We start from the raw sequence: 72,089 nt of genomic DNA, 5'->3' as shown, positions 1-72,089 counted from the left end.
ATTTCAAACATACTTAAAACAATAGACAAATAATGGATCTTAACAAAGAGTATAACATGAGTAGCAAACAAACTATATACCTAAACATACACAACTTGTAATGACAAACTGTACACCACTGTCTGTACCACACCGAAACACACACATAATCATGTAACAAAACTATACACCACAGTCTCTACCACACCGAAACACACACATAATCATGTAACAAAACAATACACCACTGTCTGTACCACACCTAAACACAAACAACATGTAATGATAAACTGTACACCACTGTCTGTACCAAACCTAAACACACACAACTTGTAATGACAAACTGTACACCACTGTCTGTACCACACCGAAACACACACATAATCTGGTAACAAAACAATACACCACTGTCTGTACCACACCGAAACACACACATAATCATGTAACAAAACTATACACCACAGTCTCTACCACACCGAAACACACACATAATCATGTAACAAAACAATACACCACTGTCTGTACCACACCTAAACACACACAACATGTAATGATAAACTGTACACCACTGCCTGTACCAAACCTAAACACACACAACTTGTAATGACAAACTGTACACCACTGTCTGTACCACACCGAAACACACACAACTTGTAATGACAAACTGTACACCACTGTCTGTACCACACCGAAACACACACATAATCTGGTAACAAAACAATACACCACTGTCTGTACCACACCGAAACACACACATAATCATGTAACAAAACTATACACCACAGTCTCTACCACACCGAAACACACACATAATCATGTAACAAAACAATACACCACTGTCTGTACCACACCTAAACACACACAACATGTAATGATAAACTGTACACCACTGTCTGTACCAAACCTAAACACACACAACTTGTAATGACAAACTGTACACCACTGTCTGTACCACACCGAAACACACACAACTTGTAATGACAAACTGTACACCACTGTCTGTACCACACCGAAACACACACATAATCTGGTAACAAAACAATACACCACTGTCTGTACCACACCGAAACACACACAACCTGTAATGACAAACTGTACACCACTGTCTGTACCACACCGAAACACACATAATCTGGTAACAAAACAATACACCACTGTCTGTACCACACCGAAACACACACATAATCTGGTAACAAAACAATACACCACTGTCTGTACCACACCGAAACACACAACATGTAACGATAAACTATACACCACTGTCTGTACCACAGCTAAACACACACAACATGTAACGATAAACTATACACCAGATAAACACACAAAACCTGTAATGACAAACTATACACCACTGTCTGTACCACAGCTAAACACGCACAACATGTAACGATAAACTATACACCAGTGTCTGTACCACAGCTAAACACACAAAACCTGTAATGACAAACTATACACCAGTGTCTGTACCACAGCTAAACACACACAACATGTAACGATAAACTATACACCACTGTCTGTACCACAGCTAAACGATCACAACATGTAACGATAAACTATACACCACTGTCTGTACCACAGATAAACACACAAAACCTGTAATGACAAACTATACACCACTGACTGTATCACAGCTAAACACACAACATGTAACGATAAACTATACACCACTGTCTGTACCACAGCTAAACACGCACAACATGTAACGATAAACTATACACCAGTGTCTGTACCACAGCTAAACACACACAACATGTAATGACAAACTATACATCACTGTCTGTACCACAGCTAAACACACACAACATGTAACGATAAACTATACACCACTGTCTGTACCACAGCTAAACACACACAACATGTAACGATAAACTATACACCACTGTCTGTACCACAGATAAACACAAAAACCTGTAATGACAAACTATACACCACTGTCTGTACCACAGCTAAACACACAACATGTAACGATAAACTATACACCACTGTCTGTACCACAGCTAAACACGCACAACATGTAACGATAAACTATACACCAGTGTCTGTACCACAGCTAAACACACAAAACCTGTAATGACAAACTATACACCAGTGTCTGTACCACAGCTAAACACACACAACATGTAATGACAAACTATACACCACTGTCTGTACCACAACTAAACACACAAAACCTGTAACGATAAACTATAAACCACTGTCTGTACCACAGCTAAACACACAACATGTAATGATAAACTATACACCACTGTCTGTACCACAGCTAAACACACAACATGTAATGATAAACTATACACCACTGTCTGTACCACAGCTAAACACACAAAACCTGTAATGATAAATGAATTTATCAGTTAACAACTACAGAACAGATCCATCTTGAGACATTAGATCTAGTCTAGTATTGATATGAACTTATCAGTTAACAACTACAGAACAGATCCATCTTGAGATATTAGATCTAGTCTAGTATTGATATGAATTTATCAGTTAACAACTACAGAACAAATCCATCTTGAGACATTAGATCTAGTCTAGTATTGATATGAATTTATCAGTTAACAACTACAGAACAGATCCATCTTTAGACATTAGCTCTAGTTTAGTATTGATATGAATTTATCAGTTAACAACTACAGAACAGATCCATCTTGAGACAGTAGATCTAGTCTAGTATTGATATGAGCTTATCAGTTAACAACTACAGAACAGATCCATCTTGAGACATTAGATCTAGTCTAGTATTGATATGAATTTATCAGTTAACAACTACAGAACAGATCCATCTTGAGACAGTAGATCTAGTCTAGTACTGATATGAATTTGTCAGTTAACAACTACAGAACAGATCCATCTTGAGACATTAGATCTAGTCTAGTACTGATATGAATTTATCAGTTAACAACTACAGAACAGATCCATCTTGAGACAGTAGATCTAGTCTAGTATTGATATGAATTTATCAGTTAACAACTACAGAACAGATCCATCTTGAGACAGTAGATCTAGTCTAGTATTGATATGAATTTATCAGTTAACAACTACAGAACAGATCCATCTTGAGACAGTAGATCTAGTCTAGTATTGATATGAATTTATCAGTTAACAACTACAGAACAGATCCATCTTGAGACAGTAGATCTAGTCTAGTATTGATATGAATTTATCAGTTAACAACTACAGAACAGATCCATCTTGGAGACAGTAGATCTAGTCTAGTATTGATATGAATTTATCAGTTAACAACTACAGAACAGATCCATCTTGAGACAGTAGATCTAGTCTAGTATTGATATGAATTTATCAGTTAACAACTGGCAGAACAGATCCATCTTGGAGACAGTAGATCTAGTCTAGTACTGATATGAATTTGTCAGTTAACAACTACAGAACAGATCCATCTTGAGACATTAGATCTAGTCTAGTACTGATATGAGTTTATCAGTTAACAACTACAGAACAGATCCATCTTGAAACATTAGATCTAGTCTAGTACTGACATGAATTTATCAGTTAACAACTACAGAACAGATCCATCTTGAAACATTAGATCTAGTCTAGTACTGATATGAATTTATCAGTTAACAACTACAGAACAGATCCAACTTGAGACAGTAGATCTAGTCTAGTATTGATATGAATTTATCAGTTAACAACTACAGAACAGATCCATCTTGAGACAGTAGATCTAGTCTAGTACTGATATGAGTTTATCAGTTAACAACTACAGAACAGATACATCTTGAGACATTAGATCTAGTCTAGTATTGATATGAATTTATCAGTTAACAACTACAGAACAGATCCATCTTGAGACAGTAGATCTAGTCTAGTACTGATATGAGTTTATCAGTTAACAACTACAGAACAGATACATCTTGAGACATTAGATCTAGTTTAGTATTGATATGAATTTATCAGTTAACAACTACAGAACAGATCCATCTTGAGACATTAGATCTAGTCTAGTATTGATATGAATTTATCAGTTAACAACTACAGAACAGATCCATCTTGAGACAGTAGATCTAGTCTAGTATTGATATGAGTTTATCAGTTAACAACTACAGAACAGATCCATCTTGAGACAGTAGATCTAGTCTAGTACTGATATGAGTTTATCAGTTAACAACTACAGAACAGATCCATCTTGAGACATTAGATCTAGTCTAGTATTGATATGAATTTATCAGTTAACAACTACAGAACAGATCCATCTTGAAACAGTAGATCTAGTCTAGTACTGATATGAATTTATCAGTTAACAACTACAGAACAGATCCATCTTGAGACATTAGATCTAGTCTAGTATTGATATGAATTTATCAGTTAACAACTACAGAACAGATCCATCTTGAAACAGTAGATCTAGTCTAGTACTGATATGAATTTATCAGTTAACAACTACAGAACAGATCCATCTTGAGACAGTAGATCTAGTATAGTACTGATATGAGTTTATCAGTTAACAACTACAGAACAGATCCAACTTGAGACAGTAGATCTAGTCTAGTACTGATATGAATTTGTCAGTTAACAACTACAGAACAGATCCATCTTGAGACAGTAGATCTAGTCTATTACTGATATGAGTTTATCAGTTAACAACTACAGATCAGATCCAACTTGAGACAGTAGATCTAGTCTAGTATTGATATGAGTTTATCAGTTAACAACTACAGAACAGATCCATCTTGAGACAGTAGATCTAGTCTAGTACTGATATGAATTTGTCAGTTAACAACTACAGATCAGATCCAACTTGAGACAGTAGATCTAGTCTAGTATTGATATGAGTTTATCAGTTAACAACTACAGAACAGATCCATCTTGAGATAGTAGATCTAGTCTAGTACTGATATGAATTTGTCAGTTAACAACTACAGATTAGATCCATCTTGAGACAGTAGATCTAGTCTAGTACTGATATGAGTTTATCAGTTAACAACTACAGAACAGATCCATCTTGAGACATTAGATCTAGTCTAGTATTGATATGAATTTATCAGTTAACAACTACAGAACAGATCCATCTTGAGACAGTAGATCTAGTCTAGTATTGATATGAATTTGTCAGTTAACAACTACAGAACAGATCCATCTTGAGACAGTAGATCTAGTCTAGTACTGATATGAGTTTATCAGTTAACAACTACAGAACAGATCCATCTTGAGACAGTAGATCTAGTCTAGTACTGATATGAGTTTATCAGTTAACAACTACAGAACAGATCCATCTTGAGACAGTAGATCTAGTCTAGTATTGATATGAATTTGTCAGTTAACAACTACAGATCAGATCCATCTTGAGACAGTAGATCTAGTCTAGTACTGATATGAGTTTATCAGTTAACAACTTCAGAACAGATCCATCTTGAGACAGTAGATCTAGTCTAGTACTGATATGAATTTATCAGTTAACAACTACAGAAGAGATCCATCTTGAGACAGTAGATCTAGTCTAGTATTGATATGAATTTATCAGTTAACAACTACAGAACAGATCCATCTTGAGACAGTAGATCTAGTCTAGTATTGATATGAATTTATCAGTTAACAACTACAGAACAGATCCATCTTGAGACAGTAGATCTAGTCTAGTACTGATATGAGTTTATCAGTTAACAACTACAGAAGAGATCCATCTTGAGACAGTAGATTTAGTCTAGTATTGATATGAATTTATCAGTTAACAACTACAAAACAGATCCATCTTGAGACAGTAGATCTAGTCTAGTACTGATATGAGTTTATCAGTTAACAACTACAGAACAGATCCATCTTGAGACAGTAGATCTAGTCTAGTATTGATATGAGTTTATCAGTTAACAACTACAGAACAGATCCATCTTGAGACATTAGATCTAGTCTAGTATTGATATGAGTTTATCAGTTAACAACTACAGAACAGATCCATCTTGAGACAGTAGATCTAGTCTAGTACTGATATGAGTTTATCAGTTTACAACTACAGAACAGATCCATCTTGAGACATTAGATCTAGTCTAGTATTGATATGAATTTATCAGTTAACAACTACAGAACAGATCCATCTTGAGACAGTAGATCTAGTCTAGTATTGATATGAGTTTATCAGTTAACAACTACAGAACAGATCCATCTTGAGACAGTAGATCTAGTCTAGTACTGATATGAATTTATCAGTTAACAACTACAGAACAGATCCATCTTGAGACAGTAGATCTAGTCTAGTATTGATATGAGTTTATCAGTTAACAACTACAGAACAGATCCATCTTGAGACATTAGATCTAGTCTAGTACTGATATGAGTTTATCAGATAACAACTACAGAACAGATCCATCTTGAGACAGTAGATCTAGTCTAGTACTGATATGAATTTGTCAGTTAACAACTACAGAACAGATCCATCTTGAGACATTAGATCTAGTTTAGTATTGATATGAATTTATCAGATAACAACTACAGAACAGATCCATCTTGAGACAGTAGATCTAGTCTAGTACTGATATGAATTTGTCAGTTAACAACTACAGAACAGATCCATCTTGAGACATTAGATCTAGTTTAGTATTGATATGAATTTATCAGTTAACAACTACAGAACAGATCCATCTTGAGACATTAGATCTAGTTTAGTATTGATATGAATTTATCAGATAACAACTACAGAACAGATCCATCTTGAGACAGTAGATCTAGTTTAGTATTGATATGAATTTATCAGTTAACAACTACAGAACAGATCCATCTTGAGACATTAGATCTAGTTTAGTATTGATATGAATTTATCAGATAACAACTACAGAACAGATCCATCTTGAGACATTAGATCTAGTCTAGTACTGATATGAATTTGTCAGTTAACAACTACAGAACAGATCCATCTTGAGACATTAGATCTAGTTTAGTATTGATATGAATTTATCAGTTAACAACTACAGAACAGATCCATCTTGAGACATTAGATCTAGTCTAGTATTGATATGAATTTATCAGTTAACAACGACAGAACAGATCCATCTTGAGACATTAGATCTAGTCTAGTACTGATATGAGTTTATCAGATAACAACTACAGAACAGATCCATCTTGAGACAGTAGATCTAGTCTAGTACTGATATGAATTTATCAGTTAACAACTACAGAACAGATCCATCTTGAGACAGTAGATCTAGTCTAGTACTGATATGAATTTGTCAGTTAACAACTACAGAACAGATCCATCTTGAGACATTAGATCTAGTTTAGTATTGATATGAATTTATCAGTTAACAACTACAGAACAGATCCATCTTGAGACATTAGATCTAGTCTAGTATTGATATGAATTTATCAGTTAACAACTACAGAACAGATCCATCTTGAGACAGTAGATCTAGTCTAGTACTGATATGAATTTATCAGTTAACAACTACAGAACAGATCCATCTTGAGACATTAGATCTAGTCTAGTATTGATATGAATTTATCAGTTAACAACGACAGAACAGATCCATCTTGAGACAGTAGATCTAGTCTAGTACTGATATGAGTTTATCAGTTAACAACTACAGAACAGTTCCATCTTGAGACATTAGATCTAGTCTAGTACTGATATGAATTTATCAGTTAACAACTACAGAACAGATCCATTTTGAGACAGTAGATCTAGTCTAGTACTGATATGAATTTGTCAGTTAACAACTACAGAACAGATCCATCTTGAGACAGTAGATCTAGTCTAGTACTGATAAGAGTTTATCAGTTAACAACTACAGAACAGATCCATCTTGAGACAGTAGATCTAGTCATGTACTGATATGAGTTTATCAGTTAACAACTACAGAACAGATCCATCTTGAGACATTAGATCTAGTCTAGTATTGATATGAATTTATCAGTTAACAACTACAGAACAGATCCATCTTGAGACAGTAGATCTAGTCTAGTATTGATATGAATTTATCAGTTAACAACTACAGAACAGATCCATCTTGAGACATTAGATCTAGTCTAGTACTGATATGAATTTATCAGTTAACAACTACAGAACAGATCCAACTTGAGACAGTAGATCTAGTCTAGTATTTATATGAATTTATCAGTTAACAACTACAGAACAGATCCATCTTGAGACATTAGATCTAGTCTAGTACTGATATTAATTTATCAGTTAACAACTACAGAACAGATCCATCTTGAGACAGTAGATCTAGTCTAATACTGATATGAATTTATCAGTTAACAACTACAGAACAGATCCATCTTGAGACAGTAGATCTAGTCTAGTATTGATATGAATTTATCAGTTAACAACTACAGAACAGATCCATCTTGAGACAGTAGATCTAGTCTAGTACTGATATGAATTTGTCAGTTAACAACTACAGAACAGATCCAACTTGAGACAGTAGATCTAGTCTAGTATTGATATGAATTTATCAGTTAACAACTAAAGATCCAACTTGAGACAGTAACTCCAAAGTTGGATTATTCAAACTTATGGTGATCCAGATTTTCAAACATTAATAAAACATTCACTAAGCTGATTTTAAGGGAGCAGCGAAAAAAAATTATTATGCAACCTAAATGTCGTTTGAACCGTCATTATTTTGAAGATATAAATATTACTATAAACGTACTCTTTGTCATAAAGCAGAGAAAGTAATAGACTTGTGAACTAACATAATAACACCAGTTTATCACAGTTCCACAGTTCGAGTTTTATTTGTTAATTTTACTTCAAAACATACGAACACGTAGACAAAAGTCAGAAGATTTTAAAGGCATTTCAATTCCCGTTACTCATGATTGCAATATTTGTCCGCGAAAATCTCTCTTTTCTCGAAGTCCCCAATTTTTGCACTTGTTACGGTCGTAGTTATGAGTTATTTAACCACTTCTATAACCGATCTAAAAGCAGAGGTGTTATGGTACTATTACTGAAAAGCTGTTACATAAATACACGGTGTCTCTCCTCTCTCGCACGCGCTTGAGGCTGGAACGACTTGTATGAAAGGACTTGCGAAATGTCTTCTTCCTATGATACAACCTGTGAATTATACAAATAATATCTATTTCTGTTTGGGATTTGAACCAACATTTGAAAATAAAAGCATGTTAGAAAAAGGAGCCAACATTTCATAACCCGACACGAAATTCTCAGTTATACAAAATAATGAACAAAGATATGCTATTACATAATGTTTTATTGTAGTTACTTGTAATATTTATCATTATAAAGTTTGGCTATTCTTATGTAAATATTTACAGTGTTGTCCTAGTTTTGTAACACTAATTATTGAGCTAATATCTTCTTGCGCTAATATTTACCCTTTTAGTTTTACTTCATTCTTATATCACCATTTTCGTAGGTTCTCATTTCAAGGTTACAGTTTTCATTCTATGTTTAAAGTATCTCTTTGTGACGTTTACAGTTTCTCGATGTAAACATTTAGACGTTTGTTTCTCATGTTTACATGTAACGTTTATTGCTTGTAGATCATGTGTGGGTTAACCAAACCTGGTGGATGTTTATACTCTAATGTTCGCTTCACAGCAGTGTTAGACGTAGTGTCTCGGTAGTTTCATTTCAGGCTACCTCAGTGGTTGAAATGTACCCATAACACACTTGGGTTATATAATGTTCCCTGCATAGCAGTATTGTAGTTGATACAAAGTGGTCTACAGAACAGTTATTAGGGAATGTATAGGAGACGTCACTACAATAATATTGAACAATTTCAAAGTAACTTCACTTCAGTCATACGGGGCTTCACTACAATAATATTGCACAATTTAAAAGTAACTTCATTTAAGTACAGTTACCTGATATACGTGACTTCACTGAAATACATTTACATTTCAAAGTAAACCAATGTGCCCGATTTTTAAGATCAGAATATATTGGAATTGTACAGCAGCCATTTCTTCTTATCGATTCATCCATCGAATTTATAAATATAAATATTTAGTTAAACATACCTAACGTAATTTAGGTATAACTAACTAGTACCACCAGCTTCAAGTAACCTAGAAACTTAATTAACCACTACCACCAGCTTCTAGTAACTATAAACTTGATTAACCACTACCACCAGCTTCTTGTAACCTAGAAACGTGATTAACCACTACCACTAGCTTCAAGTAACTATAAACTTGATTAACCACTACCACCAGCTTCTAGTAACCTAAAAACTTTATTAACCACTACTACCAGCTTCTAGTAACTTAGAAACGTGATTAATCACTACCACCAGCTTCTAGTAACCTAGAAACTTGATTAACCACTACCACCAGCTTCTAGTAACCTAGAAACTTGATTAACCACTACCACCAGCTTCTAGTAACCTAGAAACTTGATTAACCACTACTACCAGCTTCTAGTAACCTAGAAACTTGATTAACCACTACCACCAGCTTCTAGTAACTATAAACTTGATTAACCACTACCACCAGCTTCTAGTAACCTAAAAACTTTATTAACCACTACCACCAGCTTCTAGTAACTTAGAAACGTGATTAATCACTACCACCAGCTTCTAGTAACCTAGAAACTTGATTAACCACTACCACCAGCTTCTAGTAACCTAGAAACTTGATTAACCACTACTACCAGCTTCTAGTAACCTAGAAACTTGATTAACCACTACCACCAGCTTCTAGTAACTATAAACTTGATTAACCACTACCACCAGCTTCTAGTAACCTAAAAACTTTATTAACAACTACCACCAGCTTCTAGTAACCTAGAAACGTGATTAACCACTACCACCAGCTTCAACTAACTATAAACTTGATTAACCACTACCACCAGCTTCTAGTAACTATAAACTTGATTAACCACTACCACCAGCTTCTAGTAACCTAAAAACTGTATTAACCACTACCACCAGCTTTTAGTAACCTAGAAACGTGATTAATCACTACCACCAGCTTCTAGTAACCTATAAACTTGATTAACCACTACCACCAGCTTCTAGTAACTATAAACTTGATTAACTACTACCACCAGCTTCTAGTAATCTAGAGACGTGATTAATCACTACCACCAGCTTCTAGTGACCTAGAAACGTGATTAACCACTACCACCAGCTTCTAGTAACTATAAACTTGATTAACTACTACCACCAGCTTCTAGTAACCTAGAAACGTGATTAACCAGTACTACCAGCTTCTAGTAACTTAGAAACGTGATTAATCACTACCACCAGCTTCTAGTAACATAGAAAATTGATTAACCAGTACCACCAGCTTCTAGTCACCTAGAAACTTGATTAACCACTACCACCAGCTTCTACTAACCTAGAAACGTGATTAATCACTACCACCAGCTTCTAGTAATTTAAAAACTTGATTAACCACTACCACCAGCTTTTAGTAATCTCGAAACTTGATTAACCACTACCACCAGCTACTAGTAACCTAGAAAATTGATTAACCATTACCACCAGCTTCTAGTAACCTAGAAGCTTAGTTAACCACTACCACCAGGTTCTAGTAACCTAGAAACTTGATTAACCACTACCACCAGCTACTAGTAACCTAGAAACGTGATTAACCAGTACTACCAGCTTCTATTAACTATTAACTTGATTATCCACTACCACCAGCTTTTAGTAACTAGAAACTTGATTGACCACTACCACCAGCTTTTAGTAACCTCGAAACGTGATTAACCAGTACTACCAGCTTCTATTAATTATTAACTTGATTAACCACTACCACCAGCTTCTAGTAACTAGAAACTTGATTAACCACTAGCACCAGCTTCTAGTAACCAAGGGTTTGAATTTACCATTAACAGTTGGTTCTCTATCAGTAGATCGACCCTGGATTTTGTTGTGTGATATCTTCTTCAACATGAGAGTATCTAATTGATCGATATTGATGACGAACGTTCCCCACATGTTTACTGGTTTTTGAACTCACGATTCAGTAGTGCACGTGATATTATCACTTAGCTGACACTCCAAAGCATGATTGTAACACGAAGCTCTGTGCTTCATGGTGTTCACCAGATGAGGGCGTCCAAGTTTTATGACCCTACAAATCTAGTTTATCACTTGTACCTCACATTCAGCGTTTAAATCCTTATTCACGTGATGAAATCTAATAGTTGTGGAGTATACGTTTGCATGAGGTATTCTGCTCTCTGTTGTGTTTTATGGCATCAAAAATGATCAACTGGAAAATGTTACGTCATTGACACCTTGTTTCGACGTATTTTAACACGTTGTTGTTGGTTAGACGTAGACGTCTCTAGAATATAGAGAGAATGTAACGTTACTGGTGACAGAATTTTAATAAAACAACAAAACAAACTGAACTGTGCGTGTTCTCGAATTAAAGAGGTTTTCACAGAATGAAATTGGTGGTTCAAATATTCAGTTATTTCCTTGTGGAAGAGAGAACTTGTTAGTACCTTGTATACAAGTATCTTATGACTAGGTTTGCTGTTTCACTTTTCATTGGACCCGGCATGACCAGATAGGTTAAAGCGTTCGACTCATAATCTGAGGGTCGCTGGTTCGAATCCCCGTCACACCAAACATGCTCGCCCGTTCAGCCGAGGGGGCGTTATAATGTTACGGTCAATCTCCCTATTCTTTGGTAAAAAAGTGGCCCAAGAATTGGCGATGGGTGGTGATGACTGGCTGCCTTCGCTCTAGTCTTACACTGTTAAATTAGGGACGGCTATGCAGATAGCTCTCGTGCAGCTTTGCGCGAAATTAAAAAAAAAACAGAAACAAAACTCCACTTTAGGTTTTGGTTTCATTTTTCGTGTTTTTCTTCCTCCTCTCTTTGAGGATAAAGAAGTTAATTCGTCGTGGTCCCTGTGGGCTGACCCCAGAAAAACCCGCAAGCGGTAGTTGGTTGCCGTTAGTGAGGGACGAGCCTGCAAGTAGTCCGGCGATATTTCACCCCGCCCTAAACCCCTCCCCCTCTGAGAATGTCTGTTCCGAACAAAATTAAATTCTTACTCTAAGAGGCAATTTTTATATTTCGTGGAACACGGCAAGTGCATATAATGGTTTTATAAATCACTAATAACGTATTTTCCGCTACGATTTCAAGCGTGTGTATTATAGATTTGCAAGACGCCACCTGTGTTCTCAGTTATAAGAAGAGACAGTGGAGAAACACAACAATAAACCAAAATATGTACATTTTATATCACACATTTGGAAGAATTATCTTAAACATTAAATAACATTTTGTGGATTTACTAAAATATTTCTGGGTATTTAATTTTTTAAATAATCTTAAACAAATTTTGAAATCAGTTACTAAATAATGTGAAGGTACATTCATGTGACACAACTTTATACAGACCTACAAGTATCAAGGTACATTAATGTGACACAACTTTATACAGACCTACAAGTATCAAGGTATGTTAATGCGACACAACTTTATACAGACCTACAAGTATCAAGGTATGTTAATGCGACACAACTTTATACAGACCTACAAGTATCAAGGTATGTTAATGTGACACAACTTTATACAGACCTACAAGTATCAAGGTATGTTAATGTGACACAACTTTATACAGACCTACAAGTATCAAGGTATGTTAATGTGACACAACTTTATACAGACCTACAAGTGTCAAGGTATGTTAATGTGACACAACTTTATACAGACCTACAAGTATCAAGGTATGTTAATGTGACACAACTTTATACAGACCTACAAGTATCAAGGTATGTTAATGTGACACAACTTTATACACACCTACAAGTATCATGGTATGTTAATGTGACACAACTTTATACAGACCTACAAGTATCAAGGTATGTTAATGTGACACAACTTTATACAGACCTACAAGTATCAAGGTATGTTAATGTGACAACTTTATACAGACCTACAAGTATCAAGGTATGTTAATGTGACACAACTTTATACAGACCTACAAGTATCAAGGTACATTGGTTCTCCATTACGGAACCAGTAACTTTCTTACGCCAACGGATAATATGCGGAGAAGAAACAGAGTTCGCTAAGTCATAGCTCTAATTTAATAGAGTTTACGTATCTAAATAATTATCAATTTCACCGATTTGATTTCAGTATTAAGATGTCAGAGGTTTAGGGTAAGGGACGTTCTTTCTGTTCTTTTGTCTGAATAAAAGTTGTACCTCACGTGTACAGTTTACTGTATTTTTCAGAACTGTATTTAAAACACGTGATCAAACTTACTATGGTAAAGACTTTTTCTTTAAAATAAAAATATTAAATCCATCATCAAATATTATCTTTTGAATTGAAACAAGTTATTTAAAATGTATATTAGAGAAATTATTTGGTCTAAATGAAACAACTAAAGGTGGTCTAATAAGATACAGACAGTTAGATATATTGTACATATAAAAGTAAGATAGAATCAGCTAGAGGTATTGTACATATAAAAGTAAGATAGAGTCAGCTATTTATATTGTACATTTACAAAAGTAAGATAGAGTCAGCTAGATGTATTGTACATTTACAAAAGTAAGATAGAGTCAGCTAGATGTATTGTACATTTATAAAAGTAAGATAGAGTCAGCTAAATATATTGTACATTTATAAAAGTAAGATAGAGTCAGCTAGAGGTATTGTACATTTATAAAAGTAAGATAGAGTCAGCTAGAGGTATTGTACATTTATAAAAGTAAGATAGAGTCAGCTAAATATATTGTACATTTATAAAAGTAAGATAGAGTCAGCTAGAGGTATTGTACATTTATAAAAGTAAGATAGAGTCAGCTAGAGGTATTGTACATTTATAAAAGTAAGATAGAGTCAGCTAAATATATTGTACATTTATAAAAGTAAGATAGAGTCAGCTAGAGGTATTGTACATTTATAAAAGTAAGATAGAGTCAGCTAGAGGTATTGTACATATAAAAGTAAGATAGAGTCAGCTATTTATATTGTACATTTACAAAAGTAAGATAGAGTCAGCTAGATGTATTGTACATTTACAAAAGTAAGATAGAGTCAGCTAGATGTATTGTACATTTATAAAAGTAAGATAGAGTCAGTTATTTATATTGTACATTTACAAAAGTAAGATAGAGTCAGCTAGATGTATTGTACATTTACAAAAGTAAGATAGAGTCAGCTAGAGGTATTGTGCATTTACAAAAGTAAGACAGAGTCAGGTAGATGTATTGTACATATAAAAGTAAGATAGAGTCAGCTATTTATATTGTACATTTATAAAAGTAAGATAGAGTCAGCTATTTATATTGTACATTTACAAAAGTAAGATAGAGTCAGCTAGAGGTATTGTACATTTATAAAAGTAAGATAGAGTCAGCTAGAGGTATTGTACATATAAAAGTAAGATAGAGTCAGCTATTTATATTGTACATTTACAAAAGTAAGATAGAGTCAGCTAGATGTATTGTACATTTACAAAAGTAAGATAGAGTCAGCTAGATGTATTGTACATTTATAAAAGTAAGATAGAGTCAGCTATTTATATTGTACATTTACAAAAGTAAGATAGAGTCAGCTAGATGTATTGTACATTTACAAAAGTAAGATAGAGTCAGCTAGAGGTATTGTGCATTTACAAAAGTAAGACAGAGTCAGGTAGATGTATTGTACATATAAAAGTAAGATAGAGTCAGCTATTTATATTGTACATTTATAAAAGTAAGATAGAGTCAGCTATTTATATTGTACATTTACAAAAGTAAGATAGAGTCAGCTAGAGGTATTGTACATTTATAAAAGTAAGATAGAGTCAGCTAGAGGTATTGTACATATAAAAGTAAGATAGAGTCAGCTATTTATATTGTACATTTACAAAAGTAAGATAGAGTCAGCTAGAGGTATTGTACATTTACAAAAGTAAGATAGAGTCAGCTAGAGGTATTGTACATTTATAAAAGTAAGATAGAGTCACCTAGATGATATATTGTACATTTATAAAAGTAAGATAGAGTCAGCTAGAGGTATTGTACATATAAAAGTAAGATAGAGTCAGCTATTTATATTGTACATTTACAAAAGTAAGATAGAGTCAGCTAGATGTATTGTACATTTACGAAAGTAAGATAGAGTCAGGTAGATGTATTGTGCATTTACAAAAGTAAGACAGAGCCAGCTAGAGGTATTGTACATATAACAGTAAGATAGAGTCAGCTAGATATATTGTACATTTATAAAAGTAAGATAGAGCCAGCTAGAGGTATTGTACATATACCAGTAAGATAGAGTCAGCTAGATATATTGTACATTTATAAAAGTAAGATAGAGTCAGCTAGATGTATTGTACATATAAAAGTAAGATAGAGTCAGCTAGATATATTGTACATATAAAAGTAAGATAGAGTCAGCTAGATATATTGTACATATAAAAGTAAGATAGAGTCAGCTAGATGTATTGTACATTTCCAAGGTGTTTTGAGTAAAATTAAAGAAACATATGCCAGTGAAGCTTATATTCAGCAGCGATATTCTCCACATACCAGAACTCACGAGGCCGGCTGAGATAAGAGAGATTTCGCAGTGGTTGAGAGGATATTTATATTATCAGTTACTCAAACTGCGAATAGGTGTCGCTTATAATTGTTCTAAATTTCTAGCGATAAAAATGCGTCCATTTGACTTCGGTGTATGAATAATAAAAAACGAAGATCTTTGAGCTGAACAAAGATTGTCTTGACAGACAAGTTTGTGTCCAATAGCAAGACGAGCAGACAAGTTCGGGCCTCCTCTTTTAAAATCATATTTAAGATTTTCATGGGCTTGGTCCTTGAAGGTGGACCAGCGCACCCAACCATCCAGCAGCGCCAGGAGCCCCCACCTCAAAAGACCACCCACCTTTCGTACCTCTCACCTCTGGTGACTCTTTTATTTTGAATTAATTTTACTGAAGGTCAGAGGTGAGCGTGGCTACGCCATTTTGATTTTCACCCGAGGAACTAACAAGATGGACAAGATGTTTTAGTTAGGGTGTTTGTCTTCGTAAGACAGTGATTTCTCAAACGGTTGTTTCTGTTTTAAATTTATCTTTGAAAACTGGTGGTGATTGTACATTACCGAGTTGCATATTGTTATTTTAAAAATGAAATAAACGTTAAACCATTGAACAATGATGTTTTATAAATTACCTTCCGAAAGGTGAAGACAAGTGTGCCGTAGTTCGTGTAAGGTTTGCAAAAATTCCGTTCGAGTTCGAAACATCCGCAGTTAGTGGGTTTGAAATTACTTTAGAAAAATAAAAATAAATTATATCGATGTCGAAACATGTGGGACTTCCAATAAAAGTGAATGTTTCTTTACAGGCATTGTTTATAGATTCTTGGTGGTGAAGTTAAAGGAGCACGTATTAAACTCCTATTTTCGGAGTATGTGGAGATATTTGACAGCGCAATTTGCGCCACCTCTCTCGCGATTACTGCTGCATCATTTGGTACATCGATCGCGTGAAGCGCTCGTGTTTTCAGTATAAAGTGAACTCTTGAAGGTTTATCGTAAAACGTCATTTCTCAAGTGCACTTAGAAACTAATTCGAAATTTCGAAATCACGTTATGTGTTTAGCAGTTTTCAAAAATTCAAAATTATTTTCTAATTATTACGGCCTTTTAGCTCTTCACACCCAAAACTTCTTGGTAGCTCAGCAGTTAGTCTAAGGACTTATGACGCTACAGATAGGACTTCGATACCTGCAGTGGCCACAACGCATATACGTCCTGGTGTAGGTTTGCGTTACTAACAAACATATAAGATTTTAGTTCTAGACATGCTGTGTTTGGTAATAGTTCCCTAGTTACAACGTAATGTTAGGTTTTTAAAATAAAAACCGTATAGAACTGTAGTTAACCGGAAGTGGATTTTTAAGAGCAACTATTTAGGACTGTAGTTAACACGAAGTGGATAATTTAAAATAATTACTAACTATTTTAATCATTATTTCAAACTCACAGTAGTTTGTTAGTTTGTCACTTCTTATAGTTTCAGTAAACTCAGTAGTTTGTTAGTTTGTCACTTCTTATAGTTTCAGTAAACTCAGTAGTTTGTTAGTTTGTCACTTCTTATAGTTTCAGTAAACTCAGTAGTTTGTTAGTTTGTCACTTCTTATAGTTTCAGTAAACTCAGTAGTTTGTTAGTTTGTCACTTCTTATAGTCTCAGTAAACCGACAGTAGTTTGTTAGTTTGTCACTTCTTACAGTCTCAGTAAACCGACAGTAGTTTGTTAAGTTGTCACTTCTTATAGTCTCAGTAAACCGACAATAGTTTGTTAGTTTGTCACTTCTTATAGTTTCAGTAAACTGACAGTAGTTTGTTAGTTTGTCACTTCTTATAGTCTCAGTAAACCGACAGTAGTTTGTCACTTCTTACAGGCTCAGTAAACCGACAGTAGTTTGTTAGTTTGTCACTTCTAACAGTCTCAGTAAACCGACAGTAGTTTGTTAGTTTGTCACTTCTTATAGATTCAGTAAACTGACAGTAGTTTGTTAGTTTGTCACTTCTTATAGTCTCAGTAAACCGACAATAGTTTGTTAGTTTGTCACTTCTTATAGTTTCAGTAAACTGACAGTAGTTTGTTAGTTTGTCACTTCTTATAGTTTCAGTAAACTGACAGGAGTTTGTTAGTTTGTCACTTCTTATAGTCTCAGTAAACCGACAATAGTTTGTTAGTTTGTCACTTCTTATAGTCTCAGTAAACCGACAGTAGTTTGTTAGTTTGTCACTTCTTATAGTTTCAGTAAACTGACAGGAGTTGGTTAGTTTGTCACTTCTTATAGTCTCAGTAAACCGACAATAGTTTGTTAGTTTGTCACTTATAGTTTCAGTAAACCGACAGTAGTTTGTTAGTTTGTCACTTCTTATAGTCTCAGTAAACCAACAATAGTTTGTTAGTTTGTCACTTCTTATAGTTTCAGTAAACTGACAGTAGTTGGTTAGTTTGTCACTTCTTATAGTCTCAGTAAACCGACAATAGTTTGTTAGTTTGTCACTTATAGTTTCAGTAAACTGACAGTAGTTTGTTAGTTTGTCACTTCTTATAGTCTCAGTAAACCGACAATAGTTTGTTAGTTTGTCACTTCTTATAGTCTCAGTAAACTGACAGTAGTTTGCTGTTAGTTTGTCACTTCTTATTGTCTCAGTGCTGTCCTTCTCAAAATGGCTGTTCTTTGATGACCACAATGCTGGGATCGAACAGCTAATCCAAACTCACTCGTGTTTTATTTAAATCCTTCCTTTCAAAACACTCTTGTGGTGAGATTATACTGGAAGCGTATCCAATAAGGCTGATGCATATTATTTTACGGTATACACAGTTCTTGTCGGGAGACAAAATATCATATATTAGAAAATCAATAGGAGAGAGAAACTGGCCGCCCTACTTACACACATCACGTGTATAGAAATTTAGATGTAGGAATTATGTGGGTTTAGTAACAAAGTTCACGGCAAAAATAACACTTTGAATTACATTAGTATACCAGTCTGGAGTATTTAACACTAAGTTCTGTGTTATGTAAAGCTTATTGTTTATCAAGTTTAGTATACCAGTCTGCAGTATTTAACAATAAGTCCTGTGTTATGTAAAGCTTGTTGTTTATCAAGTGTAGTATACCAGTCTAGAATATTTAACAATAAGTCCTGTGTTATGTAAAGCTTTCTGTTTATCAAGTGTAGTATACCAGTCTAGAATATTTAACAATAAGTCCTCTGTTATGTAAAGCTTGTTGTTTATCAAGTTTAGTATACCAGAGTAGAATATTTAACAATAAGTCCTCTGTTATGTAAAGCTTGTTGTTTATCAAGTTTAGTATAGCAGTCTAGAATATTTAACAATAAGTCCTGTGTTATGTAAAGCTTGTTGTTTATCAAGTGTAGTATACCAGTCTAGAATATTTAACAATAAGTCCTGTGTTATGTAAAGCTTGTTGTTTATCAAGTGTAGTATACCAGTTTAGAATATTTAACAATAAGTCATGTGTTATGTAAAGCCTCTTGTTTATCAAGTGTTATATACCAGAGTAGAATATTTAACAATAAGTCCTGTGTTATGTAAAGCTTGTTGTTTATCAAGTTTAGTATACCAGTCTAGAATATTTAACAATAAGTCCTCTGTTATGTAAAGCTTGTTGTTTATCAAGTTTAGTATACCAGAGTAGAATATTTAACAATAAGTCCTCTGTTATGTAAAGCTTGTTGTTTATCAAGTTTAGTATAGCAGTCTAGAATATTTAACAATAAGTCCTGTGTTATGTAAAGCTTGTTGTTTATCAAGTGTAGTATACCAGTCTAGAATATTTAACAATAAGTCCTGTGTTATGTAAAGCTTGTTGTTTATCAAGTGTAGTATACCAGTTTAGAATATTTAACAATAAGTCATGTGTTATGTAAAGCCTCTTGTTTATCAAGTGTAGTATACCAGTCTAGAATATTTAACAATAAGTCCTGTGTTATGTAAAGCTTGTTGTTTATCAAGTTTAGTATACCAGTCTAGAATATTTAACAATAAGTCATGTGTTATGTAAAGCTTGTTGTTTATCAAGTGTAGTATACCAGTCTGCAGTATTTAACAATAAGTCCTGTGTTATGTAAAGCTTTCTGTTTATCAAGTGTAGTATACCAGTCTAGAATATTTAACAATAAGTCCTGTGTTATGTAAAGCTTTCTGTTTATCAAGTGTAGTATACCAGTCAAGAATATTTAACAATAACTCCTGTGTTACGTAAAGCTTGTTGTTTATCAAGTTTAGTATACCAGTCTAGAATATTTAACAATAAGTCCTCTGTTATGTAAAGCTTGTTGTTTATCAAGTTTAGTATACCAGAGTAGAATATTTAACAATAAGTCCTCTGTTATGTAAAGCTTGTTGTTTATCAAGTTTAGTATACCAGTCTAGAATATTTAACAATAAGTCATGTGTTATGTAAAGCTTTCTGTTTATCAAGTGTAGTATACCAGTCTAGAATATTTAACAATAAGTCCTGTGTTATGTAAAGCTTGTTGTTTATCAAGTGTAGTATACCAGTCTGCAGTATTTAACAAGTCCTCTGTTATAACTTGTATAACTGCATGTCATGTGTGAAACCAGTTACAAAGTGTAAAAACTTAGAAAGTTTACTCCCTGTCTTTATGAGTGGAATCTTTTTGTTCAAAAGATAACAAAATTACCATTAAATATGAGAAGTTTTGATATAAACCGTGAATAATCCGTTAAGATCTATTTATTATAAATCCCTTAAGGATAATAAGTGTATAGTTGTAATACGTCTATAGTAGTAATACGTCTATAGTAATAGTACGTCTATAGTAATAGTACGTCTATAGTAATAGTACGTCTATAGTAATGGTACGTCTATAGTGGTAATAAGTGTATAGTGGTAATACGTCTATAGTGATAGTACGTCTATAGTGATAATAAGTGATAGTAGTAATACCTCTATAGTGGTAATACGTCTATAGTGGTAATACGTCTATAGTGATAGTACGTCTATAGTGATAATAAGTGATAGTAGTAATACCTCTATAGTGGTAATACGTCTATAGTGGTAATACGTCTATAGTGATAATAAGTGATAGTAGTAATACCTCTATAGTGGTAATACGTCTATAGTGGTAATACGTCTATAGTGATAGTACGTCTATAGTGATAATAAGTGATAGTAGTAATACCTCTATAGTGGTAATACGTCTATAGTGGTAATACGTCTATAGTGGTAATACGTCTATAGTGATAATAAGTGATAGTAGTAATACCTCTATAGTGGTAATATGTCTATAGTAATAGTACGGTTATAGTGGTAATATGTCTATAGTAATAGTACGGTTATAGTGGTAAAACAACATCGCTGTAGAAATCTTCAGATGTGAAAGTGAGACAACTTTTAAAAACAAACAACGTTTCTCTATATATTATTCTAGACGTCTAACAGTTTTTCTATATATTATTCTAGATTTTTAACTGTTTTTCTATATATTATTCTAGACTTCTAACACTTTTTCTATATATTATTCTAGACTTCTAACTGTTTTTCTATATATTATTCTAGACTTCTAACAGTTTCTCTATATATTATTCTAGACTTCTAACAGTTTTTCTATATATTATTCTACACTTCTAACAGTTTTTCTATATATTACTCTAGACGTCTAACAGTTTTTCTACATATTATTCTAGACTTCTAACAGTTTCTCTATATATTATTCTAGACTTCTAACAGTTTTTCTATATATTATTCTAGACTTCTAACAGTTTCTCTATATATTATTCTAGACTCCGAGCAGTTTCTCTATATATTATTCTAGACTTCGAACAGTTTTTCTATATTATATTCTAGACTTCGAACAGTTTTTCTATATATTATTCTAGACTTCTAACTGTTTTTCTATATATTATTCTAGACTTCTAACTGTTTTTCTATATATTATTCTAGACTTCTAACTGTTTTTCTATATATTATTCTAGACTTCTAACTGTTTTTCTATATATTATTCTAGACTTCTAACTGTTTTTCTATATATTATTCTAGACTTCGAACAGTTTTTCTATATATTATTCTAGACTTCGAACAATTTTTCTATATATTATTCTAGACTTCGAACAGTTTTTCTATATATTATTCTAGACATCGAACAGTTTCTCTATATATTATTCTGGACTTCGAAAAGTTTCTCTATATATTATTCTGGACTTCGAACAGTTTCTCTATATATTATTCTAGACTTCTAACAGTTTCTCTATATATTATTCTAGACTTCTAACAGTTTCTCTATATATTATTCTAGACATCTAACAGTTTTTCTATATATTATTCTAGACTTCTAACAGTTTCTCTATATATTATTCTAGACTTCTAACAGTTTTTCTATATATTATTCTAGACGTCTAACAGTTTTTCTATATATTATTCTAGACGTCTAACAGTTTTTCTATATATTATTCTAGACTTCGAACAGCTTTTCTGTATATTATTCTAGACTTCGAACAGTTTTTCTATATATTATTCTAGACTTTGAACAGTTTTTCTATATATTACTCTAGACGTCTAACAGTTTTTCTACATATTATTCTAGACGTCTAACAGTTTTTCTATATATTATTCTAGACGTCTAACAGTTTTTCTATATATTATTCTAGACTTCTAACAGTTTCTCTATATATTATTCTAGACTTCTAAGAGTTTCTCTATATATTATTCTGGACTTCTAACAGTTTTTCTATATATTATTCTAGACTTCTAACAGTTTCTCTATATATTATTCTGGACTTCTAACAGTTTCTCTATATATTATTCTAGACTTCTAACAGTTTCTCTATATATTATTCTAGACTTCTAACAGTTTTTCTATATATTATTCTAGACTTCAAACAGTTTTTCTATATATTATTGTAGACGTCTAACAGTTTTTCTATATATTATTCTAGACGTCTAACAGTTTTTCTATATATTATTCTAGACTTCGAACAGTTTTTCTATATATTATTCTAGACTTCGAACAGTTTTTCTATATATTATTCTAGACTTCGAACAATTTTTCTATATATTATTCTAGACTTCGAACAGTTTTTCTATATATTATTCTAGACATCGAACAGTTTCTCTATATATTATTCTGGACTTCGAAAAGTTTCTCTATATATTATTCTGGACTTCGAACAGTTTCTCTATATATTATTCTAGACTTCTAACAGTTTCTCTATATATTATTCTAGACTTCTAACAGTTTCTCTATATATTATTCTGGACTTCTAACAGTTTCTCTATATATTATTCTAGACTTCTAACAGTTTCTCTATATATTATTTTGGACTTCTAACAGTTTCTCTATATATTATTTTGGACTTCTAACAGTTTTTCTATATATTATTCTAGACTTCTAACAGTTTCTCTATATATTATTCTAGACTTCTAACAGTTTTTCTATATATTATTGTAGACGTCTAACAGTTTTTCTATATATTATTCTAGACATCTAACAGTTTTTCTATATATTATTCTAGACTTCTAACAGTTTCTCTATATATTATTCTGGACTTCTAACAGTTTTTCTATATATTATTCTAGACTTCTAACAGTTTCTCTATATATTATTTTGGACTTCTAACAGTTTCTCTATATATTATTTTGGACTTCTAACAGTTTTTCTATATATTATTCTGGACTTCTAACAGTTTCTCTATATATTATTCTAGACTTCTAAGAGTTTCTCTATATATTATTCTGGACTTCTAACAGTTTCTCTATATATTATTCTAGACTTCTAACAGTTTCTCTATATATTATTCTGGACTTCTAACAGTTTCTCTATATATTATTCTAGACTTCTAACAGTTTCTCTATATATTATTCTAGACTTCTAACAGTTTTTCTATATATTATTCTAGACTTCTAACAGTTTCTCTATATATTATTCTAGACTTCGAGCAGTTTCTCTATATATTATTCTAGACTTCGAACAGTTTTTCTATATTATATTCTAGACTTCGAACAGTTTTTCTATATATTATTCTAGACTTCTAACTGTTTTTCTATATATTATTCTAGACTTCTAACTGTTTTTCTATATATTATTCTAGACTTCTAACTGTTTTTCTATATATTATTCTAGACTTCTAACTGTTTTTCTATATATTATTCTAGACTTCTAACTGTTTTTCTATATATTATTCTAGACTTCGAACAGTTTTTCTATATATTATTCTAGACTTCGAACAATTTTTCTATATATTATTCTAGACTTCGAACAGTTTTTCTATATATTATTCTAGACATCGAACAGTTTCTCTATATATTATTCTGGACTTCGAAAAGTTTCTCTATATATTATTCTGGACTTCGAACAGTTTCTCTATATATTATTCTAGACTTCTAACAGTTTCTCTATATATTATTCTAGACTTCTAACAGTTTCTCTATATATTATTCTAGACATCTAACAGTTTTTCTATATATTATTCTAGACTTCTAACAGTTTCTCTATATATTATTCTGGACTTCTAACAGTTTCTCTATATATTATTCTAGACTTCTAACAGTTTCTCTATATATTATTTTGGACTTCTAACAGTTTCTCTATATATTATTCTGGACTTCTAACAGTTTTTCTATATATTATTCTGGACTTCTAACAGTTTCTCTATATATTATTCTAGACTTCTAAGAGTTTCTCTATATATTATTCTGGACTTCTAACAGTTTCTCTATATATTATTCTAGACTTCTAACAGTTTCTCTATATATTATTCTAGACTTCTAACAGTTTCTCTATATATTATTCTAGACTTCGAACAGTTTCTCTATATATTATTCTAGACTTCGAACAGTTTCTCTATATATTATTCTAGACTTCGAACAGTTTTTCTATATATTATTCTAGACATCGAACAGTTTCTCTATATATTATTCTGGACTTCGAAAAGTTTCTCTATATATTATTCTGGATTTCGAACAGTTTCTCTATATATTATTCTAGACTTCTAACAGTTTCTCTATATATTATTCTAGACTTCTAACTGTTTTTCTATATATTATTCTAGACTTCTAACTGTTTTTCTATATATTATTCTAGACTTCTAACTGTTTTTCTATATATTATTATAGACTTCTAACTGCTTTTCTATATATTATTCTCGACTTCGAACAGTTTTTATATATATTATTCTAGACTTCTAACTGTTTTTCTATATATTATTCTAGACTTCTAACAGTTTCTCTATATATTATTCTAGACTTCTAACAGTTTTTCTATATATTATTCTACACTTCTAACAGTTTTTCTATATATTACTCTAGACGTCTAACAGTTTTTCTACCTATTATTCTAGACTTCTAACAGTTTTTCTATATATTATTCTAGACGTCTAACAGTTTTTCTATATATTATTCTAGACGTCTAACAGTTTTTCTATATATTATTCTAGACGTCTAACAGTTTTTCTATATATTATTCTAGACGTCTAACAGTTTTTCTGTATATTATTCTAGACTTCTATCTGTTTTTCTATATATTATTCTAGACTTCTAACAGTTTCTCTATATATTATTTTGGACTTCTAACAGTTTCTCTATATATTATTCTGGACTTCTAACAGTTTTTCTATATATTATTCTGGACTTCTAACAGTTTCTCTATATATTATTCTAGACTTCTAAGAGTTTCTCTATATATTATTCTGGACTTCTAACAGTTTCTCTATATATTATTCTAGACTTCTAACAGTTTCTCTATATATTATTCTAGACTTCTAACAGTTTCTCTATATATTATTCTAGACTTCGAACAGTTTCTCTATATATTATTCTAGACTTCGAACAGTTTCTCTATATATTATTCTAGACTTCGAACAGTTTTTCTATATATTATTCTAGACATCGAACAGTTTCTCTATATATTATTCTGGACTTCGAAAAGTTTCTCTATATATTATTCTGGATTTCGAACAGTTTCTCTATATATTATTCTAGACTTCTAACAGTTTCTCTATATATTATTCTAGACTTCTAACTGTTTTTCTATATATTATTCTAGACTTCTAACTGTTTTTCTATATATTATTCTAGACTTCTAACTGTTTTTCTATATATTATTATAGACTTCTAACTGCTTTTCTATATATTATTCTCGACTTCGAACAGTTTTTATATATATTATTCTAGACTTCTAACTGTTTTTCTATATATTATTCTAGACTTCTAACAGTTTCTCTATATATTATTCTAGACTTCTAACAGTTTTTCTATATATTATTCTACACTTCTAACAGTTTTTCTATATATTACTCTAGACGTCTAACAGTTTTTCTACCTATTATTCTAGACTTCTAACAGTTTTTCTATATATTATTCTAGACGTCTAACAGTTTTTCTATATATTATTCTAGACGTCTAACAGTTTTTCTATATATTATTCTAGACGTCTAACAGTTTTTCTATATATTATTCTAGACGTCTAACAGTTTTTCTGTATATTATTCTAGACTTCTATCTGTTTTTCTATATATTATTCTAGATTTCTAACTGAATATAAATTTCCATGTTGAACGTTGTTGACAACAAGGTTGTGTAAGACCAGTAATTATGCCTACATAATATAAATATAGCTGGAAGTGACATTTATAGCTGTTTATTTTAACACTACACCTCTTGTTAGAAGCCATTCTCGATTAGTATTCTTACATTACACTGTACATCTTGTGGACCATTGATATAAACATATGTATCAAAATGTATGCTTTGTGTAATATATGTGTGTATTTTGTGTATCTATGAATGATTATTAAGTAATGTGCTAAAGTTAAAAAGTTTTATTTCAATGAACGTACCAGATATTTATCTGTCTTAGAAAGAATCGCGTACGTTCGTTCGGAAAGTACTAGAACAATGGAAAGAAATGTTACGATTCTCAGAAATAGATTCAGTTTCATCTTTTAGTTTCTGGTTTTACGCCAGGTTTAGTCTGGAGAGATTGAGGCTCACAATGATTGAAGACATGAGAGTGAAGAGGAAGAGCGATAAGAGGAACGTCGTCTCGTTTCTAGTTCGCGTTGGAGAGTCTTACGTGCGGTCGGTGAGCTCGCGATATCCGCCTCTCTCTGCTCGAGAACCGATTTGTGATTGTTGGTTACGATTAACTTTCCAGTTCCATAAACGCTAACGAAATTCATCCATTTAGAAACTTTAAATACCAGGAATGTTTAGGGTTACAATAAACTGTAAGTCTCTGTTCTCCATGTATTGTCTACTTTCGTTTTTTATCTGTAGAAATACTTAGTTTATATTTATAAATAAATGACCTTTCACATGGATTATTTTTATATTTTATATTCCATCATGACACAACGTTACTGTGTGACTATATACCATCATGACACAACGTTACTGTGTGACTATATACTGTCGTGACACAGAGTTACTGTGTGACTATATACTGTCGTGACACAACGTTACTGTGTGTCTATACACCGTCGTGACACAGTGTTACTGTGTGATTATATACCGTCATGACACAGAGTTACTGTGTGACTATATACCATCATGACACAACGTTACTGTGTGACTATATACCGTCGTGACACAGAGTTACTGTGTGACTATATACCGTCATGACACAGAGTTACTGTGTGATCATATACCGTCATGACACAGAGTTACTGTGTGACTATATACCGTCATGACACAGAGTTACTGTGTGATTATATACCGTCGTGACACAGAGTTACTGTGTGACTATATACCGTCATGACACAGTGTTACTGTGTGATTATATACCGTCATGACACAACGTTACTGTGTGACTATATACCGTCATGACACAGAGTTACTGTGTGACTATATACCGTCACGACAGTGTTACTGTGTGACTATATACTGTCGTGACACAGGGTTACTGTGTGACTATACACTGTCATGACACAGTATTACCGTGTAACTATATACCGTCACGACAGTGTTACTGTGTGACTATATACTGTCGTGACACAGTTATTGGGTCGTGATATATATAAAATGATTGTACTCTATTATATGTGGTAAACTCAGTTTGTCACACATAGCTGAAGTCATTACACATGTATACGAAACGAATATTATTCCAAACTCATGGATTAAAACACTTAAGTATATAAATCATATACATATATTACCGACACTACAAACCTACAGCCCTCATCCACTGGATCCATTTAATAGAAATGGAAAATGTCTTCAAGTCAAGCCAGTAAACTTGCAGCCCTCATCCACTGGATCCATTTAATGGACATGGAAAATGTCGTCAAGTCAAGCCACTAAACCTTCAGCCCTCAGAACATGGATGAGATTACATTTGTTTTATTAGATATACAAAACATTTTTTCATCATCGTTGAGTTTACCTTATTGTTCGTCCAGATAGAGCCACTGTCGTTTTGTGAAAATCCAGTTGATAAATAGTAACTTTGTTCTCTCAGCCCCACGGTTCGTCCACCGACAAAACTTTCAATTAACCACGGATTTCGATCACAAGCATCGAAAGTGAAAATTTTAAAACTTTACCGAAAGAGTTAAAGCAGCAGTTTTCACCAACGTTTGAACATTTTTCGTTTAGAAACAAACTTAGTTGAATCAGCCTGTATGTGTAGTTCACAGAGAAACGTGCGGTGGGATATGACACCACCATGGAGTGTGGAACATTATGTTGACCTCCCCTCAATAAACATCAAGAAAAGTAGAGCACAAGAAACTTTGAAATTCACGTTGCTCGATAAAAAAACAACAATAAAACATTCAACTCACTAAATCAACTTATACACGTATATTTATGTGATATACTTTACTAGCAGTACGTTCTATAATTTTAAAACATTCAACTCACTAAATCAACTTATAAACGTATATTTATGTGATATACTTTACTAGCAGTACGTTCTATATTTTTAAAACATTCAACTCACTAAATCAACTTATACACGTATATTTATGTGATATACTTTACTAGCAGTACGTTCTATAATTTTAAAACATTCAACTCACTAAATCAACTTATACACGTATATTTATGTGATATACTTTACCAGCAGTACGTTCTATAATTTTAAAACATTCAACTCACTAAATCAACTTATACACGTATATTTATGTGATATACTTTACTAGCAGTACGTTCAATAATTTTAAAACATTCAAGTCACTAAATCTACTTAACGTATATTTATGTGATATACTTTACTAGCAGTACGTTCAATAATTTTAAAACATTCAACTCACTAAATCAGCTTAACGTATATTTATGTGATATACTTTACTAGCAGTACGTTCTATAATTTTAAAACATTCAACTCACTAAATCAGCTTAACGTATATTTATGTGATATACTTTACTAGCAGTACGTTCAATAATTTTAAAACATTCAACTCACTTATTCAGCTTAACGTATATTTATGTGATATACTTTACTAGCAGTACGTTCTGTTGTTTTAAAGTATTCAACTCACTAAATCAACTTATAAACGTATATTTATATGATATACTTTACTAGCAGTACGTTCTATAAGTTTAAAACATTCAACTGCAAACGTCAACTCGTCTGTATTGGCTGAACCAAACAACGGTGCCTGTCATGTTCAGTAAGGATGTAATCTATTCTGAAATCACACCTAGTTAGATATTCTAATGTGTTAGAAGGGCAGACGATAATAAACGTTTTGTTAGGAATGTTCTTCAATCCAGATGCTAGCTTAAGCCTCGTCTAGACGTTTATTACACAAGACAAAACTGATATAGAAAACTTAGTGTTTTTATGAAATATTTCGTTCTAAAAATTCCATGTAATATATATGTGTAATAATAAAGCTGCAGATAGATAGATGTATGAATATATAACAAGCCAATAATTATTTGAATTTTTTATTCTGTCATCATAGATGCTAACGTATTGTACATCATTAATTATTCACTAAAGTGCGGTATCACATCTTTTTTTATTCGTCGTCTGTCTGTACCAATTTGAATACGCTGCGTGTGCAGTTAGATTTATTTTTCTTAGTTCTAAATTAATTGGTAATTCTCTCTCATCGTCAATGGTTCTTTATTACTTTTATCGATTGTCTACAGGTCTTCTGTTCATCACGCCCAGTTCTAGCTCTGTCATTTCTAGAACTTTCGAATACTTGTAGGGTTTATCCTTGTAACCATCTCATCAACATTCGAGATCAGCCCTCGTGATGGCGGGTGTCTTGACCTCGGTCTGGGATTCTTGAGATACGATTAAGATTTGTTGGTCTTCAAACAATAGTCCACCCATAGGTTTTCATATCCAGCCGCCCTAGGCTGAAAATACCTGGAATAAGGTTGATGACGTACCAGTAGGTCAAGCAGGTAAAGATAACATCGTTAATAAAGGTTGTCATTATTAATATATGTATTAATGACCGTATAGATCTTGTTAGACAGATCTGGCGTTTCGCTATAAACAAGCCACACGAAACGAGATGGAAGAACAATTTGAAAGCTAGATGAACATTTGCTCATACAGAATATTAATTTTTGGAACAACAACAAGAAATAAACGACCATAATACTATCAAATGTTCCTCTATTTTCGCTTAAAGCGTTTTGTTTTAAAGACACGTAAGAAATGGAATATATTAATGCTGATTAGTGCTAACTTTAGGTTACAATAAGCACACTGAAACTGATGTTGATCGGTGGTTTACACAAACTACGGTGCTGAATATTCAGTTAATCCGTCTGACATTGAGTTATGAAACATTTAGAATAATTTTAACCGGTGTGTTTTATCAGGATTTAGCTGTAAGTAATTAGGTATTGCACAATAAAATTGTTTACTAGTTACAAAATAAAAACCAAGTAGTCACTTTAATGAAATACAAATACATATATAATTAGTGGCACTTCTATCTATATATATCTATATATATATGATACTGATAGACTGTGGTATGCCATACAAATAATTGTACATGTATGTATAAATATGTAATGCTAGTGAGATAAGGGATATCTATATTACTAGTATTGTTTTAATAAGTATACATAACTGTGTAAGGTACATAAAACTGATAGACAGTGGTGTTTCTAATTAATAAATATGTAGACTTCTTATGAGCGATATTGTTTTCGATATATAGAAATCAGCATATACAAACAGTAGCGTAGTGAAGCTATCAGAATTTCCATAAGTTTCTAATGGAGTTTCTTCAAGCTAATATATTTTATATCATTTTCAAACTTTAAACGCTGTTTTATATGAGAAGTAAGAACTGTGTCAGATATCTGAGTTTGTAACACAAGTACATAACACTGTGTAACACAAGTACATAACACTGTGTAACAAATACATAACACTGTGTAACACAGTGATATCGAGAAAACCCACTTAGAGATATATAGCAAAACGGCTCGTTTGGGTTGAGAAATATTTTACATAGAAGAACAACGTTTCGACCTTCTTCAGTCATCGTCAAGTTCACCGAAGAAGGTCGAAACGTTGTTCGCTCTTCTATGTAAAATATTTTCTCAACCCAAACGAGCCGTTTTTGCATATATACTGTGTAACACAAGTACATAACACTATGTAACACAATAATAACACTATGTAACACAAATATTGTTCCTGGATAGTATGTGTTATTTCTTAATTACTTATGTTGTAAAGTTACAGAAAGTGGCCATTATTCCCTTCAAACTTTGCTTTTGTGACCTGGATAATGAAAGTTAGAAATCAACCTATTTTCTATGTAAAAACGGACAATTTTGCACAATTCATTTACATATGGTCTGAATAAAACAACGTATGAATCAAGATTTACATGTATTTATACTAAAGTTATACAAAAATGTTTAGAAGTGAGTAGTTTTTCGAGATTTGTGACTGTAATGTAAATCACTTTCACGTATCAGCCCCCAAATATAGTCTCCCATCATGTTTTTGTTATACATACCAGGTCACAAAAGCAAAGTTTGAATGAAAAAAAGATAAGGTCTTTTCCATTTATTTTAGACACAAGCAGTTGGGAAATAACACTTTCTGTCCAGGAACAAGAAGTGGTAAACATTTTGTTACATAGTGTTATTAATCACTTATCAAACTAGAATATGTAACAAAGTTTCCTCTCTATTATTTATGCAAATAATTTATTGCTGGTAATAAAATCCGCGTCATAATTGTACTATTTCATAACGCAGAAGCTGGAAAAAAGAAACTGACTGGATTGTACCGTGGTGACCCGAATAACATCCGTCACTGTGACATTACGTGTCATTAGACACTTGTACCAAGTAGTTCTTAACAGCAGCGGTTTGGAATAATACAAGTAAAAATATTAAAATTATTTATCGCTGTATGTTTTTTATCAAATTCTGACTTAATACTTTTTATTTTGTTTAGTTTTAGGTGTATAAAACAGATCCTTCGTGTATCTGTTGTGTTTTAGATATGATAAAACAAATCCGTCGTGTATATGTTGTGTTTTAGATGTGATAAAACAGATCCGTCGTGTATACGTTGTGTTTTAGATGTGATAAAACAGATCCGTCGTGTATATGTTGTGTTTTAGATGTGATAAAACAGATCCGTCGTGTATCTGTTGTGTTTTAGATGTGATAAAACAGATCCGTCGTGTATATGTTGTGTTTTAGATGTGATAAAACAGATCCGTCTGTATCTGTTGTGTTTTAGATGTGATAAAACAGATCCGTCGTGTATATGTTGTGTTTTAGATGTGATAAAACAGATCCGTCGTGTAATTGTAATTTATTGTTCAATGTTTATGAAACTGAAACATTTCAAATCATAAGGTAATAAACAAAACGTTTTTACATATCAACATAAAATAGAATAAACTAAATTCTCGGTCTTAAGTCTAATAAAACGTTGTTGTTAACATGTTTGTTTCTCAATCCATGTTGTCAAGCGGGTCCACTTTCTGTAACTTAAGTGTTTTCGTTGTTCAGACAGCGCGAGAGAACACGAGGTTCTGTACCACTGATGTCGTTACTTAATGTTGCTCGCACTTGGATATAATTCTATAATAGATACACGATATTCGAGAACAACAGTTTTGGATTTTTTTTTAGAAAGTCCGTGTATTTCATTAACTATTTCTAACTAGCCCATAGAGCTGCAGCCATAAGACCAGCACGTGCTCCACGCGCGGCCCGGCCTCAGCACACGCCTCGAAATCACTCGAGAATACAGCAAGATGGCGGCATTTGTGTTTATAGATCAAACGAAATTTAAATCATGAAAAGGTAAAGATGTGTTTTGTAATTATTATCAGACTTCGGTGGTAAGAGTGGTTTGAATACACGTGTAAAACGAATGTGGTAAGTTTCAATTTATATTAAATTCTTAATAGAACATAACACAGACGAACACGGTGCTTCTGATAAGCCTATTTCGTGAATGTTTCGTGGATAGTTTGGCATTAGTTTTTAACTTGTTCATACATTTGTTAGCAACGAGAAAATGTCAACACAGTAGTAATGGGATGAATATTTACCTTAAACTAATTCAAGGTAAGAAGAGAACAGTAATGATATATGTACAGTAAAATAAGTATCTATATAGAATATACTGTAAAACACATATATAAATATAGTGAAAACATTTATATAGATATCTGGACAAGTGTTGTTTATATTCAAGTAATCAACTGGCCATTCGAATCATTATTACCTCAGCCACTTCTGGTCAGGTTTTTATTGGTCCTAACTTACTTGTGTACTGATTATGACCTTAGACACTTCTGGTCAGTTTTTTTTTATATAGAAATAGTTATATTAATTTAGGAAATAGATAACACGTTGGGTCAAACAAAAAAGCCAATTTTTAGTTACCTTTGACCTACCTGTATACATAACAAGTCTTACTACACACAATAAGTTAGTGTGACCTACCTGTAAACATAACAAGTCTTACTACACACAATAAGTTAGTGTGACCTACCTGTAAACATAACAAGTCTTACTACACACAGTAAGTTAGTGTGACCTACCTGTAAACATAACAAGTCTTACTACACACAGTAAGTTAGTGTGACCTACCTGTAAACACAACAAGTCTTACTACACACAGTAAGTTAGTGTGACCTACCTGTAAACACAACAAGTCTTACTACACACAGTAAGTTAGTGTGACCTACCTGTAAACACAACAAGTCTTACTACACAATAAGTTAGTGTGACCTACCTGTAAACATAACAAGTCTTACTACACAATAAGTTAGTGTGACCTACCTGTAAACACAACAAGTCTTACTACACACAGTAAGTTAGTGTGACCTACCTGTAAACACAAGTCTTACTACACAATAAGTTAGTGTGACCTACCTGTAAACATAACAAGTTTTACTACACACAGTAAGTTAGTGTGACCTACCTGTAAACACAAGTCTTACTACACAATAAGTTAGTGTGACCTACCTGTAAACATAACAAGTCTTACTACACAATAAGTTAGTGTGACCTACCTGTAAACACAACAAGTCTTACTACACACAATAAGTTAGTGTGACCTACCTGTAAACATAACAAGTCTTACTACACACAATAAGTTAGTGTGACCTACCTGTAAACATAACAAGTTTTACTACACACAGTAAGTTAGTGTGACCTACCTGTAAACATAACAAGTCTCACTACACACAATAAGTTAGTGTGACCTACCTGTAAACATAACAAGTCTTACTACACACAGTAAGTTAGTGTGACCTACCTGTAAACACAAGTCTTACTACACAATAAGTTAGTGTGACCTACCTGTAAACACAACAAGTCTTACTACACACAGTAAGTTAGTGTGACCTACCTGTAAACACAAGTCTTACTACACAATAAGTTAGTGTGACCTACCTGTAAACATAACAAGTCTTACTACACACAGTAAGTTAGTGTGACCTACCTGTAAACACAAGTCTTACTACACAATAAGTTAGTGTGACCTACCTGTAAACACAACAAGTCTTACTACACACAGTAAGTTAGTGTGACCTACCTGTAAACACAAGTCTTACTACACAATAAGTTAGTGTGACCTACCTGTAAACACAACAAGTCTTACTACACACAGTAAGTTAGTGTGACCTACCTGTAAACACAAGTCTTACTACACAATAAGTTAGTGTGACCTACCTGTAAACACAACAAGTCTTACTACACACAGTAAGTTAGTGTGACCTACCTGTAAACACAAGTCTTACTTCACAATAAGTTAGTGTGACCTACCTGTAAACACAACAAGTCTTAGTACACACAGTAAGTTAGTGTGACCTACCTGTAAACACAAGTCTTACTACACAATAAGTTAGTGTGACCTACCTGTAAACATAACAAGTCTTACTACACACAATAAGTTAGTGTGACCTACCTGTAAACATAACAAGTCTTACTACACACAGTAAGTTAGTGTGACCTACCTGTAAACACAAGTCTTACTACACAATAAGTTAGTGTGACCTATTTGTAAACACAAGTCTTACTACACACAATAAGTTAGTGTGACCTACCTGTAAACATAACAAGTCTTACTACACACAGTAAGTTAGTGTGACCTACCTGTAAACACAAGTCTTACTACACAATAAGTTAGTGTGACCTACCTGTAAACACAACAAGTCTTACTACACACAATAAGTTAGTGTGACCTACCTGTAAACATAACAAGTCTTACTACACAATAAGTTAGTGTGACCTACCTGTAAACATAAAAAGTCTTACTACACAATAAGTTAGTGTGACCTACCTGTAAACACAACAAGTCTTACTACACAATAAGTTAGTGTGACCTACCTGTAAACACAACAAGTCTTACTACACATAATAAGTTAGTGTGACCTACCTGTAAACACAACAAGTCTTACTACACACAATAAGTTTAACGTTTCTATCTTAACAGTACTCTAACTGTCTGTTATCATTGTACATATTAAGTTCAACGTTTCTATGTTAACATTACTTTAACTGTTTGTTATCATTGTACATATTAAGTTCAACGTTTCCATGTTAACATTACTTTAACTGTCTGTTATCATTGTACATATTAAGTTAAACGTTTCTATGTTAACATTACTTTAACTGTCTGTTATCATTGTACATATTAAGTTCAACGTTTCCATGTTAACATTACTTATCTGTTACACCATATCTGTTTAGATGTAACATTAACATAACATTAACTGTATTAACATAACATTAACTGTATTAACATAACATTAATTTTCAAAGCTATTCTTATATACAATAGTGTCAATTTTTCTATAATAATGAAACTTTAACTGTCAGTTATCCTGGTATATATAATAACTTCAACCTATGTATAACAACGTTTCTTTAACTGTCAGTTATCCTGGTATATATAATAACTTCAACCTATGTAAAACAACGTTTCTTTAACTGTCAGTTATCCTGGTATATATAATAACTTCATCCCATGTATAACAACGTTTCTTTAACTGTCAGTTATCCTGGTATATATAATAACTTCAACCTATGTAAAACAACGTTTCTTTAACTGTCAGTTATTTTGGTATATAATAACTTCAACCTATGTAAAACAACGTTTCTTTAACTGTCAGTTATCCTGGTATATATAATAACTTCAACCTATGTATAACAACGTTTCTTTAACTGTCAGTTATCCTGGTATATATAATAACTTCAACCTATGTAAAACAACGTTTCTTTAACTGTCAGTTAACCTGGTATATAATAACTTCAACCTATGTAAAACAACGTTTCTTTAACTGTCAGTTATCCTGGTATATATAATAACTTCAATCTATGTAAAACAACGTTTCTTTAACTGTCAGTTATCCTGGTATATAATAACTTCAATCTATGTAAAACAACGTTTCTTTAACTGTCAGTTATCCTGGTATATAATAACTTCAACCTATGTAAAACAACGTTTCTTTAACTGTCAGTTATCCTGGTATATAATAACTTCAACCTATGTAAAACAACGTTTCTTTAACTGTAAGTTATCCTGGTATATAATAACTTCAACCTATGTAAAACAACGTTTCTTTAATTGTCAGTTATCCTGGTATATAATAACTTCAACCTATGTAAAACAACGTTTCTTTAACTGTCAGTTATCCTGGTATATAATAACTTCAACCTATGTAAAACAACGTTTCTTTAACTGTCAGTTATCCTGGTATGTATAATAACTTCAATCTATGTAAAACAACGTTTCTTTAACTGTCAGTTATCCTGGTATATATAATAACTTCAATCTATGTAAAACAACGTTTCTTTAACTGTCAGTTATCCTGGTATATATAATAACTTCAACCTATGTAAAACAACGTTTCTTTAACTGTCAGTTATCCTGGTATATAATAACTTCAACCTATGTAAAACAACGTTTCTTTAACTGTCAGTTATCCTGGTATATATAATAACTTCAATCTATGTAAAACAACGTTTCTTTAACTGTCAGTTATCCTGGTATATATAATAACTTCAATCTATGTAAAACAACGTTTCTTTAACTGTCAGTTATCCTGGTATATAATAACTTCAACCTATGTAAAACAACGTTTCTTTAACTGCAAGTTATCCTGGTATATAATAACTTCAACCTATGTAAAACAACGTTTCTTTAATTGTCAGTTATCCTGGTATATAATAACTTCAACCTATGTAAAACAACGTTTCTTTAACTGTCAGTTATCCTGGTATGTAATAACTTCAATCTATGTAAAACAACGTTTCTTTAACTGTCAGTTATCCTGGTATGTAATAACTTCAACCTATGTATAACAACGTTTCTTTAACTGTCAGTTATCCTGGTATATAATAACTTCAACCTATGTAAAACAACGTTTCTTTAACTGTAAGTTATCCTGGTATATAATAACTTCAACCTATGTAAAACAACGTTTCTTTAACTGTCAGTTATCCTGGTATATAATAACTTCAACCTATGTAAAACAACGTTTCTTTAACTGTCAGTTATCCTGGTATGTAATAACTTCAACCTATGTATAACAACGTTTCTTTAACTGTCAGTTATCCTGGTATATAATAACTTCAACCTATGTAAAACAACGTTTCTTTAACTGTCAGTTATCCTGGTATATATAATAACTTCAACCTGTGTAAAATAACGTTTCTTTAACTGTCAGTTATCCTGGTATATATAATAACTTCAATCTATGTAAAACAACGTTTCTTTAACTGTCAGTTATCCTGGTATATATAATAACTTCAATCTATGTAAAACAACGTTTCTTTAACTGTCAGTTATCCTGGTATATAATAACTTCAACCTATGTAAAACAACGTTTCTTTAACTGTAAGTTATCCTGGTATATAATAACTTCAACCTATGTAAAACAACGTTTCTTTAATTGTCAGTTATTTTGGTATATATAATAACTTCAACCTATGTAAAACAACGTTTCTTTAACTGTCAGTTATCCTGGTATGTAATAACTTCAATCTATGTAAAACAACGTTTCTTTAACTGTCAGTTATCCTGGTATATATAATAACTTCAATCTATGTAAAACAACGTTTCTTTAACTGTCAGTTATCCTGGTATATAATAACTTCAATCTATGTAAAACAACGTTTCTTTAACTGTAAGTTATCCTGGTATATAATAACTTCAACCTATGTAAAACAACGTTTCTTTAACTGTCAGTTATCCTGGTATATAATAACTTCAACCTATGTAAAAGAACGTTTCTTTAATTGTCAGTTATCCTGGTATATAATAACTTCAACCTATGTAAAACAACGTTTCTTTAACTGTCAGTTATCCTGGTATGTAATAACTTCAACCTATGTATAACAACGTTTCTTTAACTGTCAGTTATCCTGGTATATAATAACTTCAACCTATGTAAAACAACGTTTCTTTAACTGTCAGTTATCCTGGTATATATAATAACTTCAACCTATGTAAAACAACGTTTCTTTAACTGTCAGTTATCCTGGTATATATAATAACTTCAACCTATGTAAAACAACGTTTCTTGAACTGTCAGTTATCCTGGTATATATAATAACTTCAACCTATGTAAAACAACGTTTCTTTAACTGTCAGTTATCCTGGTATGTAATAACTTCAACCTATGTATAACAACGTTTCTTTAATTGTCAGTTATCCTGGTATATAATAACTTCAACCTATGTAAAACAACGTTTCTTTAACTGTTAGTTATCCTGGTATATAATAACTTCAACCTATGTAAAACAACGTTTCTTTAACTGTCAGTTATCCTGGTATATAATAACTTCAACCTATGTAAAACAACGTTTCTTTAACTGTCAGTTATCCTGGTATGTAATAACTTCAATCTATGTAAAACAACGTTTCTTTAACTGTCAGTTATCCTGGTATATAATAACTTCAACCTATGTAAAACAACGTTTCTTTAACTGTCAGTTATCCTGGTATGTAATAACTTCAATCTATGTAAAACAACGTTTCTTTAACTGTCAGTTATCCTGGTATGTAATAACTTCAACCTATGTATAACAACGTTTCTTTAACTGTCAGTTATCCTGGTATGTAATTTCTGTCAATATGTCTGTTATACAACTAAGTTGTAAATCCTCTGCTAGAACGTTTCATTTAATGGCTTTAGAAATATATCATTCGTTATCTCTTCTACTAAAACATGTATTTAATAACTCAACTACAAAACACACATGACACATAACAAGTTTGATACAAAATGTAAGATGTTCGTACAGAGTTATCAGGCACAGACTATAACTGACAGGTTAGGTCATCACCCCTTAATGTATATCATGTTTACACCATGTCTGTTTCTATCCTTGTTTCGTTATTAATTTTAAAACAACGTGTATTGTATGGTGTATATTTCTATGTATGTGTGAAAGACGGACTGGATCTGTAAACTTGAATTTCATATAAACTTGTACGATATACAAGTCGTAGAAATAGACGCAAAATAATATACGTACATTTAAAACGTATAAAAATACTTTATATTTATAGGACCAAAGATTCGTTGTAACAAAAAAGGCCTTATGCACATTTACTTAATAAAAATATCAACTTACCTGAAGTGTTACTACCCAATGTTCCTGATCACATGATGTAGAAACCACATCTAAAATAAATTAACAAATATATTAACAAAAAGGATTTGTATCAATTAATCTTGGTGAATGTTATTAATAAATAATCGTTATTTTTTGTTTGAAAGAACGTTATATCTTATAGTTTTGATGGAAATTGTTAGAACCCACAATTGAAAGCGAATTAGAGCATGTTACATTATGTACAGACAAAGAATTCTTAGAATGAAGGTATTTGATAAAACTATTAGTAACCATCTTTCATGTCAAGTCCTTCATATCCTGCGTGTTGTAATAGGCTTCTGTTTCCAAAATACTGCACTACAAGTTTAGGGATGTTATAATTATATAAATGTATTTTATTACTAGAAACTCACATTCAGACCACGTGTTCTGGTGAGAATTCTGTTTCTCATACGTTTTTCATCTTATATTGTATGTTTCACAGACTATTATATTAAAGTCTTTTCATGGTTCATAAGTTACACAGTCAATTATATTAATGCAATGTTTATGTATTTTATGTTTCATTAGTTGCACAGACTATTACATTATTCTAATTGTTTTATGCTTGTCACTTTAGTGCGGCCCGGCATGGCCAGGTGGTTAAGACACTCAACTCGTAATCTGAGGGTCGCGGGTTCGAATCCCCGTCACATCAAACATGCTCGCCCTTTGAGCAATGGGGGCGTTATAATGTGACGGTCAATTTCACTATTCGTTGCTAAAAGAGTAGCCCAAGAGTTGGCGGTGGGTGGTGATGACTAGCTGCCTTCCCTCTAGTCTTACACTGCTAAATTAGGAACAGCTAGCGCAGATAGCTCTCGTGTAGCTTTGCGCGAAATTCAAACCAAACCAAACCCAGTACATGAAGTGAAATCACCATTTTCCGATGTGAATGATATAAGAAAGCCCAGGCTTAAGTGAGGGAATTATGGGAAAGTTTTGAGTAATTCACGATGTTGGATGCCAACAACTTTACTGGTGCACAAACAGTTGATAAAATATCTGTAACAACTTGTTCAGCAAACTGCCGGTCCTTTTTTATCCAACATCTCAAGAGAAGTTGACGTCTAACTAAATTGTTATATAGAAGTATAGCGGGTCTATATACATTAGAAACATGCGAGTTTATTTAGAAAGAGGCGATTAGGAAACTTCTTCATGAAAGATATATCGTAGAACTGTCGAAACGAATGAAGAAATGAATACGATGTTTATTTATGTTTTAGTAATAAAAAATAAACGAACACTAATACTAAAACACCATCTCACTTAGTGGCTTATAACGTTAAACTTTAGTTTTTAATACCAATGTTGGGCGGAGAACAGATGTAGCACTGCGCGGCTTTTGCACTTAACACTAGACAGTTGAAATACATAAGTTATTGGTACTGAGTGAAAGCTACGAATATATTATAGAATCACTTATATTGTTGCTTTGTAAGCTTTGGGTCACAACACGGTCGTCTGAGACATTTTTCTTTGGTATGTATCTTTCTGTGGTATGTATCTGTTTGGTATGTATCTTTTTGTGGTATGTATCTGTTTGGTATGTATCTTTGTTTGGTATGTATCTGTTTGGTATGTATCTTTCTGTGGTATGTATCTGTTTGGTATGTATCTTTGTTTGGTATGTATCTGTTTGGTATGTATCTTTTTGTGGTATGTATCTGTTTGGTATGTATCTTTGTTTGGTATGTATCTGTTTGGTATGTATCTTTTTGTGGTATGTATCTGTTTGGTATGTATCTTTGTTTGGTATGTATCTGTTTGGTATGTATCTTTTTGTGGTATGTATCTTTGTTGGTATGTATCTTTTTGTGGTATGTATCTGTTTGGTATGTATCTTTGTTTGGTATGTATCTTTGTTGGTATGTATCTTTTTGTGGTATGTAAACATAACAATTATTTATTTATTTTCTTTGTTAAGCTCATCCTTTTGTTTTATTTTACTTTCAAATCAGCTGCATATCCTATGCACGTGAAAGTTTTGAAACCAGGATATTAAAATACTTTCATAATTAATTACAGATTATGTTTGAGTGTTTGGTTTAATATTAACAAATATCTGATGTTTAACAGATTTGTTGATAGTGTGTCAGTCACTGTTATCTTGTCACTTTCATGACAAAGTATAATCAGAAAGCAACGACACTCAACTTTACAAACAACTCATTTTCGTCATTGTAAGTAAAGCAGTTTAGAATTCACATATAAGGAGATGTGTGTTTAGTTCTGATACGTGTAGATGTCTCATACATATATGCTTAGTTTCGATCCATGTACTTTACGTATCTTTAGTTATGATTCGTGTAGATTACTCACTTATGTGTTTAGTTCTGATCCATGTAGGTGTCTGATACATATATGTTTAGTTCTGATCCATGTAGGTGTCTGATACATATATGTTTAGTTCTGATCCATATAGGTGTCTGATACATATATGTTTAGTTCTGATATATGTAGGTGTCTGATACATATATGTTTAGTTTTGATCCATGTAGGTGTCTGATACATATATGTTTAGTTCTGATCCATGTAGGTGTCTGATACATATATTTTTACTTTGTATCCATCTAGGTGTCTGATACATATATTTTTAGTTCTGATCTATGTAGGTGTCTGATACATATATGTTTAGTTTTGATCCATCCAGGTGTCTGATACATATACGTTTAGTTGTGATCCAGGTAGGTGTCTGATACATATATTTTTACTTTGTATCCATGTAGGTGTCTGATACATATATGTTTAGTTTTGATCCATGTAGGTGTCTGATACATATATATTTAGTTCTGATCTATGTAGGTGTCTGATACATATATATTTAGTTCTCATATATACATATAGGTTGCTCGATTCAGTCGTATGTCAATATTAATTACATTAACCTTAAAAACGGTAAATAAAAAGATACCCAGATACAAGATATACCACGTCCAACATTATACTGTTTTATTTATGTAAGTACCGGTACACATAATGTAATAAACACAGGGTGAAATATGACTCATACCACATGATCTACTAACACATGTCTGTAAGTACCGGTACACATAATGTAATAAACACAGGGTGAAATATGACTCATACCACATGATCTTCTAACACATGTCTGTAAGTACCGGTACACATAATGTAATAAACACAGTGTGAAATATGACTCATACCACATGATCTACTAACACATGTCTGTAAGTACCGGTACACATAATGTAATAAACACAGTGTGAAATATGACTCATACCACATGAGCTACTAACACATGTCTGTAAGTACCGGTACACATAATGTAATAAACCCAAGAGAAAATCTATATTTTGAACTGTTACACTAGACCTTGACAAACAATATCTAGGACAACTGTTCAGAATGCTGTCCACAACTACAACTGTAAACTGGTTCTCCAAAACTAAAGTGCTTTGAAACATTCTATATAAATTTTCTATCGATTTTAAGCTTTCAAAATCGTCGTGTCTCAGAAAATGGTAAACGTTGCATTACTAATTAAGTTTAGTAATAATAATTATATACTTAGCGACGATCTGATGTTAACATGTTTAAACTTTTAATTAATCCGCTTAATGGAAGAATCCTTGATATTTTGTCTCTAGTTCTATACAAATATTTTCTTCAAACCAATGACAGTTATTTCTAATTACATACAAGCTATTCTTACCTCATGTGTTGTGTTCGTTGAGTCCAGAAAATTGGACTATTTCATGTGTCGCATGAATTTAGTTTCTTGAACCTCTGGAATATAAAGTACAATAGAAAGTAAAGTCATTGTTTACTAATTTTATTGACATAAAATAATATTGTAAAAGACTTCGTGAAGGGATTGCCGTAATAGTAATTGTTTAATTTCTTAAGTATCGTAATTTGAGGTCGAATTTAACACGAGCTCTCTTATTACCAAGGTTTCAGGTCACTGGGGTTAAAAGTCATTTATAAGGAAACGCTTCTTAGTTGTCAAACACAGTTAAACTTCATCTATAAATGACTACAATAATTTAAAATATGAGATAAATTTAAACAAATAAGATAAGTTTCTACTATAACCACGTTAGTAAAATAATGTTTAAACTATAAAACAGTTTCGTTTTCCTTCGAATCCAAGTTAGTGAAAGATAGGTTTGAATTACTTAACAAAATAATCCAACTTTCTATAGATATTGTATTCAGACGACATTTAAACAATAACAATTCAATTAGTTTTTATTGTTGGCGGTTTCGTAGCGTGTTTAAAACGTCACGCAGTTTTCTGTATGTTTGGCGAGAACGTATCTCTCTCTCGGGAGACAAAAAAACCGACAGATATCTTTTATGTTTCAAAGGTGTTGGTAAATCAATGTTTACTTCTTGTCGGTCAGATGAGTCTCTCCTGAGCAATATATTGTTCAGATGAGTCTCTCCTGAGCAATATATTGTTCTCTCACTGTTACCAGTGTTTTATCTTTTATAATTTTGTTATTAACAGATTAACTCCTGTAACGGAAATAAATAGAATCTGTGAAAACCTTAACTAAAGTATTCACCGAGAACCCAGTCATCTGTGACAATGTTAACTAAAGTATTCACCGAGAACCCAGTCATCTGTAACAATGTTAACTAAAGTATTCACCGAGAACCCAGTCACCTGTGACAATGTTAACTAAAATATTCTCCGAGAACCCAGTCACCTGTAACAATGTTAACTAAAGTATTCTCCGAGAACCCAGTCATCTGTGACAATGTTAACTAAAGTATTCTCCGAGAACCCAGTCATCTGTAACAATGTTAACTAAAGTATTCTCCGAGAACCCAGTCACCTGTGACAATGTTTACTAGAATATATCGTTATCAGTTCCACAGAGAGTGTAATGTAGGGATTACTAACATATATCCCTATCAGTTCTAGAGAGAGTGTAGTGTAGGGATTACTAGCATATATCCCTATCAGTTCCAGAGAGAGTGTAATGTAGAGATGTACTATAATATATCGTTATCAGTTCCAGAGAGAGTGTAGTATAGGGATTAGTAGAATATATCGTTATCAGTTCCAGAGAGAGTTTAATGTATGGATTAGTAGAATATATCGTTATCAGTTCCAGAGAGAGTGTAGTGTAGGGATTAGTAGAATATATCGTTATCAGTTCCAGAGAGAGTGCAATGTAGGGATTAGTAGAATATATCGTTATCAGTTCCAGAGAGAGTGCAATGTAGGGATTAGTAGAATATATCCCTATCAGTTCCAGAGAGAGTGTAATGTAGAGATGTACTATAATATATCGTTATCAGTTCCAGAGAGAGTTTAATGTATGGATTAGTAGAATATATCGTTATCAGTTCCAGAGAGTGTAGTGTAGGGATTAGTAGAATATATCGTTATCAGTTCCAGAGAGAGTGCAATGTAGGGATTAGTAGAATATATCGTTATCAGTTCCAGAGAGAGTGTAGTGTAGAGATGTACTATAATATATCGTTATCAGTTCCAGAGAGAGTGTAGTATAGGGATTAGTAGAATATATCGTTATCAGTTCCAGAGAGAGTTTAATGTATGGATTAGTAGAATATATCGTTATCAGTTCCAGAGAGAGTGTAGTGTAGGGATTAGTAGAATATATCGTTATCAGTTCCAGAGAGAGTGCAATGTAGGGATTAGTAGAATATATCGTTATCAGTTCCAGAGAGAGTGCAATGTAGGGATTAGTAGAATATATCGTTATCAGTTCCAGAGAGTGCAATGTAGGGATTAGTAGAATATATCCCTATCAGTTCCAGAGAGAGTGTAATGTAGAGATGTACTATAATATATCGTTATCAGTTCCAGAGAGAGTTTAATGTATGGATTAGTAGAATATATCGTTATCAGTTCCAGAGAGAGTGTAGTGTAGGGATTAGTAGAATATATCCCTATCAGTTCTAGAGAGAGTGTAGTGTAGGGATTACTAGCATATATCCCTATCAGTTCCAGAGAGAGTGTAATGTAGAGATGTACTATAATATATCGTTATCAGTTCCAGAGAGAGTGTAGTATAGGGATTAGTAGAATATATCGTTATCAGTTCCAGAGAGAGTTTAATGTATGGATTAGTAGAATATATCGTTATCAGTTCCAGAGAGAGTGTAGTGTAGGGATTAGTAGAATATATCGTTATCAGTTCCAGAGAGAGTGCAATGTAGGGATTAGTAGAATATATCGTTATCAGTTCCAGAGAGAGTGCAATGTAGGGATTAGTAGAATATATCGTTATCAGTTCCAGAGAGAGTGCAATGTAGGGATTAGTAGAATATATCCCTATCAGTTCCAGAGAGAGTGTAATGTAGAGATGTACTATAATATATCGTTATCAGTTCCAGAGAGAGTTTAATGTATGGATTAGTAGAATATATCGTTATCAGTTCCAGAGAGAGTGTAGTGTAGGGATTAGTAGAATATATCGTTATCAGTTCCAGAGAGAGTGCAATGTAGGGATTAGTAGAATATATCGTTATCAGTTCCAGAGAGAGTGTAGTGTAGAGATGTACTATAATATATCGTTATCCGTTCCAGAGAGAGTTTAATGTATGGATTAGTAGAATATATCGTTATCAGTTCCAGAGAGAGTGCAGTGTAGGGATTAGTAGAATATATCGTTATCAGTTCCAGAGAGAGTGCAATGTAGGGATTAGTAGAATATATCGTTATCAGTTCCAGAGAGAGTGCAATGTAGGGATTAGTAGAATATATCGTTATCAGTTCCAGAGAGAGTGCAATGTAGGGATTAGTAGAATATATCCCTATCAGTTCCAGAGGGAGTGTAATGTAGAGATGTACTATAATATATCGTTATCAGTTCCAGAGAGAGTTTAATGTATGGATTAGTAGAATATATCGTTATCAGTTCCAGAGAGAGTGTAGTGTAGGGATTAGTAGAATATATCGTTATCAGTTCCAGAGAGTGCAATGTAGGGATTAGTAGAATATATCGTTATCAGTTCCAGAGAGAGTGTAGTGTAGAGATGTACTATAATATATCGTTATCCGTTCCAGAGAGAGTTTAATGTATGGATTAGTAGAATATATCGTTATCAGTTCCAGAGAGAGTGTAGTGTAGGGATTAGTAGAATATATCGTTATCAGTTCCAGAGAGAGTGCAATGTAGGGATTAGTAGAATATATCGTTATCAGTTCCAGAGAGAGTGTAGTGTAGAGATGTACTATAATATATCGTTATCCGTTCCAGAGAGAGTGTAGTATAGGGATTAGTAGAATATATCGTTATCAGTTCCAGAGAGAGTTTAATGTATGGATTAGTAGAATATATCGTTATCAGTTCCAGAGAGTGTAGTGTAGGGATTAGTAGAATATATCGTTATCAGTTCCAGAGAGAGTGCAATGTAGGGATTAGTAGAATATATCGTTATCAGTTCCAGAGAGAGTGTAGTGTAGGGATTAGTAGAATATATCGTTATCAGTTCCAGAGAGAGTTTAATGTATGGATTAGTAGAATATATCGTTATCAGTTCCAGAGAGAGTGTAGTGTAGGGATCAGTAGAATATATGGTTATCAGTTTCAGAGAGAGTGTAGTGTAGGGATTACTAGCATATATCCCTCTCAGTTTCAGAGAGAGTGTAATGTAGGGATGTACTATAATATATCGTTATCAGTTCCAGAGAAAGTGTAGTGTAGGGATTAGTAGAATATATCGTTATCAGTTCCAGAGAGAGTGTAGTGTAGGGATTAGTAGAATATATCGTTATCAGTTGCAGAGAGAGTGTAGTGTAGGGAGTAGTAGAATATATCGTTATCAGTTCCAGAGAGAGTGTAGTGTAGGGATTAGTAGAATATATCGTTATCAGTTCCAGAGAGTGCAGTGTAGGGATTAGTAGAATATATCGTTATCAGTTGCAGAGAGAGTGTAGTGTAGGGAGTAGTAGAATATATCGTTATCAGTTCCAGAGAGAGTGTAGTGTAGGGATTAGTAGAATATATCGTTATCAGTTGCAGAGAGAGTGTAGTGTAGGGAGTAGTAGAATATATCGTTATCAGTTCCAGAGAGAGTGTAGTGTAGGGATCAGTAGAATATATCGTTATCAGTTCCAGAGAGAGTGTAGTGTAGGGATTAGTAGAACATACCGTTATCAGTTCCAGGGAAAGTGTAGTGTAGGGATTAGTAGAATATATCGTTATCAGTTCCAGAGAGAGTGTAGTGTATGGATTAGTAGAATATATCGTTATCAGTTCCAGAGAGAGTGTAGTGTAGGGATTAGTAGAATATATCGTTATCAGTTCCAAAGAGAGTGTAATGTAGTGATTACTAGGATATATCTCTATCAGTTCCAGAGAGAGTGTAGTGTAGGGATTAGTAAAACATACCGTTATCAGTTCCAGGGAAAGTGTAGTGTAGAGATTAGTAGAATATATCGTTATCAGTTCCAAAGAGAGTGTAACCTAGTTGTGTCATGAACATGGATTTATCATCTTTGTAACTTATCTTCATAATACATCGTGGTTTAATAATTAATAACAGAAAATTTTAATTAACAAATTATTTCACTTACATGTTTGAAAGAAATGTACACGTTGCAACGTTGAGAAAAATTGTTTTATGATCAACCGCAACGGTTGGAACCTGAGAATTTGAGAAAAGAGGTAAAAATAATTACCGGTAGATGGCGTTCATTGGATGTGAATTTGATGTCTTGGTAAGAATGTCGTTTATTGGATGTGAATTCGATATCTTGGTACGAGTGTCGTTCATTGGATGTGAATTTGATATCTTGGTAGGAATGTTGTTCATTGGATGTGAATTTGATATCTTGGTACGAGTGTCGTTCATTGGATGTGAATTTGATATCTTGGTACGAGTGTCGTTCATTGGATGTGAATTTGATATCATGGTACGAGTGTCGTTCATTGGATGTGAATTTGATATCTTGGTAAGAATGTTGTTCATTGGATGTGAATTTGATATCTTGGTACGAGTGTCGTTCATTGGATGTGAATTTGATATCTTGGTACGAGTGTCGTTCATTGGATGTGAATTTGATATCTTGGTACGAGTGTCGTTCATTGGATGTGAATTTGATATCTTGGTACGAGTGTCGTTCATTGGATGTGAATTTGATATCATGGTACGAGTGTCGTTCATTGGATGTGAATTTGATCTGTCTTATCTATATTTATGCATTTCGGGAAATGGAAATATTTGTCGACAAGAACAATCGGAGTGAAACCAGGTGACGACACTAAAGTGACATGTTTTGGAACTACTAGCTACTGATTGATGTTCACGGTGTATATAGTTGTTGTGTTTAAAGCAAAACAGTAATTATTTTCCGGAATTGTTTGGCGTCAGTCACAAAGCTACACAATGAGCTATCAAAACCTAATATCTAGTGTTGTCAATCCGTAGAAATACCGCTGTGCATTGGAGGGCCCACAATCTGGGTTGCTATGTCAGCATCGGAAGACAGTTTTTAATAGAAACTTTCTTTTAATATAACAAACGTATTTTCACGTGGATATTCATTTATGAAACCTGAGAACAGACATTAATAAGAAGAGAAAATATCACCAAAAGAAAAAACAACTTATTTAAATATGCTTATTGTCTAAAACTGAATATTCAAATAAAAACACCATAATGTTAAACATGGTGCCTGAACGTTACCGCCCTCTCTCTGTAGATATTTCGTTACCTGAACCTCTTGCTCATGCGCGTAAAGGACTTGACGTCATGACAACCAATGAGGCACACCTTACGTACTTCGACAGTTCTTGTTTGAAAGTGATTGTTGTTGTAAGAAACTTTGGGTGTGTTGTGAATAAAGTTTCTTTAAGAAGTTTAGGTTTTGTTTCTTCTGTTCGTCTACAATTGCTTTGAAGAGCTTGTATACATTTATAGTTCGGTTTCAGTTTTGTTTTGTTTTCCTATTAGTTCAAGTTACAAGCACTGTTAACTAGCTTTGTTTTTAGTTAATAGATAGCTTTCAACTTCTTGTTCATCACTCCAATCCAGTTACGGCAGAGAATAAAAAAAATTGACGACCATAATTTGTGGTCATTATAAGGTTGACAGTCCCAACAACTGTCAGCTAGTTGTGTTCACTAGCTGCCTTTTCTCCAGTTACTCTATCTATCAATTCAAATGTTGGCGGCGGGTCTCGCTGATAGTTCTCGAGTCGCTTTACAGAAACATCTGAAACAAATAAACAATATAGTAACAATGACAGCATGTTTGGAACGGAGATAGATGTTTAATACCTGAACGTTTCGGAATACTCATGTTACACCTTGTAAAATATAAGTAACATATATTTCAAAATTTAAAACTTTACATAATTCCTGATGATAAATTATAAAACCAAAGGCCAATAAATAAAATAAGGGTGAAAAGGTTTGTTTGTTCCGTTTTGAATTTCGCGCAAAGCTACTCAAGGGCTATCTGCACTAGCCGTCCCGAATAGTGAGATTGACGGTCACATTATAACGCTCTCTCGGCTGAAAGGGAGAGCATGTTTAATGCGACGGGGATTCGAACCCGCGACTCTCAGATTACGAGTCAAATCCCTTAACCCACCTGGCCATGCCGGGCCACTATCTGCACTAGTCGTTCCTAATTTAGCAGTGTAATACTAGAGGGAAAGCAGCTAGTTATCACCACCCACCACCAACTCTTGGGCTACCCTGTTACCAACGAATAGTGGGATTGACCGTCACATTATAACGCCCCCCACGGCTGAAAGGGCAAAAGGTTTGAAGATGGGAGAGAAAACAGTGATAAACAAAAGTGTTAATAGTTAAGTAGGCGTACTTGTGTGTACTTACGTATCTGTGTACGTATGTATGTGTGTATTTATGTATATTACGCATATCATCAGTTTAGTTACGTTAGCAACTTGTAAATTGTCGCGTGTGCTTCACATAATAATAGTAACAAGAAAAATAAACGTTTCTCTGACGTTTCGTTGCTGAACTGAAGAAATTGTGTCTCTTACCGTTTTTAATTTTTTGTTGGACATCATCAATTTATTTTTAATTGATTAATTTGAATATTATAAGTAGAGAACTGAGGACGTCTCGGCAGCTCACTCTGGCGGCCGTAAAACAAACAAATGCAAGTATTATCTCAGGGTATTTCTAACCGTACTTTAACAAACGTTGGTTCCTTACCGGCTGTAGTACTCATCTTAACCGTATTCAGTACGGTATTAATTAAACACAGAATTATTAACTTTACACGTTACATAAAACGTCATTAAAAGTCTTATAGTTGCTTTGATACTTTATTACATATTACGTTTAATAGTAACTTTGTGAACAAGAAACAACAACATAAAACAAACATCAACAGATTGTAAGATTTCAGAAAACTAACTGTTAATCATGTTCGAACATCATTGTTGATAATATTGCAGGATCCACCTGTTTGTTAACTATTGATCCACCATAAATCCACCAGGAAAGAAATACTACAAGAATCTCGCGGAATTCTGAAAGACAAAAAAACAACCTTGCTGTAGTTGTCTTAAACACATATAAAAATACATATAAAAATGTTTTAGTGTTTCTATTCTAACTTTTATATTTTAGACTAATTTTAGGGTAGGCGTTTTTAGCAGATTACCTGTCTTATTTCTTGAGAGAAGTCAAACTCTTATAGTAAATAATACCCATACAACTTATAGTGAGTAATACCCATACAACTTATAGTTGGTGATACACATACAATCTGAGTTACATACAGTAATATCAATATGAATACCACAAAACGTCCACAAGTTAGAGCTACTGAACTTTCTAATTATTTATTGTCCAAATATCATTTTATAAATTTATATTTTATCTTTCTACCTACCTTGTTTTAACTCGGTTTTCATGTATTTTGAAACAGAAATTCTTGTTGGTTTTCAACTATGACATCATCGGAATTATTCAAGAAGACATCCAAGCTTACTGTTACTCAAAAACACTGAAAAAACAAATATACTATGTACTTCTTACATCAGAACACTCCATAAAACAATAGACAACAAATATACCATGTACTTCTTACATCAGAACACTCCATAAAACAATAGACAACAAATATACCATGTACTTCTTACATCATAACACTCGATAAAACAATAGATAACAAATATACCATGTACTTCTTATATCAGGCACTCCATAAAACAATAGACAACAAATATACCATGTACTTCTTACATCAGAACACTCCACAAAACAATAGACAACAAATATACCATGTACTTCTTACATCAGAACACTCCACAAAACAACAGACAACAAATATACCATGTACTTCTTACATCAGAACACTCCACAAAACAATAGACAACAAATATACCATGTACTTCTTACATCAGAACACTCCACAAAACAATAGACAACAAATATAATATGTTTTCATGTATCTATAGACATGGGCTTGAGATCTAAAAGTCACGCTCCTGAAGATATTGGCAACTTGTTATATCTTTTGTTAGATAAGTGACAAACATACAGAACTATTTGGTTTTAGAACATGCTTGTCACATGTGATTCCAAATCCTAATTTTGACATGAACTTTTGTCAATACCGGAACGTTTCATGATTTTAATTACATGTTCACATGAAGTGTTGTGCACGTGCTGTAGTTTCTTGGATCTGTTTGTTTTCTTAGTCTTCCAACAAGTCACAAAAGTAAACACTTAAATACACAACAAGAATAAATATTGAGAATATAATAAATAGGTACAAGAATAAGCAGCAGAAATAGACAACAATAATAAATTATGTATGCAAAAACGGCTCGTTTGGGTTGAGAAAATATTTTACGTAGAAGAGCGAACAACGTTTCGACTTTCTTCGGTCATCGTCAGGTTCACAAAGAAAGAGGTAACTGACCGGAAGCTGACCACCTGTTTGGAAGGGGTTGTGTAACTGAGTGTCGGAATGTAGAGGGCGGTGTTAGATGTTTGAATATATAATTTTATTTTATTAATATAGGTATAAAGGCGTTCCTTTATATTGGTTTATTTTGGGTTGTTGTATAAGTAAGGCTTCTTTAATTTTCACCTTCACACGTTTTCGAACACTGCAAATCAAATAAACACAACATAACCATAGAAAACACTCAAATACTAAATAAAGAAACAAACATAAACAAACGCAAAATTAAAAAAAACCTTACTTATACAACAACTCAAAATAAACCAATACAAAGGAACACCTTTCTACATATATTAATAAGTGTATCCAATGTTTAAGCACGCCCTCTACATTCCTATACCCAGTTACACAACACCCTTCAAACATGTGGACAGCTATCGGTCAGTTATCTCTTTCTTTCTTTGTGAACCTGATGATGACCGAAGAAGGTCAATACGTTGTTCGCTCTTCTATGTAAAATATTTTCTCAACCCAAACGAGCCGTTTTTTACATATGCATTTCTCAACAAGTGGGTTTTTCGACATCACTAAATAATAATTAATAATAATCAATTAGAACAATAATAAACAAATAATAATATATATGAATGAATGATGTTTTTTCGCTGAATGTTGACAATCTGACACATTTATGGGTGTTTCATAACATTGTGTTCCTCTCACTGTATATTGTCTATCGTTTTCTCTCTTAGGTCTACTTTTAACCACCTTCTGTAATTCTCTTCTCCACTAGAAGACAATTGGCTTAATGGGGCAGCCCCCACTGACAGTCCTCTAACACTAATGGCGTTGTGCAATAGTAATGAATTTTCTCGGAAATCTCAACGTTATCTCTACAACTTGTCCCCTCTCCAATGTAGTTTATCTGTTATCATAGGATCCAGCCTCACCTCGTGTCATCAGAGTTATAGCACTTCTAATGGCACTTTTGTGCTCACATGTATGGGCTTTTCACAATTTTCTTACAAATAAAAATACCGCAACTTAAGCCTCTTACGTTTCGTGAATGAAAAGGTGGAATGGATATGTTTACTAAACATTCCCTGGCGAAATGCTTTACAAAATCTTTGGAAGTGAACATTTTTGTTTGATATGTTGTGTTTCATTTGTTGTTATTTCTTAATTATTTGTAGCTCCAAACGAAGTGACATATCTGACGTAATTTTATAACGTCTGAAAGATATTTTACATTTTACACATTTTCTGGTTTTTAAATGAAGTTACTGAATATTCGTGCCTGTCTCAAATACAGTCATGAGCCTCGCGGAAGTTCTCCGGAAACAAAAAGGCGTCGTTTATTCTGATGACAGAATGAATGTCTGAAAATCCTCAGAGCGGAAAAAATAGATGGAGAAACCATGAATCACGAATGAAAGAAGTGATTCCCTCCCTAGGTTCTTTTTCGCCGAAGCCGCGGGGTTCGAGAGTGCTCATTGGCAGCTGGTAGATAAATCACTGGCCAGAGGGTCGGAACATACGAACAGCGTGATGTATGTAGGGCTCTGTAAGTTGCTAACTTCCGTTTATCACTGAGATTTAACTGCAGAAGAGGAGGGGTGACTGCTACTCTCCCCCCCGGCATGTAACGGCTGAGAAGAGCGAAAGTAATTAATAATATTCTGTTATATGAGTGCGCGCGCGCACTCTGTAATATTAATGTGCTTGGAAAAGAAAAGTATGTTCGTCCAACCATAATTATTTAAAACTCACCACCAGAGAGCAGGGCGTCCGACAATAATTTCGAATGGCGTCACTTATGTAATATTGAAGACAGAAGAAAATTATCTAGAGTATTTTTCTCTACGTCTGAAACCACGGGCAGTCTTCTATACTGCTACACTTTTGTCCAATAACAAATGTCTATAAAGTAGTTACCGGTGGTGGGTGGTCTTAATGGAAAGTTGTCGACCAATCACCAAATTTATGCGACTGTTGGCGAAATCGGTTTTTGTCTCGAGACTTTTTTTTTTACATTTTGATGAAATAGTAATTTGGTCTCTGACCTTAAAACACCCTGCACTGAAAGGTGGAATAAAAAAAACTATACATTATTAGAAACATCTGTTCCACTGTATTAAAATAAATACAATTCAAATTACTGAGAATTTGTTAAAATCAAACTAATTTAGTTGATTATGAAAAATTGAAGTAGACTAGCTTTCTAATATAATAAAATCAAGTACGCTATTAATAAATTCTCCCAACATATCATAAAATCAAGTACATTATTAATACATTCTCCCAATATATCATAAAATCAAGAATATTATTAGTAAATTATCCGAAAACATAATAAAATCAAGTACGTTATTAGTAAATTCTCCCAATATATAATAAAATCAAGTACGTTATTAGTAAATTCTCCCAACATATCATAAAATTCTCTAAGTTGGAATAAGCGTTACATATTAAAACCTTATCTTATCCTATGGCCAGGTGGGTAAGAGGGTCGCGGGTTCGAATCCTCGTCTCACCAAACATACTCGTTCTTTCAGCAGTTAGGGCGTTATGATGTTATGGTCAATCTCACTATTCGCTTGTAAAAGAATAGCCCGAGTGTTGACGGTGGGCAGTGATGACTAGCTGTCTTCCCTCTAGTTTTACACTGCTAAAATAGGGACGGCTAGCGCAGATAGTCCTATTGTAGTTTTACGCGAAATTAACAAACAAACGTTTTCCTCTCTTGTTACTGATAGGCTAGTTGCAGACGTAGTTTTTCTAATCTTAATATTATCGAATTGCTTGTGGCTCGTAATGTTGTTACAATGTTACATGTAACAAATGATTAATAATAAAACGTACTATAATTTGTAATTCATCACGCTAATTACTGCTACAACTTTCACATATCTCACTTAGTGATTTTTATCCGTTTATTACGATAAACTTCGTGTAATAGTCAGGAACATAAACATAGTGGGTAACCTTCACAATGTGGTCCCTCACTCGTAACAAATAATATAAAAACAAGGAGGCTATTTGAAAGTTGGGTCCAGTCTTACATATATAGACATAAAAAAATGTAAAAACCATGTTGACTTTTGGACTATCTGACTCAGCTATTAGAATTCAAGTTCACAAATAATCCGCTAGGTGTTTATATAACTCGGAAACTAACACTCACATTATTCCAATTGTTATTTTATTTTCTGTAAACCTAAGCCTTTTTTACTTAAGCAAAAACTGATTGTCTTACAAAACAAAGAGATTAAAACAATTTTATTGGTGATTTCCTTCATGAAACCGGTGGTTATATAGACACTGGTACAAACATTTGATTTTTACCCTAATCACGCTCGGTATGATACAAACTTCGAAGTAGTGTAATTTCTATGGGTTGTTGTTTAATTTCTCGTCAAGTTAGTCAACAACTCTATCTCTGGGGCTACTATTTACCAATAATAGTGACACTTACTTTCATGTTATAACAAACCAAGGCTGAAAATGCAAGCGTGTTCGATGACTGGTTACGATCCCTCGACCAGCATATTGTGAGTGTAGCGACGTAACAAGCCGGGTCAAGCAATCCAATACGGATTTTATGTAATGTTTAGGAACAATTTTTCAAAAGTTCATATTATAGAATTCTGGAGTCGTTTCTTGACGGCTAATTGTCCCCACCCCCTAGAGACAAGTACAATAACACACACGAAACTTGTCATAGAACTAATAAAAGTACGCTCCTTATATGTTTGGGATTCATAAGTTTCTGTAGTTTTAAATTAACTCACTCTAAGTGTGGAACTAAACATGCTACAAGTTAGTTTTACTGTTACTAAACATGCTACAAGTTAGTTTTACTGTTACTAAACATGTTACAAGTCTGTTTCATTGTTACTAGACATGTTACAAGTCTGTTTCATTGTTACTAAACATGTTACACGTACGTTTCACTTACTGAGTGCTTGTTACTGTGTGCTACTAAACATGTTACACGTACATTTCACTTACTGAGTGCTTGCTACTGTATGCTACTAAATATGTTACACGTACGTTTCACTTACTGAGTGCTTGCTACTGTATGCTACTAAATATGTTACACGTACGTTTCACTTACTCATTATAGGTTTGTTCTTTTGCTGGTAATTTATGAGGTCATACACTTCTTGTTAGGTCTGTCGCCAACAATTTATAACTTAAGATCTGGCTCGAACCATCAAAGTGTTAAGCCTAGTTTAATGAAGCAAGCATGATCGATCGATTCTTCGACATTACGTCATAACAAGTAGACATATCTTTACTGTGAACAAGTTATTACTAAACATTTTCACTTATCAACTATCCAGCTAGATGGAATGTGATCAGAAACTACAAATGGTGCTCTTAGAAACCTAACAGAATCTTCTGTTTGTTTGTTTTGAATTTCGCGCAAGGCTACACGAGGGATATCTGTGCTAGCCGTCCCTAATTTATCAGTGTAAGACTAGAGGAAAGCAGTTAGTCATCACCACCCACCGCCAATTCTTGGGCTACTCTTGTACCAACGAATAGTAGATTGACCGTCACATTATAAAGTCACCACGGCTGGAAGGGCGAGCATGTTTGGTGCGACGGGTATTCGAACCCGCAACCCTCAGATTACGAGTCGAAAGCTTTAACCCACCTGGTCATAACGGGCCCGGATTCTTGTGTCTAATAATACAAATACTTTCTTATTTATATGCTAATAAGGTATTATGTTTTGTACGCTAACATTGCGCTATGTTATGCTCCACAAACATTGTTTTTATACACTAATATTTTAATTTATGCTTTGTTCCAGAAATACAATTTGTACACGATTATCATGTTTTATTCCAAACATAATACTTTTGTAAACTGATTTAGTATCATGTTCTGTCCACAAAACATTCATATTGTGTTTACTAATATAATGTTATGTTGTACTACACAAAACATTATTGTGTTTACTTATACAGTGTTGTGTTTTACTACACAAAACATTATTGTGTTTACTTATACAGTGTTGTGTTTTACAACACAAAACATTATTGTGTTTACTGATATAATGTCATGTTTTCTACAAAAACATTATTGTATTTATTAATACAGTGTTATGTTTTACTACACAAAAAATTATTGTGTTTACTGATACAGCGTTATGGTTCCTAGTATGTAATGTTACCTACCATAAAATAGTTTTAAAATATAGATTCTGAATATTATAAAAATGTATGTTTCTAGCATGTTTAGAAACTTTAATATTATATTCTGTTTTGTTTTTTTTATGTGTATGAATTGCCTCAATTTATTTTAAGAGAGAAAACGCTTTGGCTGCAAGTCGTATAGGTAGCTTTTATCACGAACACGAAGACGGAGAATCTTTCTAACGACTTATTCAGCTGTAGTAGTTCACATTAAAAATTATAATATGTTCTTTATGAAAGTGTTTGAAGATCAAAGTAAGAAAGTCTTTTATCTGGCCGCTATTCCAGATTTTGATTAGGGAATAATCAGCCATGAATGACATATTGAACGACATCTCTCTGCTCCGCTATAAGCCTTTACGAACACTGGCTTTTCTCATTACCAAGTTGTACGTTTCAGTTTAAAGCTTGTCAGAAATTCTCCAAAAGAATGGCCGCCGTCTAACCTTACGATATATTTATTTCTGATAGCTTACAGCATCGGCCTGCCCCCTACAGTCGGGTATCTGAAGTTTGTGAAGCATGGCCTAAAGTACAGGATATCTGTCTCATTAGTCCGGGGTTCTGTTCTCAGCTGGTTCCTATTACCTAACGTGACGGTCACGGAACTGCTACAAGAGATATACAGGCAACGTGACGCCAGGTTAAAGTTTCTACTTAGAAACTTGGGGGGTCGAATGTTAACTATACCCATATCTCAACACCGACAACTCAAAGCTTTCTTTCTAAATACGTTCGATTCAACAGTTTACAACTCTATGCCTTATTATTAATAAACATTTCAGTTCGGTCTCTGGAGATGTCGAGAGACTTTTATTATTACCGTTTCGTGTTGGTTGCATATTTTGTGTAATTCAAATTTCAGGGTAATCGTGTTTTTGAGACACTGCACCAAAGATAAAGACACCTACTTAATTCAGCGAGATAATTAAAGGAATAATAACACGAATTGGTTTGCACATTATCGTATGTCACACGGAATGCACATTGCAGCTTGTAGTTTTGAAAGTGATGGTCTAATTTGAACAACCCGGGAGATCCGGACTGTTCGACATTCTTCAGGTCACCTGATGCCGGATCCACTGTATCATCCGCTTGCTTCATTGTCACTCATAACTAAAATAAAAAAAGTCATAACACAACTGATACGATTATAATACGACAATAAATATTGTAATGTGATAAAACTTCCGTAAAACAAGCCACGGGTTAGGCTAGAAGCGTGATGTGGACCCTACAGTGGAGTGACTCGCTACTTGTCACATAACGACTTGTTGACATGTCTAGAACACATCATTGTTTACTACTTGGAATTTTTATTGCATATAAAATGGTTTTAGTAGTTGCAACACGCACTGCCGGCAGTTTCGTCCTTCTTATGGCCCTGTTACGACCGCTACCTCGAGATTTAACGCCGGCGTTTCGAAGGTTGATCAGTTCGTTTAATGTTTTTTACATAATAGAAAGAATGAAGGAGTTTCTTTCTACCTTCACAGTAAAAATATGGCGAATGTTTTTACTTATGATGTCCAGTCAACGAATCATTCGTAGAATTATTCCTAATGAGGCTGTCCCCGAGAACGATAACCAGAGAGGGATTGTGTCCCTATACAGCTGCCTTTTCCCGCGATTTACTGGGGATATTCATAACTAATACTGCGATCCAAATTTAACGACATGTCTCCACTGTTAATTAATCAAAACTGGATTTTTAATGAAATACTGATGGAAGAGACATGTCCATAACTAATTAGAAGCTGAATTTCAATCAGTAGACGGTTCATGACGACTGAACTCACAAGTTACGGACATCATCACTGGATACTTTTTATCTTAGATACTATATAATTGCCCTCTAAAGTTAATTGTACACAGTAGGTAGTTGAACGTTAATTTATCGGTTTATCCTTTTCTTTATTATTGCTAAAATTATGTTCAGTGAGACCCTAGCCATGACCTCGAACAGATGATCAATTCTCGTAACGGAGACAAAACAACTGTCATGGGTTTACACTGTGGGCGACATCTGAAACAAATACGTCATTCCATATCAAATATGTAAGTAATGAACCACGAATGACAGTTAATTCCATATACATATTTTACAACATAAAGCACGTGCCTTTTATAAAATAGAAACTGTCTACAACTGCCGAAACTTTGGTATATAAACATTGGATCTTCGGTTCAGCAGCCCAGCACGCAAGTCGTTTGTCACAGTCTACGAAGGTAAAAATAACCAGTTACTTCTACTTATTGTACTCATCTTGACATTTTACACAGACGGTTCTGCTGTCTTGAAATACTTACATGTTCCACAGTAATTCCTGTTACTGAATTCCAAAACATGTTCCACAGTAATTCCTGTTGCTGAATTCCAAAACGCCATCTTGTTTTTTATAACGTGCAGATTTTGGTACGAAACGTTATATGAACTTTTCCGTAAACGAATCACTTTTACTGAAATCAGGTCACATTTTGTTATGTTGAAACTGTTCACAATCACTGACTATAGATTTCTCTAAACCAATAGCAACATCAGAGTCCAATCGATAGTTCTGGAACTTAAACATAATGATAAAAAAATGATCATTGTGGTAAAAATAATTATAATTTGATTTAAGTAATATTACCCTTCCAACTGAGTTTGTAAAACATTCTTACGTGATGGAAAAAAGTAATATTATATTCAAAACATACTTAGTTGAATTATAGATAATCCGTTATTAAATTTAAATTCACAGACCTGAGTGATTCAACAAGCTCCAGATGTGGGTGTTTCTGAGAAAGATTTATCTTGTGAGATTCAAACTTTACAACACCAGTTGTACCATAACTTGTGAGTGACACATTTGTAGTTATGTTTTTAAATAATAACTAACAGATTCTATTACAAGTGACTGATTGATGTTGTAGTTATGTTTTTAAATAATAACTATCAGATTCTATTACAAGTGACTGATTGATGTTGTAGTAATGTTTTTAAATACTTACTACCAGAGTCTACTACTTGTGACTGACTGATGTTGTACTTATGTTTTTAAATAATGCGATTATATTCCCACTTTTCTTAAAATCCTAAGATTATAGAGGGCAAAAAATGTTCTTTTTGTTTCCTTCACCAGTTTAATATTTCAATAAAACAGGCAAGGGTGAATCGTGTTTTATAAATGCAATAGAAACTTTATCAGAAACGGTTGATTATCGAAAATATTTCACAGCCCTAAAGAGAAATTTGTAAACGTTAAGTGTTTTTTATGATTGATCTCAAAATCTGGAGTTGTAGAAACAACCCACACTTTAAGGTGAAAAACACACACAAACTGTTGCACAAGATGATACAAAATGTGCGCGCAAGCGTAGTTGTACAGATATTCAATATGACAAAGTACCAGGGAAGATGAAACACGTTGTTTATAAATTTCCGTTTATAGATACTTAGGCCTAAACCGTTTTAACAGAGAAGGTAAGTTTTTGAAGTTACTTAGGCCTAAACCGTTTTAAGAGAGAGAGTAAATTTTAGAAGTTACTTAGGCCTAAACCGTTTTAATACTGACTTCACTTGAAGTACCAGTTTTAAGTCTCGTTTACTTATCAGCGACGATGATAAACGAACAAGATAAATGTAAGACAATACTATATTTGAAGTCCGGAAATGAATGTGTTTAATGACGTCAAAGCCAAACAAACCAAACCAAGAGAACAAACGAACCTTTCAAATGTTCTCTATGGCTAAGTCAAAATGAAGCATCTGTTGTCTTAATTTGTCACAGAAAAAAAATGAAAATGTTGGCCCTTATAACAGAATCAGAAAGGATAGCAGATATAAACAGTATCAGAAAGGATAGAAGATACAAACAGAATCAGAAAGGATAGCAGATATAAACAGTATCAGAAAGGATAGCAAATATAAACAGTATCAAAAAGGATACTAGATACAAACAGAATCAGAAAGGATAGCAGATATAAACAGTATCAGAAAGGATAGCAGTATAAACAGTATTAGAAAGGATAGCAGATATAAACAGTATCAGAAAGGATAGCAGATATAAACAGTAACAGAAAGGATAGCAGATATAAGTTATATCAGCAGAAACGTTTGGTGTAATGGGTTTTGACGAGGTATTTAAAAATTTTAAAAATGCTCAAGACAGGGTGTGTTAATAACTACAAGGTTCTCTACAAAGGTGTGTTAATAACTACAAGGTTCTCTACAAAGGTGTGTTAATAACTACAAGGTTCTCTACAAAGGTGTGTTAATAACTACAAGGTTCTCTACAAAGGTGTATAATTACAACATTCTCTTCATAGGTGTGTTAATAACTACAAGGTTCTCTACAAAGGTGTATAACTACAAGGTTCTCTTCATAGGTGTGTTAATAACTCGAAGGGCTGTCTGCTCATAGTTGTTCTTAATTTTGAAGTAATAGCTTAGAAGTAAAGCGCTAGACAAGAGAACCCACCGCCAACTGTTGGCTGTTCTCATCGATTAATGTAACTTACATTACTCCCTCTTACAGCATACCTAAAACTCGAAAGCGAGAAGCGAGCTTTCATACAGCGGGACGCGAACCATAAATCCCTGGATTTTTCGACCCTGAAAAACAGTGAGTGTTTCCATTTTCTGTGTTAATTAATGATAAGCAATGAGGTTTATGTCTTTAAAACCTATTTTTCTAGTGCAGATTTTGAGGTTATAAATAACAAGATAATTTCATCAGAACAATAATATCTAGATATTAACATAATATCTAACAATTCTGACACTCCATGTCTCTTTTAGAGAAGAAATGACATTGAGTCTAATATCTGTGACGTCTTAATTTTTGACAAAAAAAGAAACAAACCAAAAGTCTAGAGTTTGTGGCATTTTGTTCTTTAAAATAATAAATTAAATTAAGCCTTATTTTACGCCTTTATTTTTAAAACAAAAAATAGCATTAAGTCTTATAATTGTGATATCTGTATTTCTTAAAACACCAAACTATGTTAAGCCTTGTTTTGTGACATGCGTTACACACAAAGCATCATTTTTTCAACTTTGCTGAAGTATTTAAAACTTGAAATAAGTGTTAATTGCTAACGAAATTCAAGGAAAAACATTATTTTTTGAGTTGCAACATGTTTTACAAAGAAAACCAGAAACATTTTAACTTTTATATTTCGATTTTTGTGACAAAAAATCTGACCAAGAAGATGATGTTTTGAATATTACAGGTCTTAAAATTTCGAAAACCTAGAAATACAACTAACTGCTTTAGTTTACCCATTGGACTAAAATGACCTTTTAGCTTTTAGATTTAGCTTTTAGTAGTTTTATAATGATAAATATTCCCATAGTTAGTTTGCAGCAGTTTGATAATGATAAATATTCCCATAGTTAGTTTCTAGTAGTTTCATAATGATAACTAATACCGTGGTTAATTTGTAGTAGTTTCATAATGATAACTAATACCGTGGTTAATTTGTAGTAGTTTCATAATGATAGCTAATACCGTGGTTAATTTGTAGTAGTTTCATAATGATAACTAATACCGTGGTTAATTTGTAGTAGTATCATAATGGTAAATTGTTCCATTAGTTGGTTTGTAGTTGTTTAAAAATGATAAATAGTCCAATAGTTGGTTTGTAGTAGTTTTATAATGATAATTAGTTCCGTGGTTTGTTTGTAGTAGTTTCATAATGATAAATAGTTATTTGGTTTGTAGTAGTTTTATAATGATAATTAGTTCCGTGGTTTGTTTGTAGTAGTTTCATAATGATAAATAGTTATTTGGTTTGCTTGCTGTAGTTTCATAATGATAAATAGTTATCTGGTTTGCTCGCTGTAGTTTCATAATGATAAATAGTTATCTGGTTTGCTCGCTGTAGTTTCATAATGATAAATAGTTATTTGGTTTGCTTGCTGTAGTTTCATAATGATAATTAGTTCCGTGGTTAACATGTAGTAATTTCATGATGACCCGTTAGCTAGTTTGTAGCAGTTTCATAATAACAAGAGGTTCTGGTTTATATGGTAAGAGAAGTGTTACCACCTCTCGTGTTCCGTAATCTCATATTTTGTAAATAACTGATATGCATTCATTCTCTACAATCTGGCTTGACCAACAAATGGTGCAAGTTTCTGGTTACCTCCGGGTGACAACATTAAATATACCTAGGTTGTTCAGTTAATCTGATAACACAATACTATATTTAAATATCTATTCCCACCAGGCTGAAGATGAATAGTTCTGGTATTTTGTGAAAGGCCTCACCCGCACTGGATATAACACATACAGTGAGATTCACATATTATTATACGTTTTACTGAATTTTTGATAGTAACTATCGTATAGCCAGTCAAAGATGACAGGGTAAGTACCACAACCTCCGACCCAACAGTATGCCCTAACTTCATATTTTATAGCTAACTGAAATTTTGTGAAATCCAGCCTGACCAACAAAGAAGGAGAAAAGTGAAGTCTAGTCTGACCAATAAAGAAGCAGAAAAGTGAAGTCTAGTCTGATCAATAAAGAAACAGAAAAGTGAAGTGTAGTCTGACCAATAAAGAAACAGAAAAGTGAAGTCTAGTCTGACCAACAAAGAAACAGAAAAGTGAAGTCTAGTCTGACCAACAAAGAAGCAGAAAAGTGAAGTCTAGCCAGTCAAACGTCGTTAAACTACTTCGGGAGCCAATCAGAACTAAGGTCATTCATGAAGATCAGTTCGTGTCATATTCATAGAATAGTCAGTATAAAAACCAAATTAACAATCTGATATACAGACAAAGTCAGTGTTGTTTGGTAACACTATGCACTATGTTACAACAATGGCCACAAAAGTATAACCTAATATTGTTGTTGGTCTATGTACTGAAAGTATAGAATGAAAAACGAAACTGAAACATTATTTGTTGATTCTTTTTATTTAGAGTCTCAGTTGATTAAATCGATTCGTTTTTTTTTTGTTTAAAACATTGGTGATATAACATAAATCAACTTGTTCCAGAAACGATTTACGTTGAAAAATAGAATCGGTGGTTCTGTTTATGACTCCTATACCAAGAAATGGACGGAAATCTAGGGTGACGTAACACACACTGTGTCATTCTTCTCTTTAAAACTTTTCGTAAGAGCTGGTTAACGGTACCACCAGCTGCATTGTTAAATGTATTTATTCTACACGAAGAGAACTTAGATCTTTTATTATCTAAAAAAAAAAAAAAGAAAATTCCAATTGATCGTCCTTTTGTTGTTAAATTAAAGTTAACACTGAATTCATAATGAATCACTGAGTTATTTACGTTTTAAAATCATGTTGCCTATAGAAACATAATAATACCAATGTGACTGTAATATATGTTCATGTCCATTGAACAAGTTTAGTACATTTTTATAAATAAAAACAAATTTTGTAGTCCTAGGATTGTAATTACTTGTAGTCGTAGGATCGTTATCACTTGTAGTCCTAGGATCGTAATTACTTGTAATTCTAGGATCGTAATTACTTGTAGTCCTAGAATTGTAATTACTTGTAGTCCTAGAATTGTAATTACTTGTAGTCCTAGGATTCTAATTACTTGTAGTCCTAGAATTGTAATTACTTGTAGTCCTAGGATCGTAATTACTTGTAGTCCTAGAATTGTAATTACTTGTAGTCCTAGGATTCTAATTACTTGTAGTCCTAGAATTGTAATTACTTGTAGTCCTAGGATCGTAATTACTTGTAGTCCTAGAATTGTAATTACTTGTAGTCCTAGGATTCTAATTACTTGTATAGACTGAATAACTCATCTTTTTTTTTAAACTTCGTATGAGAAGTGAAACAGCTATAATAAAACATGCACAAACAACTTTACTTCGATCCATATATAAAACTTTAACAACGGCAGCACTGACTTAGTACAAACAATGAATGTCTTTCCTTAACTTTGCCATTTAAAGATAATTTGAAATTATTGTTTAATGGGTAATTTAGTTTTTTTAGCAATCCAAACATATTAATACAAAACGTAAACACCTCATGGCACAAATTCTAACTTACAAGATTGATTACCATACATTAATGATAACACTTAAGTTATAATAAAAAATATATGAAGGAAATCGATGTAAGAGGAAAATACAGAAAACAAAGATTCACGATAAATATTGCCCGAAGCATAATGTGAGAAACGTACAGTTATAGTAAAAATAACAAAAGTAATTAGAAGTTAGTATGTATACGTATAAATACCGCTCTAATGTACTTAAAAATATATAGATATACTCATAAATATACGAACAATTGTCTACTGTGATGACTCAGTCATTCTGGTAATATGAGTGTACATGTTTTCCACACATTGTTAAGGATTACTGTTTACACATTTTATGTAAATGTTGCACATACAGACAAAACATTAATGATTTATTATAGATTCAACCGTTTGAAACCTTTTGTAAGTGTTGGTTAATATCACAAACTGCGTTACTATAACCAAACTTTACCACGACATCCCTTCAGCTTAATAAAGTTTTTAACCCTCTTCATTATATTAACTTAGTTTGTAGTAGTTTCATAATAGTAAATACTCCTGTGGTTAGTTTGTAATAGTTTCATAATAGTAAATACTCCTGTGGTTAGTTTGTAATAGTTTCATAATAGTAAATACTCCTGTGGTTAGTTTGTAGTGGTTTCATAATATTAAATAGTTCTGTGGTTAGTTTGTAGTAGTTTCATAGTAGTAAATACTCCTGTGGTTAGTTTGTAGCAATTTCATAATAGTAAATAGTTCTGTGGTTAGTTTGTAGTAGTTTCATAATAGTAAATACTCCTGTGGTTAGTTTGTAGTAGTTTCATAATATTAAATACTCCTGTGGTTAGTTTGTAGTAGTTTCATAATAGTAAATAGTTCTGTGGCTAGTTTGTAGTAGTTTCATAATAGTAAATAGTTCTGTGGTTAGTTTGTGGTGGTTTTATATAGGATAATAGTGTTATAATTATAGTTTCCGAGATTATTTGATTTTAAAGACATCTAGTGAGTTATGAGGAAATGTTACGTTAACTTGAAAATAAATTTTATCTTTGCCAATATCACGTATTGATGGAAAAATAAAACATGAAATCAGACTTAGAATGAGTACTTTGGAATAAAAAATAATCCCCACTTGTACTTAAGAACACGTGCAAGATTACTGTTTGTTTTTGAAAGTCGGTTAACCTGGAGTTGAGATTTCAAATGACTGAAAAGTCGGACTAGCAGAACTGTGGACTGTGTTTTTTTACAAACCAGTTTTTGTTATGGCATTGGAACCTTTTAATTGAAAGTTTGGTTTTCGGTGTTTTGACGATACAAATACAAATAAAGAACTAATAAACCAGTAAAAAACGAAAAGGAAAAACTCTTCGGAAAAACTAATTTGGTAATATGACTGTAAAGTGTTGTCGTAAGTAATTAATGAAAACTATATTAAGATATATTGTATTTCACTGACATGGCGTTATGAAATAAAACAATAACATCATATTTAGTTCGACAAAACATTGCTATTGTATAAGTTAACAATGATAACGTAAATAATGTAAGCCACATTTTATCTTGTTTAAAGTGTTATAAAGCAATATGAAACAATAACGGATGTCATGGTTAAACTGGTGAAAACATTGTATCAGTTTTAAATAAATAAGCACGTGCGTGACAGAATCACCACGTGAACTAAATATTCACAAATATTGTGCATGCTTATGTTCTATAACAGTATCTTTACCAAGCTACCCTTATCATGTGGTTCATCGACAAAGGTTGAATAGTTGACTAGGTATGATTTGAATCATCCAATGGGCGCAAACGTTGAGGCTTGTTATTTGTCATACTGCCATCTAGCGACTGCATTCAGAAGTGAATACATTTTATCGGACTAATAATATATCACGTACTACGTTTTAATGGTATATTGGATAAATACTTGTATGAGAGAATTTAAGTTATCTTATAAATGCCTTCGTTTACAACAAGGAATATAATAATATTAAATTATCATTCAACGTTCTTTTAGTGCACCAAATAATTTTGTTACATTTATACAAAGAATTAGAAATAATATTAACCAACTTGTATTAAAATCCTTCAATCTACCGAACACATTGTATGGTAGTTTAATTTAAAAAAAGCTTTTCACGTGATAGCTGTATAAAGTTCAGTGTTTATTTTTATACAACTATTTTGGAACTGTGCGACATTAGGCCTATCTCACTTGCGTAAAGTTAAGCCTCTTTTTCACTGGTTGGAATTTCCGTCACACCAAACATGCTTGTTCTTTCAGCCATGGGGACGCTAAATATGACGGTTAATCCCACTATTCGTTTGTAGAATAAGTAACTCAAGAATTGGCGGTGGGTGGTGAAGATTAGCTGCTTTCCCTCTAGTCTAAAGTATGGAAGGCTAGCGCAGATAGTCCTCGTGTAGTTTTGTATGATTGTGTAGAGTCAGATGTATAAAGTTCACTACTCTTTATTTGTATGATTGTGTAGAGTCAGATGTATAAAGTTCACTACTCTTTATTTGTATGATTGTGTAGAGTCAGGTGTATAAAGTTCACTACTCTTTATTTGTATGATTGTGTAGAGTCAGATGTATAAAGTTCACTACTCTTTATTTGTATGATTGTGTAGAGTCAGATGTATAAAGTTCACTACTATTTATTTGTATGATTGTGTAGAGTCAGATGTATAAAGTTCACTACTCTTTATTTGTATGATTGTGTAGAGTCAGGTGTATAAAGTTCACTACTCTTTATTTGTATGATTGTGTAGAGTCAGATGTATAAAGTTCACTACTATTTATTTGTATGATTGTGTAGAGTCAGATGTATAAAGTTCACTACTATTTATTTGTATGATTGTGTAGAGTCAGATGTATAAAGCTCACTACTCTTTATTTGTATGATTGTGTAGAGTCAGATGTATAAAGTTCACTACTATTTATTTGTATGATTGTGTAGAGTCAGATGTATAAAGTTCACTACTCTTTATTTGTATGATTGTGTAGAGTCAGATGTATAAAGTTCACTACTCTTTATTTGTATGATTGTGTAGAGTCAGATGTATAAAGTTCACTACTATTTATTTGTATGATTGTGTAGAGTCAGATGTATAAAGTTCACTACTCTTTATTTGTATGATTGTGTAGAGTCAGGTGTATAAAGTTCACTACTATTTATTTGTATGATTGTGTAGAGTCAGGTGTATAAAGTTCACTACTCTTTATTTGTATGATTGTGTAGAGTCAGGTGTATAAAGTTCACTACTATTTATTTGTATGATTGTGTAGAGTCAGATGTATAAAGTTCACTACTATTTATTTGTATGATTGTGTAGAGTCAGATGTATAAAGTTCACTACTCTTTATTTGTATGATTGTGTAGAGTCAGATGTATAAAGTTCACTACTATTTATTTGTATGATTGTGTAGAGTCAGATGTATAAAGTTCACTACTCTTTATTTGTATGATTGTGTAGAGTCAGGTGTATAAAGTTCACTACTCTTTATTTGTATGATTGTGTAGAGTCAGATGTATAAAGTTCACTACTATTTATTTGTATGATTGTGTAGAGTCAGATGTATAAAGTTCACTACTCTTTATTTGTATGATTGTGTAGAGTCAGGTGTATAAAGTTCACTACTCTTTATTTGTATGATTGTGTAGAGTCAGGTGTATAAAGTTCACTACTCTTTATTTGTATGATTGTGTAGAGTCAGGTGTATAAAGTTCACTACTCTTTATTTGTATAATTGTGTAGAGTCAGATGTATAAAGTTCACTACTATTTATTTGTATGATTGTGTAGAGTCAGGTGTATAAAGTTCACTACTCTTTATTTGTATGATTGTGTAGAGTCAGGTGTATAAAGTTCACTACTCTTTATTTGTATGATTGTGTAGAGTCAGGTGTATAAAGTTCACTACTATTTATTTGTATGATTGTGTAGAGTCAGGTGTATAAAGTTCACTACTCTTTATTTGTATGATTGTGTAGAGTCAGGTGTATAAAGTTCACTACTATTTATTTGTATGATTGTGTAGAGTCAGATGTATAAAGTTCACTACTATTTATTTGTATGATTGTGTAGAGTCAGATGTATAAAGTTCACTACTATTTATTTGTATGATTGTGTAGAGTCAGGTGTATAAAGTTCACTACTCTTTATTTGTATGATTGTGTAGAGTCAGGTGTATAAAGTTCAGTGTTTATTTTTAGACAACGATTTTACAACTGCGCAATGTTAGGCCTATCTCACTTGCGTCGAGTTAAACCTTTTTTCACTGTTCTATAATAGTGAAGAATATATAAAAATAATTTACATTGATTTCTGCCAAAACAACTTATAAACTTGTAGTACGTTTATAGGACGGATAAATTAACAGAATATTAGTTGCGTATGCAGAATAGAAACTCTAAGTTTGCTTTGTATAATACAAGTTGAAAATATGTTTTCTAACATGTTCCATTAAATGTTGATAGTATAAAATTCAATATACATATAAAAAAACATATATGTAATATGAGGGTCACAGGTTCGAATCTCTGTCATACCAAACATGCTCGTCCTTTCAGCTATTGGGCTTTGTAATGTAACTGTCAATCCCATTATTCGTTGGTAACAAAATAGCCCAATAGTTGGCGGGAGGTGGTAATGACTAGCTGCCTTCCCTCTAGTCTTGCGCTGCTAAAGTGTGGAAGGCTAGCGCAGATAGCTCTCGTGTAGCCTTGCGCGAAATTCAAAAACCAAACCAAATTTAAACTGGGTTGCACTTGTAAGTTACCATGTTGCTAAAGTGGTATTTTAGTTAAAAAATTTACTAGGTGTTTATCGTTTAGGTAATCCTGATGTTATTAGGACCTGATGAACCAAAACTCGTATAAAGGACATTGTTAGATAACACCTTTATTAAATCCATAATGACGTCATTACATGTTAGTTGTATATCGTGCTTCGTGGGTGGTAATAATTGGCTCATTCAACTGATTAACTAAGTACTTTTATGTGAAATTTATATCCAAAAAGGTAAAAAAATGTGGAAAAATGGGGTGTTTTTACATGGGGTGATTTTTACCTGGTTTTTTTTTATCCACCTTAACAGGAAATGCATCAACCCTACAAAAAACAAAATCTACCCTACAAAGTAACGATAATCGAGTCAACCAAAAGTCGCAGTCTGCGAGTTGCGGGCTCAGATCCCGCTAATGAATTTGTTCTATCACATTATAATGTGGCAATCAATCCTACCTTTCATTGGTAAAACAATAACCTGAGAGTTGTAGACTGGTGATGTTTACAAGTTACCTCACCTTTATTCTATCAGTTCTACATGAGGAACGGTTATAACATATAACACCCGATTAGAAACGGTTATAACATATAACACCCGATTAGGAACGGCTATAACATATAACACCCGAATAGGAACGGTTATAACATATAACACCCGATTAGGAACGGCTATAACATATAACACCCGATTAGGAAAGGCTATAACATATAACACCCGAGAAACTTTGCGCTAAACTCAACAAGCAAAACAAAACCGAACGTTTTTAAAAT

General features: G+C 32.9%; 2 long non-coding RNA genes across 3 annotated transcripts; one reads left to right on the top strand and one right to left on the bottom strand.

Annotated features, from left to right (window-relative positions):
- Positions 1 to 30,599: 30,599 nt before the first annotated feature.
- Positions 30,600 to 55,295, bottom strand: LOC143242771 (uncharacterized). Its single transcript, XR_013023219.1, has 6 exons — positions 55,087 to 55,295; positions 52,297 to 52,410; positions 51,817 to 51,931; positions 44,150 to 44,223; positions 40,450 to 40,499; positions 30,600 to 30,724 (listed from the first exon to the last, which is right to left on the bottom strand). It is a non-coding gene; the product is annotated as an uncharacterized LOC143242771 (long non-coding RNA).
- LOC143242772 (uncharacterized) lies at positions 33,348 to 65,405 on the top strand. Of its 2 annotated transcripts, none has more exons than XR_013023220.1 (3): positions 33,348 to 33,657; positions 63,044 to 63,130; positions 64,958 to 65,405. It is a non-coding gene; the product is annotated as an uncharacterized LOC143242772 (long non-coding RNA). The 2 variants fall into 2 exon arrangements; XR_013023221.1 differs by lacking the exon at positions 33,348 to 33,657 and adding an exon at positions 61,897 to 61,989.
- The last annotated feature ends 6,684 nt before the right edge of the window (positions 65,406 to 72,089 follow it).

This window comes from Tachypleus tridentatus, unplaced genomic scaffold, assembly GCF_004210375.1.
Source record: "Tachypleus tridentatus isolate NWPU-2018 unplaced genomic scaffold, ASM421037v1 Hic_cluster_2, whole genome shotgun sequence".
Lineage (NCBI taxonomy): Eukaryota > Metazoa > Arthropoda > Merostomata > Xiphosura > Limulidae > Tachypleus > Tachypleus tridentatus.
Note: the sequence above shows the minus strand (reverse complement) of the source record. Positions and strands in the feature narration are given on the sequence as shown.